The 71,816-nt window shown below is 40.3% G+C and overlaps 2 protein-coding genes, 2 long non-coding RNA genes, 2 other non-coding genes and 1 pseudogene across 12 annotated transcripts in view; 6 read left to right on the top strand and 1 right to left on the bottom strand.

Annotated features, from left to right (window-relative positions):
- The window catches only part of LOC124201199, a 16,409-nt gene extending 5,547 nt beyond the window's left edge, over positions 1-10,862 (bottom strand). Inside the window, exons 1-8 of the long non-coding RNA XR_006877553.1 lie at positions 10,775-10,862; positions 10,495-10,579; positions 9,973-10,236; positions 5,380-5,819; positions 3,017-5,015; positions 2,831-2,949; positions 2,209-2,760; positions 1-195 (exon numbers count right to left, since the gene is read on the bottom strand). The exon at positions 1-195 is cut by the window's left edge and continues 402 nt beyond it. This is a non-coding gene — a long non-coding RNA (uncharacterized LOC124201199). The remainder of the gene's footprint in view (positions 196-2,208; positions 2,761-2,830; positions 2,950-3,016; positions 5,016-5,379; positions 5,820-9,972; positions 10,237-10,494; positions 10,580-10,774) is intronic.
- LOC124201198 (DNA mismatch repair protein Msh2-like) lies at positions 1,247-4,172 on the top strand. Of its 6 annotated transcripts, XR_006877552.1 has the most exons (11): positions 1,371-1,502; positions 1,556-1,611; positions 1,679-1,934; positions 2,002-2,145; positions 2,215-2,467; positions 2,528-2,772; positions 2,840-3,001; positions 3,071-3,271; positions 3,347-3,653; positions 3,734-3,955; positions 4,033-4,172. XR_006877552.1 is itself a non-coding variant. In XM_046597696.1 (4 exons), exons 1-4 carry the CDS (start codon positions 1,491-1,493, stop codon positions 2,050-2,052), a joined length of 363 nt encoding a protein of 120 aa, XP_046453652.1. In that variant the 5' UTR covers positions 1,247-1,490; the 3' UTR covers positions 2,053-2,295. The 6 variants fall into 6 exon arrangements, 2 of the variants coding, with proteins under 2 accessions (XP_046453652.1, XP_046453651.1); XR_006877550.1 differs by lacking the exons at positions 2,528-2,772; positions 2,840-3,001; positions 3,071-3,271; ... (1 more) ...; positions 3,734-3,955; positions 4,033-4,172 and having other exon boundaries at positions 1,247-1,502; positions 2,014-2,145; positions 2,215-2,295; XR_006877551.1 differs by lacking the exons at positions 2,528-2,772; positions 2,840-3,001; positions 3,071-3,271; ... (1 more) ...; positions 3,734-3,955; positions 4,033-4,172 and having other exon boundaries at positions 1,247-1,502; positions 2,215-2,295.
- LOC124201197 lies at positions 4,987-8,768 on the top strand. Its single transcript, XM_046597693.1, has 4 exons — positions 4,987-5,795; positions 5,915-6,298; positions 6,863-7,076; positions 7,178-8,768. The coding sequence occupies exons 1-4, from the start codon at positions 5,289-5,291 to the stop codon at positions 7,870-7,872; spliced, it is 1,800 nt and encodes a 599-aa protein (XP_046453649.1). The 5' UTR covers positions 4,987-5,288; the 3' UTR covers positions 7,873-8,768.
- Positions 10,863-35,008: 24,146 nt separating the features above from the next.
- On the top strand, positions 35,009-35,130 carry LOC124201259 (annotated as a pseudogene).
- Positions 35,131-39,336: 4,206 nt separating this feature from the next.
- Positions 39,337-39,522, top strand: LOC124201253. Its single transcript, XR_006877576.1, has one exon. It is a non-coding gene; the product is annotated as a U2 spliceosomal RNA (small nuclear RNA).
- A 507-nt stretch (positions 39,523-40,029) lies between these two features.
- On the top strand, positions 40,030-40,191 carry LOC124201250. Its single transcript, XR_006877573.1, has one exon. It is a non-coding gene; the product is annotated as a U1 spliceosomal RNA (small nuclear RNA).
- A 21,489-nt stretch (positions 40,192-61,680) lies between these two features.
- LOC124201200 lies at positions 61,681-64,140 on the top strand. Of its 2 annotated transcripts, none has more exons than XR_006877555.1 (4): positions 61,681-62,092; positions 62,189-62,309; positions 62,367-62,524; positions 63,879-64,140. It is a non-coding gene; the product is annotated as an uncharacterized LOC124201200 (long non-coding RNA). The 2 variants fall into 2 exon arrangements; XR_006877554.1 differs by having other exon boundaries at positions 61,682-62,092; positions 62,189-62,305.
- Positions 64,141-71,816: the final 7,676 nt, after the last annotated feature.

The following is a 71,816-nucleotide window of genomic DNA, read 5'->3' as shown; positions in this document are numbered from 1 at the left end:
CGCATGCAAAACTGGAATTTCGAATTCTCCCGCCAGTTTCTTGTTTGCATCAATTCGATATCATGAGGGATTCCATTAGGTCGTTTTTGACGTTCGACTTTTGGCCAGCACAGGGATTCCCCATCATCATCACACACTCACAGACACATTAAAATTTACACTAATCACTAGATTTTCACTCGGAGGTTTTTGGAGCTAATAGGAATAATCGAGAAGAAACAAAGCAACAAAGCCCATTTTTACATTTAAGGGATTAAATTTACGATTTGAACAGAAACGGGCTCTTTTAAAGGACATTTCCCTCATTTACGGGATAGCAATTCGTGAAATACTTTAAAAAAGGGGGAGATCAAGAATTCGAAAAGAAGTAGAAAGTCAATGGATGGACACCAATTTCGAAAATATTGAGAATTGCAAGCAGATTTTAATATATACGTGTGCATGGAATCAGAAATTTTTCAGATCAGATGGTTCATGCAGATTAAAATTTTTTATAGATGATTGAATGATTGCGATTTTTTGCTCGATAATAATCGAACATGATTTTGATTGGTAATGACGTAATAATGCCCAACAATGCGAATTGCGATTCAGGCAATAGGCGATAATTTTCCGCTTGTTTAAGCGAAAATTTTCCGACTATTACTCCGATTTCATTCAACTTGATGAATCAGGAATATAGTCGAAAAGTTCTCAGTTTCCATAGTCGGATTGAATTGTGTGTATCTACTATCTAGTGAGGAATAACAATTTAATCAGCTTTCATGCAAATTTGATGTTTGATTAAACTAGGTCATGCATGCATATATTTTTTGCTGAAATTTCAACATGCGCATTGTTTGACAGTGACACGCAAATTAAAAGGAGAAAAGGTAGAAGCTGTTGGTTCCATAATTACTTACCTGTTTAACCATCCCAACAAAAAATAAAGCATTTGAAAATTGTTGGTGTAACAATTTTTCATGAAATAAAATACATGCCTTGTGTTATTGTACATGCTGAAGAAAATTACTCTGCAATTAGCTTCAATTAGCATTTTCTAAAATATGATCAGAATCGAACAAATGAAATTTCAATTTTGCCAAAAGCAGTAAAAAGTCGCAAATAGCGAAAAAAATAGATATGTAGTGGAGGAGCTAATAACATAAAAAATAAGACACATAATAAGATACACGTAATAAAATATTTGTAAGATAGCAAAAAATCCACAATGAACTTCTGTCCTAAGGAAAAGCCGGACTGGGAAAACAGTGATAACGGATTAATCTTGTTCACTTTTGGAACATACTCCGCTATTAGTCTAATCTGAGTTGATCCCATTTAAAATAAAGAAAAAAGAGAAAAGAAAAGTCAAGAAAAAAAAAGTCCGATTTACAAATCTAATTTGGCAACACGGTTTTCTTGACAAGAATTTTTACAACGCGCGACAAAACAAGAAAAACACAGAGAAGCAAAATACTGAAAATAAGTAACGTCATGGGACTCATGGCATGTATTACCAGGTAATTATTATAATCCTTCGACAAGCTTGTTTATTATCTAAATTCACACTTAGTGTTTAGAAATCCCCCATGAACAAGGTTTATCAGTTTCTATGGAAATCTTCCAGAGGTGAGCAAGAGTGAAATGAAACAGCTGATTCAAATAAAATTTACTTTCCTATGGCTTTTTGTTTCAGAAACATGCCCTACCCTGCGATTTTTTGGTCGAGGGGACTTTTTCTACCACACAAGGGCAAGATGCCCTTTTGCTTCAAGAGATTACTTCAAAACATCAGCAGTGTCGTCAAGATGTTGGGGTATGGAGCTAAGAAGTTGGAATCGGTGGTCTTTAACAAAAGTCACTTTGAGAACTTTGCATGTGATGTAGTCAGCAAGCAATACTACATTGAAATCTACAATGGATCCAAAAGTGACTGGTCTCTCCAATATCAAGTAAGTCCTGGAAACCTCACTCAAGTCGAAGATTTGATTTTGGGATTGACTGACATAACCTCTCAAGTTGGCATTCTAGCTCAAAATTGGCTCAGAAAATCAAATAGGATGCAGCTAATGTAGATACTTATGCAAGAAAGATTCTTTTGACACAGTTTTCAGAAAACATGCCAATGATGCCTTCTCAAATTTAGAATCTCTCATCGTCCAAGTTAGTCCAAAGGCATGCTTATTTAATCAATTTATTAAAGGTGAAATATAATTTAACACTTACCCGCAGGAGGTTTTGATTCCACATGGACGCCTACGTTGCGCCGAAAACAATTCTGAACCGGCATGGACTGCTAATAGTAAATGAAAACAAGTCAGCTGAGTTTTCATCCACAGCTGAATCAGTTCGATTACTTAATCGAACTTAATCGATCTCTCTATTGCGCTTCAAAAAAGGACAACAAGAAAACGCAGCTGCGCTTCCTGAAGTCAGTTTAGATCATTCCATGGCAGTTCTGGCCGCCTTAGTCAAACATCTAGACGTAACTTATCTTCACATATTCTAAACTATTTACAATTTACTACTGAAATATTTTCTATAGCCAATGACCGACGAAACAAACTTTGGAAAGTACAGTCTACATAAGTTTGATTTTACTCAATACTACATGAGACTTGATTCGGCAGCATCCGCCGCCTTGCATCTGACTTCGTACGGAGCTGAAGTCTCCACGATGGTGACGTCCAAAGCTGGAGCTCCTCGTACAATCGCTGCCCAGCTGCTTCTCAAACTTCGGGTGGGCAGCAACTGTTGGCTCAGTGGATCAAACATCCTCTACAGATAAAAGTAAGTGTTGGAATAAAGTTTAAAAGCAACACGTCGTATTTTTAAATGAAAATCTTACCTATAATAGACAGGATTAATAGGCTACGTCTAGATGTCGTAGAAACATTCGTCAACGATGTCCAGCTAAGACAAACGATAACAGAGGATCACCTCCGACGGATGCCGGATTACCAATGACTATAGCCAAGAAGTTACAAAAGTCTAAAGCAAATTTACAAGATCTCTACAAGTATAAAATTCAAACCTGTTGATTAGCTGATGACTTTGAGCTCCTCCTTGACGATTTTTTCTGCTGCAGGTTGTACTTGGGCTTGAGTCGCTTGTCGGTACTGGTCGACTGCTTACTGGAGAACCAGGGGGATCATGCCGCTGTTGTTATAGGCGTGCTCATCCAGCCATTACGAAATGCGAACGAAAAGCTTGTCAAATTAAGGTAGAGACAACTATAGACCTCAATCAAGCAAATCAAGGCGAGTTTATCGTCATGACCAACTAGGAGGTATACACACATTTGCATGCGCGTTATTTGCCAGGGGAATCATGAAGTTAATGACTTAATTCGGCCCGCTATTAGAGCTCAAAAATGAACTAGATGATTGCGGCTCGAGAGCTGAAAAGGTCCTCTCCTGAGCGGCATCCGATCTCAAGCTGGGGACTTCCAAGAGCGTCAAATTGGAGAGCAACGCACAGATCGGATATTATTTCCGAGTCACCCTGAAGGATGAAAAGAATCTTCGCAACATCCGCAATTATACCATACAATTGATACTAATAAAAATGGCGTACGATTCCGGAACTCTGCCTTGGAAGAAGTCGACGAAACTTACTTGAAAGTACGCCGTGATTATGAGCAACAACAAAGTTTCAGTTGTCAGTCGCTGGTACGTATAGTTATTACAATTTATATCCCTCGTAGACGTATATGTCGGGAAATGCCTAATTTCTTATTGTTTACACGCAGTTGGATACGTTGAACCTCTGCAGTCGTTGAACGATGCCTTGTCAAAGCTGGATGTACTGACAAGTTTCGCCGTATGTTCAATTAGCGCTCCAATTCGGTACGTCAGACCGTAAATCTTGGAGAAAGGATCGGGGAGCACTGAACTAATTCAAGTCAGACATCCGTGCATAGAACCCCAAGACGGAGTTAATTTCATTACCAACGACAACATCTTTCACAAAGGTAATCAAATGATTAAATGCTGTGCACAAACAAGCTTGTTAGGTCTTTATTTATGCGACTTTTGTATATAAATCTAGATGGGCATCGTTTCTACATTATTATCGGGCCCAATATGGGTTGATGCCATTTTAACTGGAGTCGGAGCTGGTGATTGCCATCTCAAAGGCAAATCAATTTTCATGGCTGAAATTATTGAGACTGCCAACATCACCCGAGTAATTCACGTACATCACATACAATAACGACAAGTTAAATCATTTTCATCCACAAAATTACAAAAAAAAATGTCTAATTCAAAATAAAAAATCACAGAGAAATTTAAAACTATTTTTAATTCTGCTACTATGTCAGGTCTGTAAAAATGAGGGTTCGTAACGTCAACTACTAAACTCAAATTCAATTTAAAATTTTGTGTGGCGGAAAGATCAACCGCAAGCAGTGGCTATGGTCAGCGCATGGTATACTTGTACGGTCGTATATATTAGGATCCGCTAATAAAATTGTTAAAGATTAACGCCGAGGTTGCGAGTTGGAGCCTCGCTTTGTGAAACAACAATTTTTGGCTATTTGCTTAATCTTAGTTTGATTGATTTCCTTCCAGCGAGTTATAATTTTAGGTCGGCAGTGAAATCGATTTGTGCAAGAAAAGACATTTAACTCTTATACAATACGCTCAGTTATAGCAAAATATAGGCTTGGCAGTTATGCTTTTACTTGGCTCTTAATATAAACACAACTTTAACTGGCAACGCCTATATAGACCTACTCTAGACAAGGAAGGGTTTATAATCAATCGTAAATTCAAAAGTAAGTGTAGGCTACAACCGTTTAAATGCATACGAAGTCTAAAAGGAATCATAGGGTTATTTATAGTGTCCTGTTTTAGGCTGAGTTGTAAACCTTGGCAATTCTGGCTGGACTGGGAAGCCGGAAGCTACAGCCAATATTCTATAAATGTTTCCAAAGTTGTTTTCGCTGAACACTACGCAGTGGTTAAATTCCCAGACAGCAGTCTAGGTTAAGGGCAGTCAAGTGGGGGGTCGCGGCTGCTGCGTTCCGGCTGTGTAGCACAGTCAGACAGTGATCGAGTTCGAAACGATACAGACGTTTATTATTATTATAGACTGTACTGAGCTTTGTCGAAAAAGAGTTGTATTACTTGACTCATTTACTGGTTCAAATTTTCAATTCTACAGTGCTCGTTTGTAATATTGTGATTGGAATAATTGAATTATTATTGCAATTGGTGTGAAATCAGTCAAATAAAAGAGAATTTAGAAGCCAATTGATCTTCTATCACTTTCTTATTGAGGTTAAGTTAGCATATAGAGAAATGGCAAGCCAAACAACAAGACTTGCCGTTTCCATAGCAAACGAGTGCACTGAAATCACATATGAGAACCAGATGAAAATGTGCAAATTACCTTTAGAAAATAACTTTGACTTTTCGGAGGCGTCCGCCAACACTGTCAGGCGATATTCTTATGGCCCATCTAACCCACCGGGGAGTGACAGGAGCAAAACGGTTTTACTGATGGGAGGAACCGGATCGGGAAAGACGACGTGGATCAACGCCATGATCAACTATGAGCTGGGAGTCGAATGGGCCGATCCTTTCCGCTTTAGACTCGTCGACGAGGTTCTCCAAGGAGGGTCACAAGCTCACAGTCAAACCCAAGATGTTACTGTCTACCACCTTCACTACCGAGATGGATTTCAAATTCCCTTTTCGCTGACTATCGTAGACACGCCGGGATTCGGAGACACTGAAGGAATTGAGCGAGACCACAAAATCACAGAGGCCGTTGCGAAACTCTTCAGAGATGAAAATGGCATCCAGGTAAGCAGTTCGTTAACGACGTAACTTCAGTGAGAAAAAAAACAAAACAAACAAACATTTCATTTAAGCATTTGAATTAAATACGATTAAATATAATGTATAAATATTGATGTATCAAGGAATTGGATGCAGTGGGCTTCGTCGTCAAATCGTCTGATGCCCGTCTAACTCCTTCACAAAGTCACATTTTCGAATCGGTCATAGGTATTTTCGGCCGTGACGTTAAAGAAAACGTCCGTTTCCTAGCCACTTTCGCCGACGGAAAGCGACCGCCGCTTGTCTTAGGAGCGATCAAAGAGGCCAAACTTGCCTGTCAGACGGATTCCAGCGGATTGCCGTGCTATCAAAAGTTCAACAACGGCGCCATTTACGTCAGCAATCAAGATGAAGAGGACGAGTATTCACCCATCGATTGGAGAAACGGAATGAAGAATTTCAAGGAGTTTTTCGACGAGTTATCAAACATGCCAACCAAATCGCTGCATTTGACCAGAGAACTCTGGGTATTTACCTATTATGATATTATTTTTTTAGAAGACTATAAGTGGAAGTATAGGAAACACCATTGTGTCATCAAGACTGGCCTGTCGTTGTCTGCTGTGCTGCAAAGAATCGGCCATTAGGGTTTTATAAATAGAATTGCAGCGCGGAAGGAAAAGCGGATCAGTGCTGCTATTTCGATTTTGTTTACTTTGGCACACAACGGCTCTGCATTTCTTTCTTTGTTTTGATCGACTTTGTCGTGTCAATTATTAGACGTACTTGACTTGCATCAATCGTCACTTTATGACAACTGCGCCACAGGTTCTTATAATAGCTGACGTTGCGGAAATCGATTTAAACGTTTCTGTAGGTTACGTCAGTTACAGTACAAGAATAAGAAATGGAATTCATAAGTTCCATGTGATGCCATTCCGTTTTCACGCGGCCATTACGAGAAAAAGCAGCACACGAAAGACAAATTGCAAACTAAGATGAAGGCAAATGACATAATCAACGTTTGTCAGATTTCGATCGGGCGGGAAAAGACGTACCATTTTTGACATTTACTTAATTTTTATTTTTAGGAAACGGCCAACAACAGTGCACGTATGATTTACCAAGGTGCCACGGCATCTGCCAGTGCCATAAGTCACATGAGAGCTACACTGGGAATAATCGACAAGATTTGTCGAAATCTACTAGAACTGAAAGGAGACGTCAAGGAATTTCAAATGAAATGCAATTTCGCCAAAACAGTGGGAACAACGTCCAATGTAGCCGGTGCCGCATTGGGTGTAGGTAAATTGAAAAGCCCCTGCGTATACTAATCAAAGTATAGCTAATTTCTACTTCCGCTGACAAATTAATTGTCATCCCAATTTTTCTCAATAATCAATAAGGTGGAGTTGTTATGGCTCCCTTCACTGGTGGAGCTTCTTTAGTGTTGACTGTTTCTTCGCTGAGTGCCACTGTGGCCGGAGTGGGCATCAATTTGACCACGGATTCCATAAACCGAAAAAAGACCGAAAAATATCTCGAGACCATCAACGATCTTCTTTCCGATTTAAATCAGCGCTGCGAGGAACTAGACGCTATTCTGGACAATTATAGGACAGCCGTCAGTGGGTTGGAGCAGAGCCATGGATTGAATGAAGGCATGTCGGCTTACATCATCAAAAAATTTGCCCTAGACTACAAGCGAATTTTGAGTGTCACTGGAAGTGTGGCCGCCTTCAAAGCAGCGATCGACCTGAGCCGAACAATCGAAATCGCCACTTCCATCGGCACGTTAACTACAACAGCCACAGGAGGCGTGTCATATGTCATCACGCGTTCGATGGGCGAGCTCACCGCAGTCGAACTAGCAGCCATCAACAATTTGGGAAAGGTCGTCTTGGGTAGGACGACCGCCATCTTCAGAGTTTTTACGAATACTATGATTGTAGTTAACATTGGTGTCGTCGTGTTTGATATCTATTCACTGGTAAAGGACTGGAAGCGCCATCATCCGGCAGTCGAGGCCATCGACGACGCCATTGAAAAATTAAACACAGCCAAAACTGAGATCGAAAATAACCTGTCTATCATGGAATGATTACACTTGTCAATCTCTCGAATTTTCCTCTATGATAAATCACAATTTAAAAAAACGTATTTCAATTCTGCAAGATGCTGATAAGTGAAAAAATACTCACCATAAAAAACTACTCCCCACTTCATTAACTCGCATTAACTCTATTTAGGCATTTCAACGCTAAACATTGATTCGTTTTTCGGACATTACGATTCGTTTTAGTGATTCAGAACCCACATGTCCTGTTGCGCCCACAAACCAAGAGTAGACGAAATTCGAAAGAAAACCGCAAATCATTCTGAAACAGCAAACTAAGACCATCAAGGAATTGCTCCCCCACTGCCTGGATCAACAAACTGAAAGAGTCCTTTTGAGGTTGCAAAGGAAATGCGGAAAATTCTAAGTGCTCGCTGTGCAGGACCTAGAGATGGGCAACGCTCTCCAACGGGCAAACTCTGGCCGAAAAAACGAATATAGCAAATAAAAGCAAAAAACTATAGTCTGTAAGAATCGTAAGAATAATAATAAAAAAAACTTTCGTTAAAGTCCCGCTTCGACGCACCTTTCAATATTTTCAAATCTTCTTTTCAACTTCATAAATTGCCACCCTTGTTTGTTTTGTTGCAGTAGCGTGTTAGATATAATAAATTGCAATAATTCAGAATTTCAAATTTTTTGTTATGATGACAAGTCACATTGATACGTAAAAACAAATCTGACAAGATTCAAATTTATTTCCAAGTCTAATATAACCATAGTAGGAAATGAACAAAATTTAGACTTTTTCCCCTCTTCCGTAACGTCCGTAACCAGATATTCTTAATGTAATAAAAACCCCTTTGCCTAAGGTTGGGAACAACTGCTGGTAAAAAGATGAATGCTTGCTCTAAATTTGGAATACACACTACGTCATATTCTTAAGATAACTTTTATTTTTTAGTTCAAACCCAAAATGAGGGACATGTGAACGAGATGGGCGTCCTGTATAAAAATTGCCGAGTTGTCCACGATAACGATCCCACTTTGAAATCGGGAATGAATCGGGTCTATCAAGTTTGAAAATAATCCGAGTCTAGGACTACAGTAAATTAGCGGACGAGACACAATTTACAGTGGGAAAGAGGGATTTTTCTAATTTTATTAACAAGCTGATAAACGATGAACCCAAACTTGCCACCAAGCAAACGACCCTTTGCTAATATAACGAGAGAAAAAAAAAAAAAAATTGTTCTAGATGGATCGAGTGCTAGAAAGAGCTGGTGGACGCAAAGTGCAAAGAAATCCACGCAGCCCATCTGGAACGCGTATCAAATGGCTCTAACTCGTGCTGCTCGCTGGAGACAAACAGTTTCGCAAATTTAAAAGAACCAATGAAGTACGTCAGATTAATGAACAGAGTGATTTAGAAGAATCGAAAATGCCTTATTCAGTTGTCCAGCACAAAATTACAGAGGCAAATGGAGTAAAACAAAACCACAATTTCCCATCATAGAGAAGAATCTAACGTCAGAAAAAATCGATTTTAAACTTTGCTGTGACGTGGCCAAAAATTTTCGATCGATTTGTTCCGGTTGATAAAAAAAACGAGAACGTTAACTCGCAAGACAAACACGGGGAAGGAGAACAGCTCATCAATTTACTTTGGTGGGCAAGTCTGTTGATGCACTGCTCGCCGCAGCTCACTGCCGATTCATGATAAATTGATTGGTGATCATCGGCAATTAATAATAATAATTTTTTTTTCATAACAAAACGATCCTGATTTCAAATGAAGCCAAAACTTTGTCTCTCACATTTCACACCCACAAATTATTTAACTGACAAAAATCCAAACAATTTTGTAACTAAATCTTGGCTTATTTACATAGTTGGCTAGAATCGATAAAAGACATTGTCTCCTCTACATACAGGTCTAATTATGACAATTTTAATTACCAAAGTAACTGGAAAGAAGGCGACGGTCAACGACACCCAGTAATTCAACTAAATTCAAAACAAAATGGCTCGAGACGGCCGTAGGTAGCCTACACGTACACGTCTACACGAAAATGGGTTTAACTATATGAAAGATGAACTGGACCCAAGTTAAGACATAAACAATGAACGTAGTGAACAACTAACCTGTGATTGTGGGCAGTTTAACTCGGAGTGAATCACTCGAAATCGATTCTCTGGATGAATTCTTCCATCTCACGACCGATAGATGTTTGCTTGCCCTATTTTGCTGTCCAGCAGGGAGTCCGTTTATGGAATTCACCAGTTGAAAGGGATGTTCGGAATAGGTTCTAACTATATAAGCCGGAAAATGTTGGTTGCCAGTTTCGAGGCGGAAGGCGATCCAGATTGAAGCTCCGCGCGGCGTCAGTTTAGAGGTAACGGGCTGTTCTGTGAACAGAGTAAAAGAAAAAACAAATTTTTGGAACTGAAAAAAAGTTTAAATCAAGATGGTGGATGCCCATTAACAGACTATCTGACTGCAAACCCTGTGAAAGTAGGATGGAACCACACAAAACTGTAGAAGTATTAATTTTTGGTAGGCTAATCTTACAGACTAACGTCTAAAGCATGTAGTAAAGCTAATATGCAAGTCCTGCTGTCATAAAAAGGCACAACAGATCAAGCAAGTAGTGATAGCCTACACACCCATTAATATTGATGAATTTGAGGTCTGCTGCCGTGTGATGCCAGAAAAAGCAAAACTTGTGTTTAATAGTGGTGTTGATAAAATCTGCACAAAGGATTAAAAAAATATTTTAATTACATTGCAAACAAAGTAAAGAGAAGTAAACAGAAAATGCAAAAATGCACAGACGAGATGTGTTTGACTGTTTGTCAATTGCCATGCACAACATTTTCACAGGTTACTCTTATCTAAAGCCCATATAATCATACTATATTCATTCTTATTATTTAAGTTATTTACCTTCAAAACAGCGTCAAGTGTATTACATTAAACAAATTCCACTATATGAAGGGACACGAAAAACAAAACACGACGAATCACATTTTCGTCGTACTCGTACAGTTTCAATTTCTGTGCAGCCATTAACACCGTTGCCAAATACACTTTTGTTCCCACTCAGCTGATCCCGCCAAAATTTAAACTGAAATATAATTTGGCATCCCGCATCCGTGAAAATGTGAACATGTCATTAGCCCGTTGCAGTTTTCACTCTTCAAGGATGAATTCGTTGTAATAGCTGTTAAGAGACTAGTGAGACATCCATTCTGACTTTTAAGCACCAAATAACTTTAACAGACAACCGAACTGACATTTTTTTTTCCATTTTGGCCGCATTTTGGTCCCGGTGGTCTTGCATTCTCCACATCCCAAATCTAAAGGATATATGAATATCCCTTTTCACGTTACATAATAACACGGTTTGTCTTTTGTACAACGTTAGCTGTGAATCAACGACAGCTGACAGGATGGACCACCGGGAAAAAACCAGGATAAGGAGTGCGGCTCAGTGGAGTCGGGAAACCATTGGATTTCCTATATGGTCGTGAATATCACTACACTATATACAGTCAATAGAACGCGCTACCCTAGTAATGAATTTGATAAATCCAGCTACAAAAATCAAAAAGTTGATTAGCTGAAAATTATCTTCAGATGTTCTGAGGTGTTGTCACTTTGAGGGCTCAGCTCACGATTACCGCCTTATTTTTGTCATCATCAATCTCATGCAGTTTTTTTGTGATATTGATTACTGCTAACAGCTGATGTCTGTGGTGAATGACGTCGACGTCACGCCTGGACAAGCGGGGATTTAAAAAAAAAATGTTTTCCCAGTTGGTTAACTTTTTTCGCGACCGAATCCACAGAGAATTGGCCCGAGGGAAGAAAGGGGAGAAGAGGAAAGTATGGGTCCCCCTTTTTTTCATGGTTTACTTTTCTCCCTTTTAAAAAATTAAAAAAAAAAAATGCGAAGTTTGATGCGAATTTTTTTTTTGTGGATAATGGCAATTTGGTTTCACATATAGCGATTTGGGAAATTAAATAGCAATTGATGATTAGAACATACGCGATGATACATAGAAAAAACGCAGGCCTATATTCATCAAGGATGTATAACTGAGAAGGAGATTAAAAAACAGCACGCCACGTGATGAACAATAAAGGAAAAAAAAACGACTAAAAACTTATTTTCCACATAATATCCTTGAAGATATATGACAATGCATTTTCTTCCTGTCTTTCAAGCACACTCATTTCATTGAGGGCTACTTATCTGGTAGCAATCCGTTAAGTAGCACTAAGTAGCATTTCTTCGCAACCTAAAGAGTAGCGTCCTCTACGTAGGCCTATTCGGTAGAGGATCTACTTTAAAGTAAAGTACACTGCTAGTCTGCTACTATTGAACTACTTTCTGCTGAAAGTAGCATTTGATACCAACCATAATAGTAAAATGCTACCACACACTAAGTTTTCAGAGGATATTCTAACTCTACGACGGATATTCCATCTTCGTATACCCTTGCTGCTTAGAACAGGTCTAGAATAGGTTCAACCCTATTCGGAAGCATCGAATACCCATAGAAGAACCCTATATGCGAATTCAATTACCCTTCGAAATTCAAATCACCCAGTATTCGAAGACTCGAATACCTTGCCCCGTATTCGAATAGAATACTAGGACGAATGTTTCATTTGCAAACCGACGTCGGTGTATCAAGTTGCCGCCCACACTCTCAGTGTTGTTTTTGGGTACTCGAAGACCATCAGTTAAACTTACTTGAAGTTGAGGGCGAAAAATTTCATTGGTTGTAAGAGAAAACTTTCAATCTCGAAAAATTTCCAAGGCCCAACTGCAAAAGTCTGATAACCAAACCATAGAAAAATTTTCAGATTGAAAATTTTTCCATTTCCCAAATCCAAAAGTATCAAAACATATAATTAATTTTATCAGTAATATAGTAATATTACAGCAAATAGAATACACACTCATTTCATTGGGTGCTACTTACAGTACCTACCGAAAGTCTTTGGAAGCCCGAGAGGACCTTATGCAAAAACACTGTTTTTGCAGTCCTCTAAGTACTACAGTTTTTAACCCAATGCTTTCAAATTTATTATGTACATAGCAATAGGTAGTAAGAACACATCTGATTTTTTTCTGATTTTTGTTTTCATTTCCTGAAGTACTTTTGGCCGGTTGTAAAAGTCTTTGGAAAGCCGAGAGGACCTTATGCAAATTAGGCCACTTTGGCCTTTTTTTGCAGTCGAACGACTAGGGCTAGGGAAACGCGACTTTTTTCAAAAAATCAGCCTGCGTTAGCTTTATTTCAGGTCTGATTTTCAATTTTTTCATTGATATTATCTCAGTTTCATTTGAAGTTAAAAAACGAAAAAGTAAAATTCCCCTTTTTTCCGCTCCCATCCCTTAGTTTTCTCTCGCGCCAACGAAAAAACAAAGCGCTTTACCCGGGCCTTAAATCCACAACAAACTTTCGCGCTATTGGCCCGCTTCATTCTGACTTTCACACCAACAAAAGAATTTCTCATGGTCTGGGCCAGCTCGACCAGAAACGTCCCTATTACTTGAAAAACAGGGATTGAGACAAAGTAGTACGCCTATGTCAATTTCTGCCCTTGCGGGGGGGGGGGGGGGTGAGGAAACATTTGCCTTTTTCTCAATCCTCCTCCCGAAGTCCCCAAAACCTGGGGTACGGAGAAATTCTTTCGTGATTACGTACATATTGGACAGCCCACTCTAGATCATCATAAGCAATGTTGAAATCTCATTCATTTTCGAGACGTTACACCCCTCAACTCGTCCATAACCTTGAGCCAATCCCCCTTTTCCACCAAGGTGTACACCCATTTTTCTTCAAATACCCCATGGTCACTGTCATAGCCCGGAAAATAAGATGTAGCCTCTTTACTGGCTACGCCACGATGTGTTTACATGGACTGGCAGTATCGAGCGTGCTAGAACAGTGGGTCCAGTCATCGAATTCAACTCTCTTCCCCGTGCCCAGCAGATTGAGAGTCATAGGCACAATAAAGGCCACTTCGCTGGACTCTTCCCACCAGAACCAACCGGTTCTGATGTACCCGGCCACCCTTGAGAAACAAATCTTTCTGCCATCCATATGGGGGAAAAATGTCTAAAAAGTAAAAGCTCGTATTTCACCTCATTGTCTTCCATGACTAGTTATTGCGTTTGAATTAAACAATTGAAATAAACTTGGAACACTTGAAATTTTTTCTTTAAAAAATATCTACAGGAGCAGTTTTTGAAAGAAGACTCTTTCTACTGATGGGTTTGTGCTTATTCCAATGCTTTCGTCAGGTTGTGTGGAGGCCTCGGTTCAGGACATGGAGCATTGAGAGTTTGATTTGCATTTTTTGGTAGATGTCCCTTGCACCGATTAGGGGAGAGTGGGGTTATTTGAACCGGTTTTGGTTTTTCTCGTGTAGGGCCAAAGTGGCGTGGACAAATTCGGGTTTTATATAGGACAGGGCGAAACACTCTAAATTTAGCACTAAAATATTGTTAAAAATTATTTAAAAAATATCATACGATTATATTTGCCACCTAGTATTTGAGTTTCACTATGTTTTTAGGTTTTTTGTATGTTTAAAAATTATTGGTTTAAAATTTTTAATTTTTTCAGCGTTGCCACTGAGCTAAGCTCCGCCCATTACAGATTCCCTTTTAGTCCCAACTCACCCCACATTGTCGTCCCTAATATCCCCCAAAAAACGTTTTTGGGAAAACTTGAATTATAAAACACATTTTTGAAGTAAGAAATTTTATTTTTGGGGGGATTAAAGATGAAAGGTACACCTACGCTTTTGCTATCTCACTTTTCTTTTAAAATTTAGAAATTTAGAAATTTAGAGTAAATTCCAAAAAATCCTTTGTTTTTTTTTAGAATTTTAGTGGGCTTTTTTTATTTATTAAAAACTAAAAAACTTAATGTACAAAAGTAATGATTTTGTAGGGAATAAAATAGATACCTATGAACAACATAATGTATTAATTTTAGAATTTTCTAACTTGATAAAATATTTTTTAACTTGCTGTTTCACATAGTACAACGGACTATATAACCCCCCCCTCTCTCCCATATCTCTCTGCGCCAAGAACATGTGGCTCAAGAAACCTCAACAGCATTAGCTATCGGTATATGAATTCTGATATTTTCCTAAATAGAACGAAAGCATAGAGAATTGAAACTTCGCATTTATTCGATATGTGATTGCAGTGAAAACCATTTTTCAATATAATATATATCACTAGTTAATTAGCAAATTACTGTCATAATATAGGAGTACATCCCTTCGGGTTATCGTGATATGAACTAAACAATTCCTCGCTTATAACGAAGTTTTAACAATTTTTCATCATGTAGTTCATAATAGATAATTAATTTGAACTCCAGCCAGTACGTAGTTTTTGCATAGGCCTATGACGCGTTGTAAACATTTCTTGTTGTGTTACCAAGTAAAGTCACGTTTCGAAGATTCTTTAAGATGTTTTCTTATTTTCTTTTAATGATCTTCTAAGTGTGACTGTATATGTAGTTGCATAGATTTATCTAGTGAACCTTTTTACGCAAGTTACTGCGAAGTCACATACATTCTTCGAGTTATTGTTTAGTCACATCCATTAACCTTTAGCGCAATATACATCCTTTCGCCTGGCGCCGCTTTGTTACAATATTTTATACGTCTTTTTTTTATACCTCCCACACTGTTGGTGTTTATAATACATGATACCAAAATTAATTTGGGAACATTTCAATATATTTCTCATCTATTCTTTAATAAGACGCAAATTATTTTCAAAATAGTTTGAAAATAGTTTGTTGAAAATGGTTGTAAAAAAGTAAAATTTTTTGAAATAGTTTTTTTGAGATTTGGTTCATTCAAAGCATGGTGTAAAAGTATGGTGGGGGAACTTATGGTTGGAAAATAAGGCTATCTCGACTGAAGCCAGATTCCGGACAAGAGGGGGAGCTTAGTGCCAAAGGCAAGCCAATTGCAGGGCTGGCCACGTATTCTTGGTTCAATTCTTTGGCATGTCATTGGTTCAATTCTTCAAGTTGTCCGCCAGGCAGCACTGATCATAGGGGACCACTGGCTTCAGTCGAGATAGCCTTTTCCAACCATAACTTCCCCCATCATACTTTTACACCATGCTCAAAGAGTTGAAACTGGAAAATAATAAGGTAATAATTTTTTTATTTTTGGCAACGCTGAAACAATTGTGCGCGCAGAAATGAAAAGGTTTCAATTCATGCGGATTTACGCTTTTATCATTATCCATTTTAGTGGGGTCAAGACTCAAGATGTACAAAAAAGTGGGGTTACCGGGAACAAACTGCATCACGAGACTTTTTCATGAACTTTTTCCTTCGTATTAACGTTTAAGTGTCGTAAAAAACCACCGAAATTTATTAATATTTACTGTAAAGAATTGCTATAGAAAATGTAAAACATGAATAAATTAGTATAATGTAATAAATTTACGTAAATAAAATTATTTTGAAAGCAAAAAAATGTTTATTATCTTAGCCGGAATAATTATAATATCCGGATAAGATCATTAGGATAATTAGGATATTAATATAGGATAAGAACTTATTCTTTTGTTAATCAAATTGCCAAGTTAAAGTGTTATTGCATGAACCATGTTCTTGCAATAAAAATAGTTGTGATCGAGAAAGACTAAGCTGAAATTTTCGTGAAGTCACGGAAAGCTGTTTACAAGGGACTTTATGGTCAGTCCCTCCGTAAATTCATTGTTCCTACTAGGAACTAACAGTACCTACACAAAGTTTGGAAACACGGCGAGTGTTGTCGTCTACCGTTGGTGCAAGTTTCAAGTCATAATTGATTCATTTCAATTTTTTATGATTTTTTAACTAGCATACAACTTGGAAACATATGGCGAGCGCGCCGATGTTTCCAAACTTTATATCTAGTCTTTTGGGGATAAACTTCAATTCACTAAAATCTCCAAAAATTCATGGTGAAAGCAAATTCTTTCCTCACCAAGAAAATTTTTTAAAATTTGTTTTGCGATAACTCAAACGTGAGTTATCGCGTAAAAAAGGGAGACACTTTGGCCGTAAGCCGCCGTGTTAGAAGCGCGGAAACACTCGCCGTGTTTCCAAACTTTGTGTAGGTACTGTATTTGTCCTAAATTTGTTCTATTTTTCTATAAAAATATTTAAGATAGCAGTTTCAGACTGTAAAATACGTTTGCCATTACAGTATGTATTATCGTTATTAAGTTATTCAGCTTTAACAAGCCGTCTACGACTCAAAGAAACCGTTTTGGGGGTTTTCGATTTTGTGGAAATCATCGCTGGAGATCCTAAAGATAAAAAACTTAGGAGTTGTTTGTGAAATTTTTCGCTTAGTCGATTGGTGAAAATCGCAATCGCCTAGCTTTTTTAGTTTAGTTTGAAAAAAAATGAGAGGGGATAGCCGAAATTTTGACTTTTTTTATGTTTTTGTGCAGCAGTTTTCTCGTCAACTGCTGCACCTAAAAATATTATAATTTTTTCAAAATGATGGAAAAGACCACCTCTTTCATTTTTTTTTTATACTCGGCTCAGGAGCCGAGATATTAACGATTGAAATTTTGGAAAAAATTCGTAAAAATTTCTTTGTTTTTCGGCCATGCTGGGCTTCCTCCCATAAGCCACCTAGTGCTCGCGCAAACAACATTTCCCCCTTTTTTGCCTTTAGGGTTTGTTGTGTTGTCCACCCCCTCATCTCGATAGGTGTAGGCTGACGTTATGAGGGAGATAGAGTAAGAACAAAGGAGTAAGCGCGTACTAAACAAAGAAGTAGAGAGAGCTTTCTCCTTTGTTCTTACTCCATGATCTTTGAAAATACAATACCCACAACTGCTTCTCCACGCTGCGTTGCCAGATAAAACGCCTACATAAATCATACCCCAAAGAGCCCTATAGTGGAATCCGCTTCTGTCAGCCTAGTCTTATGTAATTAAAGTTATGTGATGTAGTATAGTGCCAATAGTGCAATAATGTCGAATATATATTCATTTCTCTTAATTCTTTCAAAACTTATGAGGCAATGTTGCACCACCTTATTTTTTAGCTGCTTTCTCTCACCCCCTCCCCTCCCCCCCCCATTTCAACACCCCTCTTCCTTTGTTCTAGAAACGAGAGAACACGTCCCGCTCTCCCATCGAAAGGTCGCTGTCTCTCGCTCTCTCTTGTCTTACCGAAATGAGATTTTGAGGAAAGAGATTCCGCGGTGACATTCCACGACGAAATTTTTTAAGAACGCATAAGAATAGGATCTGCAACGGGATTGATGATTGCCCCATTGATATTACGATGTTTATCCTTGAAGTGGCGATTCAAACTTCTGGGGTTTTTATACGATAAATAACATTCTTATTATGGTTCATCAAAATTGAAAAAATGTATCTCCTTGTTGCGTAATACCCTTACTTGTGTTTCCAATTGATGACATTTCCCCTATACGCAACAAAAAATACTTAGAGAGGAATAATAATCGTTTTTGACATAGATATCTTACTAATAATAGACGGACACCTTATTCGTCTTTTCCGCGCTCTCTCTCTTCCAACTCGGCCACTCTTCCATCTTACTCCTCCACTTTCCTTTTGAGCGCTCCCACCTCCTCATTCAGCTCGTCGTTTTCTCTTTGCAGGACCTCCTCGCTTTTCCTTGTCTCTTTGTTGCTCATCTTTCGCGTAATTCAACTCCTCCACCTTAATTAACAAATCAATATTTTGATCTTTCGGGGTTTAACTACCCATACTCTCCCCCTTTCGTTTTTTACGGCTGCCTTTTCTTCATTAATTGGGATAAGGGCAACACGCAATACCTTATGCTTGTCCAAAGCGTACTCTATACCCGACTCGCCACTTTTCTGTCGCCTATCTTCCACTAGATGTAGCCATTCACTCACGTTCAATCGAGGTGAGAAATTCGCCGTAAATGCCAACGACCAATCATTCCAAGTTGCGTGGGCGTGGCCTATGTGGATGTGCCAATCTAACGCTGTTTTGAGCAGACGTCTTGCTGCTACTTGAATGCGCTGCGCATCTGTCCAGCCCTCAGCCACGGCTACTCTATCAACGAAATCAATAAAATCTTGTGGAAAATCCATCAGCTTACCTTTAAAGCATGGAATGGAGTCGACAACTGCAGCTGTTACACGGGCTACTGCTGCTGGGGCAGCCGCGACGTTGTTCGCGAGCTGTTTCACCAAATTCTGTGATTGTAGACGCTGCATGTTTAACGCGTTCAAAAGAGCTGTCGACTGAGTTTGGGCAGCTATTCGATCTTGGCCCATTGCCGTCGCGAGATTTGTCAGAGCATCAATGAGATCCTGTGGTAGCTGTTGCCACACCACGCCGGTTTTCGGGACGGAAAGACACGAACAAAAACGTCAAATAACTAAGCCAATGTTTTCTGCAACGAGTCTATTGGTTGCCCGCCAATAGACATGAATGACACGGGCACAGTTAGAAAAAGACACGTCTGAAACACAAATCAAGGTGGCGATCCAGAAAGAGATAACGTCGTGGCTCTCACGATTCGAGATGCACACACACACACACACAAATTGCAGACACACAATTAAACAAATCAAGTACAAACGTGAAGGACGCCACGCTACTTGACGATATAGAAAGAGATAAACTGCACGCGCTGTTGAAGCAGATAAAAAAACGGAAAAAAACGGAGCAGAGATGTGAGTCGCGCGACGAATGGATTCCAAGTGATCGCGTGGTGATAAGCTCCGCCCTTCGTCTCCGATTCCCTTACCCCTCGCGCGGCGTTGCTAGGTCCAAATTGAAACGCACGCTCTTGGCGGGCTCAGGAACGCCAACAGTAGCGCCATTTTCGGTACCCTTGAAGCTGCAGTTGCTGATACTGGTAAATTGTACGTGAGCCTACTCGCACGACCACACAGGGACGGTGACGATACTTGGGTAGTCGGCACTACAACTCGTGCAGGTGTCAACGGCGTGGCTACCGTCCTAGTGCTTGAACGCGTTGCTATTTGAAATGGCACTGAAGAATCTGTACGCTTAGGCGGCATATAATTACACAAAACGTTTCGATAGGACTCTACACAATACCAAATGTTGATTAAATAAACGACAAAAAAAAATAAATGAATGAACAAAATACGGATACAGGTGTTAATCGTGGTTACGACACGCGACAACTGGGCGTAATCGACACAAAAAAAAAATATTTGTTATACTTGACAAAAAAAAATTAAAGAAACGATAATAATTCTGCTCGATATCAGAGCATAAAAAAATGGAATATTAATGCTGCTGCATACCAGAGCAAAATGAAACCAAATAATACCAACTCTGCTCAATACTGGATCAAAAGCGTATTAACGCGAAAAAAAAGAAATCGCGGCTATCACGAAGATTCCCAAAGCCACACACACACACACACAAAAAAAGAAACGAATTATTACAACGCCTCGACGGGCAACGTGGTTTTACGCGCGAAGAGTTGGGGGGGGAGTGGGGGTTGTTTTCCATACGAGAAAAAAGAATGTGAAAAAAAATTGGAGAGGGGGGGCTGGTGACGTGACACAAAAAAAAATTATTACGGCTGCCAATCGTAAATTCCCGATGAAAATGGCAGACAAAACCAAGAAAGAAACAATGAAATAATTAACTAAGCTTATCAATGAAAAGAACTTTTGGGCTTTAAAAAAAAAGAAAAGGAAAAAACTACGTGAATATCGCACGGGCAGTTCTCACAAAAAAAACAACAAAATTGTACAAAAAAAAAATGAGAACTATTCGATGGCCCGTGCCCGACTTCTGACACCAAATGTTACAATGTGTTCAACCGGCGAGCGGATTCGGCTGAACACTTGAACTTAACAAATAAATAATTAAACAAAAATAACTCATAGGGGTTTACTCACATATATTAACACTACGCGGAAGTGGCCAGGCAAACGCCGCAACCCTTCCTTAGACGACTCAAACGAACGTGAGAGTCTTACAGTGTGTTACACACACAAATACGTACGTCTCACACAGTAGACAAGACAAGACACGACAAGAAGACAACCGTGAGACAACTGACACACCTGTTCGTTTGCTGGCCGGCTTACGGTCGTCACGCCTTCACTCGGCAACAACTACACAGCCCCAGATGGGGTGAGGAGACGGACCGTCTGCAACAATGCACACACATGCAATGACACACACACAAAATTCTTTTTTGAATCGAACAACTTGTTTTATGAATAAAAACACGAGGTGACACAGGTGACACACACTGGCACTTAAACTGTTGTACGCAACTGTCGGCAACACACTAAAATCGACAAGGCCCTTTGAAATGGTGGAAGAAACCCAAAAAATTGGAAGAAAAAAAAATGGGTTAGATGTAGTTGTTGTTTTTAATTAGGCTGTTAAAAAACAAAACAGCAAGCGGAGGAAAGATTACAAAATCGGGACTTACCTTTGGTCTAAAGTTCTTGGGCACACACACACACTGAAACTGACACACACAATTATGAACTTAAAAAACTGGAATCACTGTCAATCACCCAACTGAACAAACTGAATGAAATGGCGGCCGTAAGTACAGCGGTGTGCAGTGGTGTAGAGGTTACGAAGGACACGTGGGTTTCTAGACCTCGTTTTTCCATAAGGAAAGAAGTATACCTTTTCATGCTTAAAAACTTTGCGTTTTGGTGGGATATTATGCATGTCGTTAATACTATAATCCCTACATTCAAACGAACAGGACAGACATGCACATACCACTTCAATAATGCAGCTGTAGAAAACATGTACATGAATTAGTATAAAGTAGACATAGCATTTTACTAGACGAAGACGAAGGTTGGAAGACGAAGACTAGAACTTAGTGTTGCCAACCTTTTTTTGGTCGTCCCCCGGTATAGTCTTTAAAAATTCCCGTAACGATCCCGGTTTCAGATTTTTCTCAAAAATCCCGGAAATCATCACCAGGATCGGTGATGGTTGGAAATGACAGAACGAAGTTGAAAGAACAGAATTTCACTATAGTTACAATTCCAAATCTAGGGGCAATGATATGTGAGCCTTCTTATTCTTTTTATTCTTTTTCTTTTTCTTCTTAATTATTGGACCTGGTTAATCTTTGATTACGTGTCCCGGTTTCTTGCAATTGATGCATCTCACTTGTTTTTAATTTTTTTCTTCGCCTACAGAATCATATAGACCGTAAGATGGACTTACCAAAGGACCATCAAGAAACTGCTGACGTTTGATTTGCTCTTCTTCACTGAAATCAGCTGATCCAGATTCAGAAATTTTGAAGGATGGTGCAGGTCACGACTGCTGACATGGAGAATACCCATCGACTTCAAATTTAGCACCTTCATTGCTGTCATCAGAAAAGTGGAGATGGAGAGAGAATGCTGGACAACAATGCTGAATTTGAAACAATGGATCATCAGCGTGTACAGTTGCAGTATCTTCACCGGAATCTACTGGCTCCCTGTAGTTCTAGATTCCAGATTCAGCTCCGTGTAGATGGAGAAAGGGATTTGGTGGAGACTGCTGGTCATCAGATTAAGAAGAGTGACGATGTAGAGATGAAGCCTCCTCTATTTCAGTTGCAGTGGCTTCATTAGAAACTTCAGGCTGCTCGATGGGATTTGGTGGAGACTGCTGGTCATCAAATTCAGAAGAGTGACGATGTTAAGATGAAACTGGAGAACAATGCTGAATTTGAAACGGAGGAGCCTCCACTACTTCAGTTGCGGTATCTTCATTGGAAACTTCAGGCTCCTCGGGAAATGGATGTGTTACCATCAACTCAACTGGTTCACGGTTGGATTTTGGAAGCTGTAACATATAACAAGGTAACATAATAGCTGTTGTTAAAATAAAAAAAAAACTTACTAAAAAACTTAAAAAACTTCCATGAAGTTTCTCATTAGGTCACAAAATCCTTCACCCAAATTTCTGTAAAATGTTCAAGTTGCTTCTTCGTACCCAAGCCACTTGAGAAGGTACCACGTTTTGCCCTTTGGATATATTCTACAATAGTTAAACATAATGAAACTTAAATGGTATCCTAATTTATGAATCTTAAAAAAAACTTACCCAATATCAAGAATTGACTGAACGTCATAATCCTCATTTTTGTCCATGGTTTGTTTAATACATGTGCAAATTTGAATGGTAAAAAAATGTTGAGTCTGAACTAAATTTTAAAAAAATTAAATATTTTTCACGTTAGATGCATTAAAATCCTGTTTTTTTTTCAGTCGACGGCGAGTACTAAAACCAAAATTTTCAAAGATGTTTCAGGTATTATTTTTTATTGGTAAAATTATTTAGGTCTAGAATAAAATAAACACTTGAAATTTTATCGATTAACAGCTCCAACATTGAGAACAATTCAGGAAAACTATAGTTCAGAGGACAAAAGCAAATGCGAATTTGAATATGACGAGTCAAGGTTCTGCTCAGTGTAAGTTTACCAATTACAATTTTTCTTTATTGTTTGTTACACATTTGAAATTTACAATAGGGGTGACATGCCATCATTGATGAAACTTCACACTGCCATCATAAGTCTGAAACATCCCACCAACATGGGTGACACTTGCCAAGATTTCCAGCTCTTAAACAGGCTCGTTTACGGTAAAAAGGGTAGTAATGCAACATCCGTCTAAATTGGTACACGTCAAATCAATCTAAATTGGTACACTGATGGCATCTAACAAGTAAAAACAAATACATCAGTATATGCCTAAATTTAACGTTAAAGGACGTTTATTTTTTATGTGAGGATTCCCATTCTTGTTTTTTTAGTAGAGTGTGACAGGTCCACAATAAAGGGGACTCAGAAGCTACACCCATCCCGAGTAGCATTTCTATCTCTCCCCAATTTTGTGCCAATGTCGTTTAGCCACTATGCGATATTGGATTGCCAGTTCCAGTCCGATATTGTATCGATGTTGATTGCGCGTGCGGACCACGTCCTAGCCAACCTGGAAAGTGAGATGAGGTACGTCGTTGGAAATATTGTATTGGAACAATATTGGAATGACAGGTCGTGTCCCAATGTTGGATCCGCACGCGGGCCGCGTTCCAGCCAACTTGGAAAAAGGGATTAGGGAATTGTTTGGAAATATTGTATTGGATAATATTGGAATAAAAGGTAGCACAACGATATTGTTACAAATTTGTTCCGATATTGGGAATCCGCTATTTGGCAATTTGTCGCCGGGCTCGGGTCAAAAATAGGCTTTCTTCCCATGTACGGAAACCGGTATCATTCCCAAAAAGGCTTTCCGATCGCAGCCCAGGCTAATTTTTTTAGACTCACTCCAACATTGTTATACAGAGCTTACCCCATATGCATTTGTAACTTGGGCCCATCAACAGAAAACGATATTGTCCCAAAATAGTTTTGTGATCGTGGCCCAGGCTTATATTTTATTATCACACCGATATTGTTAATCCCATATTTCCCCAATATCTTATTGCCCAAACCGAGGCTAAAACGGGCGAGCCAATGTAGCATTTACGTTACATTGTGTACACTACTAGATATGGTCCCAACATTTATTGAAATTTTTCATGAAGCATTACAAAATTGAAAATGAATATTCAAGCATTTGCAGCATTGTCATCAGAAGAATTAGAAACGTAGGAAGAAGAGCTGTCATCTTGAGATTTCTTTTTTTTCCCCCGACTTCAAATGCAATTTTTTTTAAAGCCGCGTCCTCTCGGCGCCTTTAACGACCACTGTTTTCATCTGCCGTACGAGTGAACAAATTTCCAACTTCCTTTAGAATTTCTGACGTTGAATTATTTCGAAACGGGGCCTCTGCCAGGCAGCGTCTGACAATAAAGTTAAACGTTAATAGAAAACAAAAGACTGACGTCTCATTATTATAACTCACCTTGGACGACTTTGAAGAGATTCGTGGATTTGAACACCATTTTCCCCTCTTTGGGGATTTGCGTAGTAAATTGAAGGCGCAGTTCTCTCTACATAGAATTCCTCAACATCAGCGCAATAGTGTCTTACAGCTTGGTACCTCCCATGAGCGACCTAGACAAAACCTGTACATATATTGATGATAGTTAATTAAAAATCAAATGAACTTAAGAAAATTTTTCGTTACTAATTGCTTTCTTGCAACGGCATCGTTTGAAACGATGCTACTAAGAAAAGATTATCCCTGAGGGTAGTACTTGTACTACCAGAAGGCATTAAAGTAAGTGCGGGTGTGTGTGTAGGAGTGGGGGGGGGGTGTGTGTGGGGGAGTGTACGGTGTTCTGAGCCAGGCTTCCAGAACCTTTATTCAGAATCAGTATAAATTTATAGAAAACTAAACTACTGCATCGATTTTCTTCAAAATTTTTGTGTAAACTTACAGTAATTTATCTCAGCGTTTAGGTAAGTTTCGATTCATTTGGTAATACTAAATTTTATTAATTTTTATGTGGATTTAGTCATTAGCTTTTTGTGACTTAGGAAAACCACAAAATCCATTAGGTTGTCTGCTGACAGTCTGTTGATGTCTTGTGATTTCATGACCGATAATACCCGAGAGCGAACCTGGTAGGGTCTTGTTTTCTTAGTTGCTCTCCTCTTTCTTTAAAGTCTTCGACAGTTTGGAAAGGAAGACGTATTGATGCTCCACCTTCTGGGGCAAGCGCATTATTTCTCTCACCTTCAAGGGCACTTAATCTCGTATGAAAATTGTATTGATTCCTCAATATTGTTTTTACGTCCTGGCCCGCAGTCATAAGATTTTGTAATATTTCAAAAGTTAGAAAATTTCCATCATTTTCCAATGAAAAACGAAAAGAAATAATCATTAAATAAAAGGGGAAATAACGGTATAATAACAAGTAGAATTTGCTCACCTACCGCAACGATGTCATCAATATAGTTAGGTGGAGTTTGTGGCATTTACCGTTCCGTTGGCATTTGGTGCATTTAGTCCTACGGAAACGAAGAAATCATATCGAGATGTAAAGGAAGCAATTGACTAGTTCTGACGTGATGATTTTTGTATGTTTTGTTTCGGAAAGAGTTGTTGGTACGGAGAGCAAAATCGTGGAGATTATAAAAAACCATACACTTATGTGCTTTAATGTGCGTGCCCTCTTGAGTACAAATTTCACAACCGCCATATCCTTTATTGCCTTTGATGGCCTTAACAAACTGCCTGGCGGGGGCATCGCAAATAATAGCTCCAGTCTTGATGGTGTACCGTTCTACGTCAAGCTCTAGACCTTCTTTTTTGAGCTGTATAATCTCTTCCAAAAACGGACCCAAAAATTCTTCAAGACTTTTCAGTTTTCCCTTGCCATCGGAAATGCTGCCAAAAAATGGCTCGCTGTCGATAGCACTAACCACACGACACAAGATTGGCCACATCTCGACTGTTTTCGTCTTGATAACGGGAATACCTTCAATATTGAAATGAATAACAATGGCTATGTTTCCTGGGTTCTTTCATTCCCGTTTTCAGTTTTCTTAATATTCCAGCAGACAGAGAAAAATGGCGACTTGTCACCGACTTTTACCTTTGTAAATTTCTGAATTGTTCTTGGATCGGTTGGAATGTCGTGGACCAAATGTTAAACGAGTTTTGCAACGCCACCAAGAGCACTGAGCGACAACCCCTTCTGTGAATATAGCAGAGCCAGTCGTTGTAATATTCCCTCTTTAGTAAGTGCTGGGACATGACTGTTATCATTTACGATTTCACCAGTTTCAAGAACTAGGTATTCTTGATCTTCAAATCTCTCCTACTCTCATTTACGGCATCTGTCGTTACATCGTTAAATTCGTCGTTATTAGCTACGTGTACCTCAGTGGACTGGACTGTGAGACCGGTGGACGATACATCTTTGAAACGTAGTTGGTTCTGGTATTTGGAGTTCTTCAGTTTTTCAGTCGGCTCGACAGCAGAATTCTCTTCTACGGGTCTTAAGTAGTAGTGGACCGAACATATCGTAATGAAATTAAAATTCCTATCGTTTTGTATGAAAAAGATAGTTGTCAAATATCTAGTATTCGAAGCGCCAATATTTCGACAAACTGACAATTGTCTTGCTGCATTGACCATGACGTTTTTCACGGCTCTATTAACTGCATGTCTTTTTGCTGATCTGGACGGTTTGAACATTTTAAACAAGACTAAACAATCCAAAAGATGAAAGACTTCAATGGTGCACATGTCAGAAATAAACAACCAATACACTAGGCTTATAGGCTGCTAAACTATATTTTGATGGAACAGCAATATTGGGGCATGATACAGCACAGCCTGGTTTCCAAGATAGAGATATTCATAAAATAAAATAAAACCGAGTTGAAACCAACATTGGGACATGATACAGCTGAGCACGGTTTCAAAGATAGAAATTGTCATTAACATATAAGAAAACCGGGTTGAAACCAATATTGGGACGTCATCAGGCTGAGCACGGTTCCCAAGTTTGAAATTTTCATAAAAATATAAGAAAACCTGTTTGAAACCAATATTGGAACTAGATACAGCTCAGCACGGTTTCCACGTTCAATATTTTATGGGATACCGGGCTGAATCCAATGTCGGGACAAGTTTCTTTGAACACAAGGACTCCGATTTTTTAAAAGCGCGGAAAAACGGATTCATCCCAATATTTCACCGACTACGTTTTAACCCCAAAATTCCATTGTTGCTAAGAGGATGTCAGAGCAATCACATACCAATATCTTTTAATCAAGACTCGAACCCCCGTGACCAAACCAAGTTTGGCCCAATGACCTCTGAGATTGCATGCTATCCGGGCATCATATTTGAGTACTCAATAGCCTGTTTCTTTAATGCGGCTGCAAACTCGCTTACTCGACTTAAAATTTGATTCGTTAGAGGTTCAAACAAATCGATGGTAGTTTTTTCAAGGTGTAGTAAGTAGTAACATATTTGGATCCACCTCATATTTACTCGTTGATGAATTTTCGAATACAAATAACCAAACTGCATACCTTTAGAGGCGAAAGAATGGGCGTCCTCAGTAGTTGGCCTTAGTTGCTCAAGAATGGAAATGGTCCTTGATGGACGACATGGTAAGAGGCATTGGTTACTGGGCATCCATTACTCGTAAGGCTGCTGGGATTGGACGATAAAGGAGGCTGTTCCATTTTCAGACGAATTTCTTCCGCCAACGCGATGACGACTTCATGCACTTTCTTGTGAACTGAGGTGAAACCAGTTAAAACGGTAATGGGCGACCAAAATTCGAAGTAAGTGCATCTGTGCAAAATACAACAGATAGCTCGCAGTATAAGGCAAGCATGCCATTGACAACGTTTTTGAAAGCTCCATGAAAAAACTAGAAGAGTCCAATTCGATGTCCTTAAACAGTAAATAATTAAAAAAGTATGTTAGAACCATCAAGAATTATTACAAATATTTTTGAAAATTACCTGCATAACAAAATCTAACGCATTTTTCAGTCTCTTACTGGATTCAGTTGCATTCTTTGACCAATGGTTTCGAAAACTCAATAACTTCTCTCTAAGAAAACATATAGAATCCACTAATACATTAAACATTGATTGGAGAGAATTGGAGTTGGCAACGAGTCCAATGGCAAAAATTGCAATGCGATGAGGGTTATCCCACAATAACTGAAGGGAAGAGGCCATGCCACCAAAGGTCGAAATCAAGCAATTGGAAACGGGAAGACTCAAATTCCGACAAGTGACCCCCACCTCTGCGTTGAAGTTAAATGGCGATGGGAGAAGCAAAGGTGAGCGCAATGGAGAGTCGGAGGCTTATTGTCAACGGCCAATGGATTTAATCCTAGTCTTTCAGTCTAAAATAAGTCAATAAAGGGGAAAGCAATAAGTTGGAAACGGAAGAGTAGAAGAGGCTGCCTAGAAAAAACACCTTATCGTTTATCGTGTACCTAAAATAGACTATAATCAATATACACTAAGATTAAAATGGGACTCAGACATTTTTGTATTTCAACCGTTTAAGCTTCTTCTAGCTTAACAAAAAAATCAAGAGGGTAAAAGTCAAACAAACCTGTCTGATTATTTTCAAGTGTTATTCAGTGATTAAAGACATAGGGGATGTGAAGCCAAAGTTGCTCCCTTCCGAAAAATTAGGGGGTTGAAAGGGGCTCACTAGGAATACGCATACTTGAAAAAAAAAAAGGTATGTGGTTTGTATCAATAGTTAGTTTTGTACTAGCAAGAGAATTCATACTCCTTAAACTTCCTTTCCTTCCTGCAAACTGAAAAGCGCAATACTTAATTAAATATAAATAAGTGGTTTTATGCCAACACGAACTAGCTTATTACTAGTTTATTCGGTATACGTAAAATACGAACGTACAGACTGTTGTTGTTTACAAACTTTTTACGCATTATCATACAAACTGATCAAATAAGTTAATACATATTCCTGACTTGTATTTAAAAGTTTATTGCAGACTTTTTTATGACAGCGTTATTACCAGCAATACTTTTCCAATCTTAAAGCCCCATAATGACGACTCTACATCCTAAAAAAACTCATATTGTAAGTTCAAAAAATATATTTGGCTATTAATCAGTTTCAAGGTATTTGTTAGGACCGTAACAATAAAGGAAGAAAGCAAAGAATATGCTACACATTTTCTTACTATTTCATATAGCAGTATTGCTTCTTTGTCCATTATAAGGAAATAGAATAACGTAAATCAGTCTTATAGATCATTTATATTTACTACCCACATATATTGGAGCAACTTCCAAATCAACCGGACTTATACTGCAACAAATATTTCCGCTTGATTGATCTTGTAACATAACCATATTCTGATATCTAAATAGACAGGAAGTTCAGCTATCTGTCGTGAAATCGCATTCATTGTCCTTTTAAAGCTCCCAATCAGACACTTTCGCACAAGGAATTGTTATCATCGTCACTCCGCTGACGAGCCATATTTTTACACTAAATCCACTGTCGATGCCAAAAACCTTACAATCTAGTACTAGTGCAAAGTCACTCAACTAGCATAGATAATGAAAATAAAAATTTTTTTATTGCGCACAGGCAGCAGAAAATTCCAATTTCTATGTTAAGGGATGCTTTTGGAATACAGATCATAGTTGTCGCACTTGTTGCGGGAAGTGAATCAGCTGATTTTATGCCACCATACCTTTAGTTGAATGTTTGCAAGGTCTTTTTAACACGTTTTATTTTCCTGTAGGTAGCAATTCTATAGACTTCTATTGTTATATAAAAGTGCATTTTCTCTTTAAATTGTGGTTTGTCCTGATCAAAATAATCCGTTGACCTACGTAAACATGTGTTATGGTTTACAAAAATGTACTTACTTTTTTATCGATAAGTATAGATGAGAAGCTATATCTGAAAACCAAATTTTAACAATCCTGTTGGTTTCATTTAAATGTTATCGGTCACTAAAAATGTCTCTTAAGAAGATTTCTTACATGGATAGCATCCACATTTTGTTCAATAAAGTTAAGTCCACCTGGGGACTACAATGTTGGAATTGCTGGAATGATATCGTTGCCTAAATTACCATTAGAAAATTTAGTTCTCTTTGAAAAAATACAGTCTAATGGATTAAACGACTAAGATTAAAATAAGGTATTAATTTCTTTATTTCAATAAAGGCAAATAATTTTAGAAATAAACATGCTGTTTTTATTTCTTCAGGATAGAGAACTTAAACGGCAGAAGACGTCGAAGTCGTAGAAGACGAATGGAATAAAGGATTGTTTATTCACGTTCACACATGTTTCTTTAGTCTAGACAGAATGGTCACAAAAATTTGCGTAGTGCGAGGGTGTGAGAATACTTCAAGTAAAAAAAAAGTGTTTCTTTTCACGAGTTCCTTTCGGATAACATTTTACGCGATAGATGGATAAGTGAAATTAAGAAGAACGAAGGATTTAAACATGAGTTTTCAGATGGGGACGAACTATTACAAAAAAATTGTATTTGTAGTGAACACTTTACTGTTGCAAACTATCGGACGCCTGGAAGTGCCTCGTTGCGCCTCATACGGAATGCGGTACTTGATAATTGGAAGAACTGCCCGTGTAATTATCTTGTCTAATTCAGTAATTCCTTTACTTTGGACTCGAGCTATATTTTTCCGAACTTTCTTGTCTTATAAAAATATTAAACAATAACAAATTGAATGTTTGAAATGAAAACACGTTATAAAGAGTGGGGTCTTCTTTGGTTTTTTGGATTTTTGTGCTTTTTCGAAGTCAGTATTGGGGAACGAAACTTAAGCCAAGTAAGAGCCCGGCCCAGTCTGAGTGTAAGGTATCGCTATTCCTCTGGGTACATCACTCGAAACTAATAGCAAAGCGCTGACATGTTGACAGATATCAGCCGATGTGTTACTCATCAAGTTTTCCTCCTTTTTTTCTTCCACGAGACAACGCGTAGCCAGAGCGATGGTTTCCTGCACCTATAAGTCCCAAATGGATGCGAAAATTTCTTCAGTCAATTCACCTTTGACTTGCGCTGGGCTTCCGATTGACGCTGTCAGGACCGGTATAGGCGACTCTCCGACATCGCTGACGTAAGACGCTCCATCCTAAATATGAAAATCATGTTTATATCCAATGAAGAATTTTTGATAAAACGTTGTACCCACCATTATGCGGTTTGTTCTCATTATGCGACAGGTTGAGTTTTATTATTCCGAGCCGCTAAAGTTTCGACGGTGGAATTTCACCTGAAATCGTAAGCTATTCGCGGGAGATAGAGGTACACGCAACAGAATAATGGGGGATGCCTAACGGGAGTTGTTGCCTTCATCTTCACTTCCAGTGGAGCTGCTCAGTTGCTGGCGCACCTCGGTGTCATCGTCGACCGCTTTCACCTTTGTTGGAATGTGGCTGTGGTTGGAAAGTAGCTACCAATCAAATGGGAAAAAGGCGATCACAAAATAAGATTAACCGACCTGAAAGTCAGAAGTTCGCCAACTACTTGATGGAGAGTTGATGACGAATGGATGGTCGATGTTGGAAGCTTCACACAGACGATGGTGTCCGACCTATCACTCGCTTCGACGGTCGAGTCGAAGACACAGATCACTTCCGTTTCCCAGGAACTGCTACCATAAATCCATAATGCTGATATTCCGAATATCATTTGCTCCGGTACTCTTATTTTTTGTGCTTGCGTCGTAGGGCTTACGATGCACGGCCATTCAACCTGCAGATCCAGCACAACATTCCGTGTTATTCCTTTTTTAAGCAAACGGCTTTGTTACGTTCGGCCTGGGGCAACAGAAAAACGGAATTCGAATCATTGCATTTCACACACAACGTAACAACGTTTTGACTTTAATACCTGACGAATTACGACTTGCTCAGGTATTTTCTTGACACCAACGTCGGGAATGTGTATTCACAAGACCAAAAAACTTCTCTTCCCGTTCCTTGTCCTCCTCTCTTGCGTTTTCCTGTTCTGTATGAACTTCCACATTCCTTAAATTTTTTTTTTAATTAATTAAAGTACTAACTATGAATAATAGTGTATGTAACACATTCATTGCCACGTCCTCTCTTCTGTCTTTGCAGTGGAAAATCCTGAGTTGATAAACTCATCCAAACGCCGGCTACTTCCAAATATTCAGCATACTGCAACATCCACCCCACATTTGAATTCAGCCAACAATAGAGTTATTCTTTCCCCAAAAAACCGGCCTCTTCCCTCGCCGACGCACGGAGCAGCAGTTCCGCAAAGAGCAAGTCCAGCACTGTGCCGAAGAATAAACTTTTCCGCAGACGAATTAGCGGATGGCGGCTGGTTAGATGACTCAGGCATTGACAATCATGATCACTCGATGGACGTTTCGTTGACGGTTGTTGCTCCAGCCCCCGCTCCGGAGATTGCGGCGAATGCCCCGACCATAGCAGCGGATTCCTTGACCATTGCGGCGGATGCCTCGAACATTGCGGCGGAAGCCTCGACCATTGCGGCGGATGCCGCGAACATTACGGCGGATGCCCCAAACATTGCGACAACGGGTACGCAGACCGTTCCGGAGATAGCAACGCGTGGACGTCAAAGTGCGAGGCTAGTTCGTCCCCGAATAACACGACGGCTTAACTCCCGTGATGACTGGGTGGATGTCTCCAGTTGGCAAGTGAACGAGGCAGCTGGCCGTGCGGTTGAAAAAACTCTGTCCTACATGCATTCAGATAAACAAAAAAAAATTAAGACATGCAAATTTACTGCAATTGCTAAGAAGAGAGAAGAAAAAATCCATGAAACTAAAACAGAAAATTACTGAACTTGAAAACGAGAGGGATTGCGTTCACCTCAAAATAAGGAAACAGTTATCGCGAATGGTTGTAAGCGCGTACAACGATGGGAAAGCTGAGATTTTCCTACTGGATCGAATTCAAAATTACGGAAAATTGCAAGGGGCACGCTGGACCAAAATAACTATTGCACATTGCATTATTTTTAATGCTCGTTCTCCCGGGGCTTACGAATTTCTGCGCAAGTTGGGAATCTTGCACCTACCATGCCGACAGACTCTTCAAGCCTACACTGGAAGATCTACTTTGGAAACCGGTGTGGGATCGCTAGTGAAAAAACGTTTGAAGTCTGAGGGTGAAAAGCTATCCGACATAGAAAAAAATTGTTCCCTTGTTCTGGATGAAATGACGATTGGACCAGGTGAAGAGTATATCCCACAGTTGGAAAAATTTGTCGGGAAAGTCGACATGGGGGGTATAATACATCCTAAAGATCAATATCAGCTAGCAAACAAGATGCTAGGGTATATTGTGTTGGGACTCAACACGTACTTTAAAATACCGGTGGCCTATTTCCTCGTGAGTCATCTTATCGTCAAAATCAAATAAAAAAAATCGTCTCTCTCCCTCCATCCCTCCCCTCTTTTTTTTTCTCTATTTCTTTATTTTCCCTCGGATAGAGTTTATTTTGATATATTTTTTTCGTATTGAAGTCGGCAAGAAACCGCTTCCTGCGGCGGCTGTGGTGGCGTTCTCGACTGTATCGATCGTCCATTGCACTCGCTCAGCATTTCTCTAGAACCTTTTTCCTCTTTTTATTTTATTTGTTTATTATTTCTTTGACCGAAAAATTGTCGGCTATGTAAATAAGTCGAGTTCACTCACGACGACTCACATTGGCCGAGAATCCACCGCCGTTGAAGCCGCCGACGGAGTTGCGGCGAGGAAGGGCGGGAAGGTGTGAACTGGCGATAGAAAACTTGGCGCTCCGTTGAAATTGATGATGCGGTCGTAGTCTACCAGTCCGGCCAGCGTCGGCGGCGGCCGTCTCTGCTGCGGCTGCAAGTGGTGGCCGCGGTGGCCGAAGGAGCCCGGCCCGTTGCCACCGTAGTGGCCAGCCGAATCGGGCGAGTGCCCGGAACGGCCGCTCCGGCAGTCGCGTCCGAAGCAACAGGACAGAACGGCGCAGGCAGCTTCTCTGAGACCAGAATGTAGGAGTAGGAAGACTGTGGGATTGATGAAAGCGTGAGCGAAACAGATGTAGAGCGTGACCTGGTGGGAGGCAGGGTCTTTGGGCGGTCCGACGGAAGCCAGGCCGCGTCCCTCCTCGCTCGCTCGACTTCCAAAGGCCACCACCAAAAAGAGCGGGCCCCAAAAGAGAGCGTAAACAATGCAGATGGTTGTGAAAGAAAAGAGATAAATCTTAATAATAATTCCAGGTATTCGTGTCCTTAAATCATCTGCTTGTATGGCAAAATAAATTGTGAAAGTGAGGTTGGTCAATTTGAGGATGTGTCATGACTTTATGATCGTATTGCATTCTTTTAGTTATTGTTATTTAATCATGATTAATTATCGTTCAGAGCTTTCGTCGTTAGGTGGCGTGGCAAAGCCATATTCTGAAAAAAGGACCTAGTGTGATAACGAGAGTAAAATTTGCAACGCCTTCAGCGTAAATTGTATCTCTCTTAATACAGTATGAGCATAATAAAACAAATGAAAATGAACTTTATAAGCATTAAGTGGTCGCGTCTGGAAAAATGAACAACTCAATATTTTATAGCATTTCTTGAATGTTTTGAGTGATATGAGTATTCTTCGTACACCACCGGAAATGTGTTGAACCTCAGTGGTTATTTTGGGCAGTAATCCTTGTAACATTATCGCTTCTCGGCCTTTTGGCTAAGATCAAAGTGTAGTATCTTATCTTATCAGCTTAATATCTGATACGGGCTTTCCTTTGGCCTCCAACTTCTTCTAACATTTCCTCTGCTCTCAATTCTTGACAGTTGGATAATCGCTTAGCCCGGCAACTGGCGAGAGGGTGTTTTTGCTGTAAACTACGCGGCGTTTCTACTGACGTCGGACTTCCGGTATCCAATCCGGCCAGCAATTCCCTTCTCGTGTTTCATATTCCCACACACGCGCGTCCCGGTTAGGCCCACACATTAACCATAGCTCCTCGTTGGCTAGGAGTAAAATCCCCTGGAGATTCCTCTGATCCCAAATTCGTACTTTTTAAAAGCAAATGCGGGGGTTGACTCTCACCCTCATCCCAACCTTGAGCCGATCCAGACGTCTGACTGTCTGGATTTGTTCTCCCTTTCTGCAATGGCAGGGGCAGTTGTGGACTTCTTCGAGTTCAAAGCTTGTGATGGAACTATTTACTTACCTTGGCCTGTGCCCGATACGATTAAGTGCTCTCTCTGCAAAATCGGAAAATACTCATCAAGATCACGAGTCCAAGATTCGGTCAGGCACATGTTCGCTAAACATGACGCGAGAGTTGCTCCCATGTACACATGCAACTCGTGCGATCACGAGACCAGCGATGTTGTCATTGCTAGAAGGCATGAGAAAGGTTGTGGTGCACTTGATGAGAGCATCACTGTGGAAGGAACCACAATTATGGGTAATGAAGTCACGCTCATGTATCCAGGTGGCCCATGCCAATGCCCCTTATGCAAGTGGCGCACAACGGGCGAGGGAACAGTCGCTTTCCAGTCCATTGAACATCATCTGTTTAGAGTACATGGTCTCACTACAGTCCGCAGAAGGCAATGTAGGAAATGCGAGGCAAATGGAGATGGATACTTCATTAAAACGCATTACAAAACACATCTAACAGAGACGCCAAAACCGTATTCTCCAACTGTTCCCCTCCTCCCCCTCCCTCCTAACATTTCTAATAGAGAGTTTTTCAGAATTATCAATCTTGAACTGTCAACCACCTCTTGTCACACCCCAACTGTTGCTTCGAGACGCAATACTCCGAACAACACAGAAGGAGAGGGGACCTCACCCGTCCCCTCCTCTTCCTCTCCAGCTTCTCCAGTTTCATCTTCTTCTTCTTCTTCTGCATCAAACACCTCCAAAGACTTGTCCACTCAACGCTCGAGTCATTCTACTCCAAACATAATCTCAGAAAACAGTGAATCCCTTGACTCATCAATTTCCTCTTTCAATTCTCCGTCTTCATCAAAATCTTCCAACAACAATGATTCCTCTTACGAATCTCCAGCCTCATCTCCCAGCCAGCTTGGTAGATTGGTAGCTCCCGGAGACGCGGTGTGTCCACTAGAGGCGTTTAGGAGTGTTTGGGGCGTTAGGATAGAGGCTTGCAACACGGTACAGTGCCTCGACTCCACCCTCACTAAGTGCAGTGCCGAGTGGCTAAAACTTTCTGCCACACCGGAAGACTCGACCTCTTCTCAGAAACGACCGCCCCCTCCAAAGAAGCCACCAGACGCCCACCGAAAGCGAAGCCAAAACCGCCAGCAACAAAGAATCAGAAGATCCAAACAAACCCAAAACGACCAAAAGAGCAAAATTCAACGTCTATTTTCTTTGTATCCCCGCAGGGCTGTCAGGAAAATTCTCGAAGAAGAATCAACCGGATATTCTGGAACAAAAGAAACAGCGACTGCATTTTTGAAAAAAACCTACTGTCAGCCAGCTCCTTCTCAGGAGCAAGTGGAGTCAGTCCGTGCTCAATTCGACCACTGCGATTGGAAACAGACGACCGATGACGACATCAGGCTACTCTCAGCTCCCCCCAGTCTTAGCGAAATCAAGCTTAAACTCGGTAAAGCTGCTAACACTGCTCCAGGAAGGGATGGCCTTGAATATCGCCACCTCCGGTCTCTTGACGGTAATGGCGAGCTCCTAGCAACCATTTACCAGGCGGTGTGGTCTCTGGGTATCCCAGCCTGCTGGAAAACATCTCGAACCGTCCCTATCTTCAAGAAAGGAGATCCCTCTGATTATGGGAACTTCCGGCCAATATCCTTACTACCAACCATGTACAAGATATTTTCGGGTATAATATCGTCCAGGATAATGGCCACCGCCACGAGACTAGGATGGATTTCTCCAGAACAAAAGGGATTCCTTCCAGGAGTTAGGGGTATCCAAGAGCACACCCACATACTCCACACTGTGATTGAGCAGGCGAAACAGTCAAAAAGGAAGCTGGTGATTGCTTGGCTCGATCTCACCAACGCATTCGGATCAATACCTCATCCGATACTGAACAGCCTGTTCGAAAGCCTTCCGATACCAGACGAACTTCGCCGCATTCTGACCGATATCTACTCAAACAACATCATGGACTTTGCCGTCGGACAAGACTCAGTTCAAATCCATCCAACAGCCGGAGTGCGACAAGGAGATCCATTAAGCAGCGTCGTCTTCAATCTGGCGGCAGAACCGATCATCAGGACAGTAAAATCAAACAACAACGGGTTCGCAGTCTACCAGTCAAGAGTGTCCACTTCGTCCTACGCAGACGACATTGCCATCGCAGGATCTTCAGTCAGCGAAATCCAGGGAACTCTCAATGCCACCGAGAACACGGCAACCTCACTCGGCTTGAGATTTAATCCTAAAAAATGCACGTCACTCACACTCATTAACGGCAAATCTTCTGTAGATAACCCACTGAAACTTGGAGACTCCCAAATAAGGGCCCTAGCCGAGGACGAACAGGAAAACTATCTAGGGACTCCACTAGGCTCACGACTAACCTTCCGACCCACCACGTCACTTCTCGGAAATTTGATAAAGATTGGCGACTCCGGTTTGGCTCCCTGGCAAAAGCTGGAAGTGTACAGAAGTGTACTACTCCCATCACTTTCCCACCACCTCGCATCGGGAAGAGTCGAGAAAAGATCCCTCTACGACCTGGACGTCGCCTGCAGAGATTTTCTTCGCAAGGTAGCCTGTGTCCCTATGTCCGCTAACACTGCTTTTTCTACTCAGATCGCCGCGTGGGAGGACTTGGAGTTCTCCCCCTCACAGACGAGGCTGACATTTGGACCCTGGCAAGAGCACTGCAACTCCTAGATAGCAAAGACAAGAACGTCAGTGAAGTGGCAATGGCACAACTAGAAGAAACCATCAAATTGGGATACGGCAGGAACGAGGTCCCTTTTCCACTTCCTATCAACGAGTACTTGGCAGGTTCCATGGAAAAGGGACTTGGAGCAATCCGACATGGAGGAGCATCGATGAACCTTTGGACCCGCGCAAGGAAGGCCTCGGGCTGTTTGAAGAGGATAAGGATTGATGTATCCGGCGAAGAGTACAGCAAAGTTATCGCCAATGACATCTCCACAATCTCCATCAAGGCAGTCAGAGGACTCCGAACCGCGATGAGGCAAAGCTGGACCAGTAGACTCCTGTCAGCTCAACAAGGAAAGACGGCAACCGGATTAGCTCTTGACATGGCCAAGGAGAACGCAGGTCTCTTATCATGCCGAACGCCACTGTCCTTCCAGGAATGGCACTTTCTCCACAAGGCTAGACTAGGGATACTGCCAGTCCGAGGTGGCCCAGGATCAAAGTCGACAGTCAAAACCTGTCGACTAGGTTGTACGAAGCTGGAAACCACAGACCATGTTGTTTGTGGGTGCCAGGTAAACTCCGCTCTTTCTATTAATCGTCATAATTCTATCTTAGGACTGATGGCGGAGGAAACGGAGAAACTTGGCCACACCGTCTCCGTCAACCTCGCCGTGGACAACTCCGGACTCAGACCAGACCTGGTGGTCACTTCCACCAACCCTCCCATCATCATCGACGTCACGGTTCCACTCAGCAGCGCGGATGGACTCGAGAAGGCACAGGCAAGGAAAATTGAAAAGTACAAACACCTTGGTGTGGTACTCCCTCTCGTGGTTGGTTCACTAGGGTCCTGGCTCCCAAGCAACGATGAGATATGTCTTGCCCTGGGATTCTCGGGTAGAAAATGGCAGAGCCTCAAGAAGAAGATGAAACTACTGGCCATCCAAGGAACAACCCAAATCATAGCCAAACACCTGGCATACCAGACCGAAGCAAGCGATCCCGAACCCGAAGAAGAAGAAGCAGAAGAGGGCGCAAGTCCTCCCTCTTCCTCAAACTAAGGGTTTTTTAACGTAGCGTTGACACGTCGTCTCGCGTACTTTTTCCCTTCAAACTCAATTAAAATAAATCATTGTATATATGTTTATTCCCAGTCCTTTGGAAAATACAATGCATAAAATCTGTTCTTATCAGCTTAATATCTGATACGGGTTCAAATGGACCCCAGAATATTAAACTGATTTTTGGCATACGGTGGGAATACAGTGCTTGCACTGCTCCCGCCACGGGTTGACCCGGTATTGCAGTACCTCCGGGATCGGCTCACCCTCTATGAGGGAGAACATATTGAATAAAACAGAAATTGTCTTAGCACCGTATAATAAAAGACCATGTATAATTGCAAAAATGTCATGTAGACATGTTTGTAATTTTTTCTAATTGTATTTTTTCGTAATATCAAGAAAAGCATAAAAAATTACGTACTTGATTGTGTTAACTAATTAGTGCTGTTCATCTTTCGATGTGATGTTTTTTTTTTAAATATGAAGATGCGTGTATTTTCATATGAAAAGTTGATTTTCTTATTTTCTTATTTGCTAATTGGACGACCAAATGAAAAAAACAAGCAATTTGTTTCTTGAAAAGTATTTGCAAAGATCAAGACCATGAAATAAATACTGAGCTTTATTTACTATATTTTGCTCGAGTTCGTAATTCAAGTCGATGAAAGAAAGTGGGTGGTATTCTCTAAACGTCAGTCAAATACTTGAACACTCTTTGTCAATATTGTTCTGCTGTATACAAAGTATTAAACAAAGTGAAAAAGCATCCACAATCATACTTACCTGGCTCAGAGGCAACCATGATCACTAAGGTGGTTCCTCCAGGGCGTGGCCTTTCCATTGCACTAAGGATGGGCTGACCCCTTTAGAAGTGATATTCTCACGACCGGCTTTATCTAAATTTTTTAAATTTTTTAAAATTATCAATATTGAAAACATTAATTTTAAATTTATAACTAACCGTCAAGCATGCCTGTGAGAAATCCGTGAATGTAATTTATTTCGGTAACACTTTCGTTATCGTAACGCGGTAATACTTTCCCCCAATTTTGCGAAATATATTCTTCAAATTGTGTAGCAGTGAACATTGCGAAATCGTCGAGGCTACCCCAGCCATATTCACCGCTGCCGATCTCAGTCCCGTAAAGTATGTACACCACTTTGTCCAATGGGATCCCGTTTGCAACAAGTTCTTTGTGTGCTTCCATCTAAAAAAGGATAAATTAAAAAAAAAATTGATTGCAATAAAAAAATTAGGAAATTGTAAAGTTTTTCATACAATATTCTGTACTTTGGCGGTGTAATCGCCAGGACAGCACATGACGTAGCCAATCCAATCTTCTTTGCGATAAAGTGTTGCAAAGATATCCAAAAGATGAGCTAGTGGCGTGTACTTTTTGGTATCATTTTCGAGGGTAAAGCAAGCTGTGGTCATGGTCCATGGCTCTGCTAGAGCGTTACCATTTCCGGCCACCTCTGCGACGATTATCAAAGGTAATTTGCTTCCAACAAATTGTTGTATTTCCCTATAAATTTAAAATACAAAAATTTCATAATCAAAAAATAATTTAAGCATGAAAAAGTTAAAAAAAAATTACCTTGTTCTATCGATGATCATATTTGTCAGGCGAACGAATATGTCCTTGGAAAGTTTATCTCCTCTTGAATGTCTTGTTATCAGACCAAGTAGCATCACTGGATTCAATGTGATGCTACGGATTGGACAATACACAGCAAAATTTCCACTTTTCGAATTTTGGGGGTAGCCCGTTCTGTCGCATTTTTTGCAAATTTTTTGTGATCCAACCAGAGTAAAACATCCTAACCCACATGCCTTGTTCTGGCAGTTTAAGCCTTTTGGCGCGGAAAAAAAATCCTTTCGGATTAATCCGTCGTTGAATTGAGCAATATGATACCCAGATGGTTTGTCGACTATGACGTGGTCGATTTTCCCCTTAAAACAATGACTTTTTCTCATAATTTTGGAAAAAGTAGTTTGATTTTGACGACGCAACATATCTCCCAGTTTTTTTTGGAATTTGGATACATCTACAAGAAAAAAAAAAGGAAAAAAATTGCAGCGTGAAATAATACCCAGTCCTGTCCGCTTTGATATCAAAACTTTGTCGTCTTTCTGAAAAGTCTATAATTATGTCGTCTTGGGATGGAGAGAGAAGAAAGAGGTGTGCGCGAAGGAATATAAATGCCAAAAGTTGCCAAAAATAATCGGATCCAATCAAAGAAACAAGACAATCCCCCTATCAAACCAAAAGTGAAAGATGGTGGTTCGTTTGGGTACGTACCGTTGCCGGAGATGGGCAGAGTGCTCTGGTGAGTCAACGCCTGTTCGGATTCAGTGAAGGTAATTTCCGAGGCGTGTTCGCAGCTGTTGTTGGACGTGGGCGTCGATCCTCCCAGCGAGTTGTTACCCGGCACGCAGAAGAGTTGCTGAGACTGCAGTAGCGGAGGATTGAACGCATTGGCATGGGCCGGCGGGTAAGCGTTCGGCTGCTGGTACTCGGGCTCCTGCTGCTGCTGCTGCTGGTGGAGCTGGCCGAGATGATGATGATGTTGTTGTTGAAAGTTGTTGTTGTTGTTACTGCTGCGCTGCGGCGGTTGTTGCGACCTCCTGCCACGCTGTTGTTGTTGCTGTTGCTGCTGCTGGATGGGATGACTGGTCGATGCTTGATGATTGCCCGGACCCGATGAAGCAAATTCGTTTGCGTCCTCGCCCTCCTCCAACCCACTCAGATCATCGGTCCAGCGATCAAGGGTCCGGTCCAGCTTGTCGACGGCCAGGCGCCTCGAAAACATTTCAAGACCTGATGGGGGGGAAACAAAAACAAGAAAAGAAAATGAAATCAAAGAAAATTGAGCCAAATCGAAATAATCCGCCTCTCTCGCTTTTTCGTAACACAAAAAAGGTGCAACAGACTGGAAATTTTCTGAACGGACAAAAAAATACAATGGAAAATTAGATAAAAGTGGTTGTTAATCTTGTATGTGTCGTCCCTGGCATTTGGCGAAATCACCTCGAGTTGAAAAAAAAAATAAACTATCCAAATGGCCGAGATTTTTATTCGTGGCATTTGAGCCGAAAGGAAAAGAAAAAAACCGAGAAATAAATGTAAATAAAATACGTGGTGGTACGGTATTTCGTCTGATTCAAGAGGGGCGTTGAAAGGTAAAAGAGTCGACGGGTCTCGGTCGTTTTGTTTCGTTATTTTTCAAATAGGAGAACGACAGTGTAAGCCTTAAAGGAAAGAAGAAAAAAGAAATGAAAACGAGGGGGGAAACAAAAAAATCAAATAGGAATATGCAATGCTCTCCAGCTGAGAATCAGAGATTATTTATATCCTTTTCCTTCTTTAAAATATATCAAAATATGTACCGGGTGTGAGGAGAGCTGCTGCCGTGGCTCAGGTATACAATAACTTCATCGTCAGCGCACGCAAGCAACACTCCACTAATGGCTTCCATCACACCTTTTATATTCTTTTTTATTCTTCTGCTTTCTATTCGATAGGTTTCCCTTTAGATTTTTTTTTTCTTCTCGAGTGTTTCGTTCATCAATGCGCATATCCCCCACTCAGAAGAATATTTTGTTCCCAAACTCTTTTGTCCGCGCCAAAAGAGGAAAAAATCATTCCAACTGGAATAGAAAAAAGTAATGGGAGTGTACCCATCTTGTCTAATGAAGTCAAATCTGTCTCGGAATGTACTGTACCTACCGCAAATAAAAGTTACAGGAGTGTTGCTCTTGAACTTAGTAAGGTCCCATCTCTTAAAAATTCCCTCCTACCTAGCGAATCCTAACATTTTCTCGCAAACTACGCATTTCCTCGGGCATATATGAACCATAAATAATAGCATCTAAAGAGTTTAAAAAATAATTTTGCTTTTACCTAATCGATGGTCTTCACGCAACATGTGGTGTTGGTCCGAAGAAGCAAAAGACGCAGCCGCTGAAGACATAGGTCCACCCATTGAACGAGGTCCCGTTCCCTCCCTTTGCGGGATAGTATAAGGACTTGGACGCGAGTGATGTCTGAAATTATATGAAAACAATTGAAAAGTGAATACAACTTCACAATGGTAAAAAGTAACAGGCAAAATAACTTACCCCAGCATACGATGACCAGCAGTATGAAGCTGTCCTCTTTGCTTTAAACGTGACATTCCAATCTGTGGTCTCCAAGGTTCGTTACTACTTTCTTCAAAATCTTGTGTCTTTAATTCCGATCTTCGGGCTCTATAATTGGGAAAGAAGGATATTTTAGTAGATATTTCCCAAAAAAATTTTCATGATTTTGATTTTACTCAAACAAGATAAAACTTACATGGCTCCTTCTAATCGGCAACCTGGATATTTGAAATTTATGTCGTCCGGCATTGGATCTCGATAATTTAAGCTATAAAAATTAAAAAAAAGAATATTATGAATGAGGAGACAACCCCATACTATAATTGTGTGATATTTTACATACCAAACGAAGTGGCAGTCATAAATTTGCTCCAGCCCTTGAACGGGAGATTCAAGCGATCTGTAAAAATTAAAAGGGTGATTAGATACAAAATAATGTAGGAAATTAATGAAAGAAAAACTTACTCTCCAGCCACAACGCACTTCTCGGAGGCAAACACCAATCCCGAAATGCCGCTAAAGTAGGAGGGTTCTATCTTGAAAGCTACAAATTCTTCGTCGGCACTGTTCGCAACTTCCCCTGCTAAACCTCGCATATAGTTGTAGCCTTTGTGGTGTTTGCTCATGAAAATCTGATTTTCACCAAGAACATTTCTACGTTCTGTTAGTTAAAAAAAAACATGATTAAGTTCCAAAATGAGAGAGAAAAAAATTTCGTGAAAATGATTTACTTTCATCTTCCGTTAGTTCATCAAAAAGTGATTTGACAGCTTTCTTCAGACGACTTCCATCAACGAAAGGCAAAATAGCAACGCCTTGACAGGCAAATTTCTTGCCGTTCAAATCTTTTCTGAAGTCTTCCGGGTAAAAGTCAATAATTGGAGAATCCTGTGAATATAAACGAAAACCACTATGATATAAGCTACATGCTTAAACATTCAATAAAGTACTGACCGGATCAACCATCAGTTCACCCAAAGGCTGAGGAACGTGAGACCGACTAGCCGCAGGAAAGACGCCCATAAGTTGTTCCAGAGGACTGAACTATAATAATTTTCAAATATTAAAAAAGTAGTAAATAAATAAGGAAATTTGACCTATAGAACTTACTGGCTTGGTCCCTTTTTTAAAATCAGTTATTACAGAAGAAATATCCAAAAAGTCGGAAACGAAAGGAGCATAGTGGTAATTGAAATACCACATCCACGATGGAATACCCTAGAAATCAAGAAATTCCAAGTTTTAGTGTTGTTTCAAAACTGCTATACTAACCAAAATTTGATGATCTGATAAAAATATTGTAGAATCCAGCATAATCCCCTTACATATTCGTGGGTGACTTTGGACCGAAATTCTTCATCAGTGGGCGGAACAGCGAATTTACTTTCGTAATATCTTTCCTTGAATCCAACTTCCCACAACCGCACTTCGTCGTGTCTAAAATCATCTTTGTCGTCGTCATCTAGTTTGCGCTGAACTCCCTGAAAACTGTTTGTCTGTAAAATGGAAATAAAAATTAGTGATATTTACGAAATGTAACGGATTGTTGGGTATTATACTAACCACTGACTGCGACTTTGTCTTTAATTTTAACTTGCTAAATCCTCTGTTGTTAGCACGAGATGATAATTGACCTTGAGATAGGTGTGCGGGTTGGCTAGCTTCATCCCCTCAACAGGAGGCTCTTACGCTTCAAGTTATCGAAGATTTTGAAGACTGTGGGTTCAAAATCAATCGGTTTGTCACCGAAAATTTAGCCGTCAATACCAACATGTTCAAGAGGATGAATGGAGGTGTTCTGCACCCAGTTATCCGCCACCCAATTCAAGAGTACAGTGCGGCATATCTACTACTAAAACCCTGGGTCTATTAACCTCTTTTCTGTAGCTTTGATTATTGCCACGTTACAAAAAACGTACGCAACCAGCTTCTCGAGCGGAATTTACATATACAGGGGTAGCGTGTGACGGGCGATTTTGCAGTAAGATTATTCGAGGAACAAACGGGAGAACTACTAACTGCTGTAAGGAGCTGGACACCGAAACATGTAATGCCCAATAACATTTAAAAACAAAAAGTAAAACCAGCAATGGACATGTTTCGTCCTGAAGTGACAGAAGCCATCGAAATGCACGCCGCACTTAAAACAGAAGGATTCGTCGACGTGGAAAGGACGGTGAAATTTATGAAACGACAGCAGCGATGGATTAGCTTACATGACGCAAGCAGCTTAAAAGAGCATCAATGGTACCGATTACCTGACAAAATGCGCCGTACTACTATTCGATGGACGAGCGACTACATTTTTGGGAATTCGACTTCAATCCCCAGTTACACGCATGGCACGAAGAAATTCAAAATCTAATCAAAACAATGCCTAACAATAGCAAAGCGGACAAAGACGCTATAAAGAAAACGAAAACAAAGTTTCTAACGCAAGAAACATACGAGGCCCTAACTTATACAACTACGTCAACGGTAGCACGCATACGATATTTGCTTGAAGTATTAGGCTTCAAATTTGTATTTACAAGAAGATTCTCGAGTGACCCCATTGAACAGTTGTTTGGTGCTATTCGTCAGTTGATCGGCGGCAACTTTAAGGGCGACGTTACAGCTGTTTCAAAAACGTTAATGGTAAAATGACTCCGTTTGTTACCATCATCGAGTTTCCTGATACTTAATGACCTAACCAAACCTCCAGGTACAGTTTTCGAATGAGAATACGAGTATTACATATTGTAACTTACCACTTTTAAATTTTTCTTGAATTTTCAGTGACGCCAAAGCCAACATCACAAGCTTGCACTGTAGCACTACTTTCTGGATACTTAGTACGGGTCCTATTGGAGCAAGAGTTTTGTGGGGATTGTGTAGCCCGATTTCAGGGGATAAGAACCACAGACCCACTCATGCAGCTCATCTATCGACTAGGTTCTAACATTTTGAAATAATGAAAATTGTAATGTTATGAATAACAATGCTTAAATTTCTTTACAGACTGGGGAGCCCTTCTGTATCCCACAGACGAATTTGTGTCCAGGCTGTGGACGGTGTATGTTTTTGTGAAGGAAACCCTTCCGAAGATTTCCAGCTCGACATTCATGTTACAGGGCCTTGTAGAATTCCTGCTGCCCCATATGGAGAAATGCAACACATTTGTTTGTGAAGAAAAGAATTAATTGATGTCATTTTGAGGAAATTTCTAAAACCAATCTTATCGAACAAAAGCAAGTTACATTTATGTTTAAACACAAAGAGCAACAGTTTTGATCCAGCCAACAAAGAGCGCAGGGCCAGAACTTTGCGAAAATAAATTAAAACTAAACTGTGAACACTCAACGCCATTTTACTTCATAACTTTTAAGTGAAAAAATGCTTACCGTTATCTGTTGCAACCTTAGCAAGCTTGCATTAAGACTTGCCCAGACAACTGCTGGATCCAGAATTTTTTCAACATCTACAGGGAATTTCACAAAGGTTTTTACTAGTCCTAGACATTTAGAATTTTACTGGGTCTGACCTGTTGGTTTCGGCAATTGAAGACCATATAATTCGATTAGTTGATCAAATTCCATTGGGTAATCAAACTAGTGCGATCTCGCCATGATTAGGCCAACTTCGTTAACTTTTTCCACATCCGAGAAGAAGGCAAAGTTTTGGCGCATGCATGAAGCCAAATTTCAAAAAGACAGTTAAAACACGGTCACAAAGTTCATCCCTAATATCATCTACAGATAGAATTTGAATTAAAATATTATATTGTAAATTAGGAAGGAAAATAATGTTACCTAGCACAGTAGCAGACCTAGATATCATCGTTGCTGGTCTTGGGAAGCATCTTGACAATTTGTGAGTAAACAAACGAAGGGGAACAGCAGATTTGACTGAGGAAGCAATGCTGAGAGCCACTTACAATAACCATGAACACAATCTCGTATTGGGTCATGCTCTGTTGGCTTCACTGTAGATGGTAAACTTAATCCACAACCAATAACCTGTTAGCAGAAAGGAAAGAATGAAGAGCAAATATTAATTTCAAAAGTTACTTTAATTATATTTGAAAAAAAAATTAGTCAGAACGGCAGAACTACTTACTTCCATACACCAAAAAACATCTCTGTCAGTATTCAACTGTATCGAGAGAGGTGATGGATGAGTTATGCCTATGTTGGTTACAATTGGCTGTCCAACAAGGGTAAGAATTTGTTCGACTGAAATAAAATGAAACATTACATTACCATGATTGTAAAGAATATTTACATCTAACATTAACATTAAAACATACATGCTTTACGTGAGAGTGGTAATCAATGTAGATCTATTTTCTATGTTGCCTTCGTTAAAGAATGAGAGGGAGAACCACTCGATATACTGTACATCTGATCTTGTGACATCCATCTGTTACGGAAAGTTGGTTTGTAAGTAGAACAAAGAATAATTAGTTAATTGCACATACAAGGAAATTATTTTTAACAAACTTAAAAACTTTGAGCGCTAGTTAACTACACAATAGGTAGACAATATGGTTCCATACTAACTTTTTGATTAGAATTCTTGCGGTTTAGAACTCCAAGATTCATTTACAGACACAACTCTAACTTCCATTACACCAAAAATTATGGAGCAACTGCCCTGAAGTAGCATAAATTCACGAATTTCATTAATCCTCAAAATCACTGTCGGTTGACAGTTGTTGACGCAAAAATATGGCCAAACGTTTCACAACACTTCACTGCACCATGATCTTTCCCCCTTCCCATCTAAAGAGTTGTGAAAACCGAACGCCAGATGGCGAAGTTCAAGCCTCGATTTGTCTTCTCATTGGCTCTTGCCGTGGAAAGGTTAGGGAATTTGGCAGATCCTCTAGCCTTAATGGGGCAGGATTCAAGTTTACAGGCCTTAACCATAGAGTAGGCCATGGCAAGATAAGGGCGGATGGTTGGAATCATTTTGACGAAACCACTTCTGACCCGGCGGTGCAAATTGGGGTATTTGTTCACGTTTAAAAATTTAATCCGACTCATCGGAATCACCATCAGTATTTGTAAGCTCTCGTAGCTCAGCTCTAGAAAATCTTTTGGTAATTTTCCCAGCAGAACTGATGGCAATATTTTTGATGAAATATGATCCCGATTGAAAGCAGCCCAAAGCTCAGAAAGTCTATACTGTTTACATTCTGCATTCCGACTCGATTTCTTCAAAAACAGTTTTTGTGAAAGAAGCTTTTGCCGTCAACTCAATTTTTCAGCTTCCTTTCTCATTTTCAATAAAAATGTGACGAGGTTGGTGGATGAAGGTCCTACCACATGAATTCAAATATAAATTATTAGGTCGATAAGAAAGATGATTAAGCGTACAAGCAGCAGCTTTGAGGTGATTGTGTGTTCTCTCTACATTATTGTTGTTAGTGTGAACGAGGTGAATAAACATGACCCAATGGGAGGGGGGCCAAGCGGTGCTGTTGATGTAGTTGTTTTCTATGTATGCGCAGACACGGAGAAGTAGCCCAGTTGCATTGCTCTGGATTTTTTTCAAATCTCTTCTTGATTTTTTCAGCAGACAACAGGTACAGACTAAGAAGCTCCCTGCAGGCTTTGCGCGTCTGGCTGTTCCTTCTGTACGAAGGGCCCAGTCCTTTTGCCTAGATGTTTATGTAAGAGGACTGGGTCAGATGGAATGAACAGCCAACCAGCTTGACCGTCGGTAATACTTCTTTGCATGCCTAAAAAATAAAAGGAAGTTGGATATCTGTTAAATTATTGGTAACATAAACACAACATACCTGCCACATGGCCGCTTCATAATCCACCATAAATTTCTTTTCCTACGGACAATTTTGATTGCCATCCGGATTAAACAAATTTATATTTGATTGATTTATAGAAAATTTTGGTTGTTTCTTCCACTGGACCGCAAGCACAATATTCGCCTTAAACGGATGGTTGAGCTGCGGATCTTTTTTTAATCCTGCCACATAATAATTTTCAACAACTGCCCTTGGAGTAATAAGAGGATTTGCAACATCTTGCTCCATGGATTGATAATGATTTATGTGTCTCTCGAAACGTCCATGTTTTTCGCGCAGGTATGGGGAAATTTCACGGTAAAGACGTCAAACAATCCCCTTCCTCAACTTCTTTATCTCAGCTTATTAATAACGACACCTAGCGCTCACGAAAAGAACATTTTCCCCTCTTTGCCTTTAGGGTCTTTCATGTTGTCCAACCCCTCATCTCGATAGGTGTAGGCTGGCGTTATGAGGGAGATGGAGTAAGAACAAAGGAGTAATCGCACACTAAACAAAGGAGTAGAGCGAGCTTACTCCTTTGTTCTTACTCCATGATCTTTGAAAATGCATGCCCACAACTACTTCTCCACGCTGCGTTGCCGGATAAAACGCCTAAATAAATCAACCCCAAAGTTCCTTATAGTGAAATCGGCTTCTGTCAGCCTAGTATTATGCAATTTGAGTTATGTGATGTAGTATAGTGCCAATAGTGCAATCATGTCGAATATATATTCATTTCTCTTAATTCTTTCAAAATTTATGTGGAATGTTACACCCCCTCATTTCTTAGCTGCCTTCTCTCACCCCCTCCCATCCCCATTTCAACACCCCTCTTCCTTTGTTCTAGAAACGACAGAACATGTCTCGCTCTCTCATCGAAAGGGCGCTGTCTCTGGCTCTCTCTCGTCTTACCGAGAGGACATTTTGAGGAAAGAGATTCCGCGGTGATATTTCACGACAAAATTCTTTAAGAACGCATGAGAATAGTTTCTGCAACGGCAACGGCCGTTTTGATATTGCGATGTTTATCCTTGATGTGGCGATTCAAACTTCTGGGGTTTTTATACGATAAATAACATTCTTTTGATGGTTCATCACACTGGAAAAAATACATCTCCTTGTTGCGTAACACCCTTACTTCTGTTTCCAATTCATGATATTTCACCTAGATCAACAAAAAATACTTGGAGAGGAACAATAATCGTTTTTCACATAGATGTCTTACCAATAATAGACGGACACCTTCGTCTTTTCCACGCTCTCTCTCTTCCAATTCGGCCACTATCTAACTCCTCCACTTTCATTTTGAGCGCTCCTACCTCCTCATTCAGCTCGTTGTTTTCTCTTCACAAAAGCTCCTTTACTTTCCTTTTCTCTTTGCTGCTCATCATTCACGTTATTCAACTCCTCAACCTCAATTAACAGCTCAATATTTTGCTCGTTCGGGGTTTACCTACCCATTCTCTACCCCCTTCGTTTTTTACGGCCATCTTTTTTATACCCAAGTCACCAAGTGGATTCCTTTTTTCTTCTTCCACAGGTTACGTAAGTGACGTGGGCACACACACACAATAAAAAAAACACAGAGGTAAAAAAAAACACACACGGTGACACAACAAACAGAGGCACTTTCATCGCAATCACTCGCACACAACTGCAATGATAATACTGTGTGTTGTGTGTGTGGATGAGAGGGGGGGGGATTGGAACGTGTTACCGTCAAGCAACGATCAGTCTTACCTTTGGTGGTGGTGGAATCAAGGATGGCCTGGACTTTCTTTAGCGACGTCAGAAGAAGTAAGAAGAAGAAGAAAATGTAGAGGATTTTTTCTCTTCCAACAGAAAGTAAAAAAGAAAAAAGATAAAAAAAAGGAAACAAAGCAAAACAACAAACGCTTTTCGTCCATTCTGCTCAGACACGGGTTCCTGGAGCTGCGGCCGAGGTATTTTCCCGTTTTGTTTGTTTGGACGTCGTCGACGTTGTTGAACTACATCACAGGAGGGCGTGGAGCAAATCAACAAAGGAAATAGCCAACAACAACAACAACAATCAAAAAACACCTCGACACGTACAAAAGAATCAGAGGCTAAGGCCAAGGTGTGAACCATTTTTGAAAAATGAATTTCATATGAAAAAAAAAGATTCAAGGAGGGCGAACAAGAGAAATTCATCGACAACCATCTGACGTTCCCGCCATTAATTGGTCACAAATACAAAAACCAAGTGTTTTCACCGCAATCACTCGCACACAACTGCAATGATAATACTGTGTGTTGTGTGTGTGGATGAGAGGGGGGGGGGAGATTGGAACGTGTTACCGTCAAACAACGATCAGTCTTACCTTTGGTGGTGGTGGTGGAATCAAGGATGGTCTGGACTTTCTATAGCGACGTCGGAGCCGTCAACGACGGAGTTGGCCGTCTGAACTTCATCTTCGCAGTCCTTTGTAAAAAAATTGTAAGTAAGGACTGCGAAGATCCCGCCGTAGTACTTTGGAGTTATTGGGTTGGCAATGCGTGATACAAAAACTTGGAGCTGACGACGGATCTCAGAATTTGATGGAAACAAAAACGAAAACGTTACCAAATGAGGTTCGATGTGGAGATAAAGTCGGATACGGCACACGCTGATCAGCTTGACGGCGATAGGTTCATCTCGCATCGGTCGATGTACCAAATTTTTACGGGTGAATATACGGTTCGAGAAAACGACTGATCAGAGTGTGTGAGAAAACTAGCACTTTGTATTGACACTATGTTAAACAGAAAAAAGGAAGAGTCGGTACAGTTGATATTTAATTGCCTCATAAAGGCTTGGATCGAGACAAAGATATACTAGACGCCACTAGACAGTCGTCTGGATCGCTTCGTCTCGGGACTGAAAATTCGATGCCCTTAGGGCGTTAAGGTGTCATATTTTTTGTCCGTAACACCACTTTAAGCATCCCTAATTAAGGAACACAAGTAATGTAAGTATAACTTTGATAAAAACACAAAAAATAATTCTAGCATTACCAAATCACGATTTATCTTTATCCCAGTCTTTACTAAGACCAGCTCTTAACAAAATGTTTGCTGAGCTCTCAAAAAAGGCTTTTCCTAAAAGATAATAACACCAAATAGATAGTATTTATAAAGTAATTGGAATTCTACTGAGATAACTTACGAGTAAGACTTGAACTAAAAATTAGCATCTGCAAGTGGTCACGATGAGAATCAATCAAGTTAATGAGAATTGTATGTTCAAGGAAGTTATCATGAAGGTCAATTACTTGATCCTTCTTGTGTTCTTGATCAAAAACACTGCAAATCACCTGGATGAATAACGAACCTATGCCAAAAATAAAACAGAAACTGCAATAATTAACTTAAATAAAAGAAAGCGTTGTTTACTGTATTGATTATCTCTTACCGGTTTCCTCGTTCCTAATTGCAACAAAACCTGGGGGACACGCACATACCAGCAAAAAATCTGATGTGGCAAGAACGGCCCTTCGAAAAACCACGTCCGGATTCACCCTGCTACTGCAGCTAGTACTGCTACTCGATGCTTCGGAAGCGGGAAATGGGGAAATGTCTGGGCTCATAGTATTCATAACTGTTTAAGAGGTTAAACACAACGTTCAATAAAATTCTAAAATGTCTAATAAGTATTATAAATTACTCAAAAACAGAAATCTTCAATGTCTTTTTCGCGGCAATCAGCAGTTAAAAATTTCCGCAAGTGTCCATGTGACATTATACCAATGGAGAAGTAATCAAATAGATTCCAGTCAATGACCTGGAGACGGTTGATCTTTTTGGTTGCTTGGTCATAGGTGAGGTTCTTTTGTAATTCAACTGTGGCACCTAAAATTGTGAATGTGTACTCCAGTGATTTAACATCTTTCTCAGATCCTTTTCCAGTTTCTAACTAAAGTGTCCTGTAACTAGTTTTACATGTTACACAATGCAAAAAAACAATACCGTGTTGCTTGACTTTTCAATGGATTTGAAGTTGCTAAAGTTAATAAGAAGGCAACGTCGACGGCGCGATACTCGACCAGCAATACTTTTCCAATCTTAATGCCCCATAATGACGATACTAAACCCTAAAACAAACTCATGTTGTAAGTTCAAAAAATATATTTTGCCATCTTATTAATCAGTTTTCAAGGTATTTGTTAGGGCCGTAACAATAAAGAAAGAAAACAAAGAATAATATGCTGCTACTACACCTTTCTTACTATTTCATATGGCAGCATTTCTTCTTTGTCCATTATAAGGAAATAGAAAAACGTATATCAGTCTTATAGATAATTTATATTTACTACCCACATATATTAGAGAAACTTCCAAATCAACCGGATTTATACTGCCACAAATATTTCCGCTTGATTGATCTTGTAACATAACCATAATTTCGATATCTAAATAAACACGAAGTTCAGCTATCTGTCGTGAAATCGCATTCATTGTCCTTTTAAAGCTCCCGGTAAGACATTTTCACTTACAAAATTGTTATCATCGTCACTCCGCTGACGAGCCATATTTTTACACTAAATCCACTGTCGATGCAAAAAAACCTTACAATCTAGTACTAGTGCAAAGTCACTTAACTAGCATAGATAATAAAAATAATATATTTTTTATTGCACACAGGCAGCAGACGATTCCAATTTCTATGTTCATCAGGGATGCTTTTGGAATGCAGATCATAGTTGTCTCACTTGTGGCGGGAAGTGAATCAGCTGATTATATGCCACCATACATTGAGTTGAATGTGTGCAAGGTCTTTTTAACACGTTTTTTTTTATTTTCCTATAGATAGCAATTCTATAGACTTCGATTGTTAATGAAAAGTGCGGATACTACCGAATTTAAATTCCTTTTGGATTTGTTTTGAGGGATGGCCGAGCAAACTTTTCTAAGAATTAATTTTTTTTTAAATATTCCGCCGTCCTGATACCAAAGACCCCCCCCCCCCAAATTGTCCAAATTTGAAAAAAAAAAAAAAACAATATAAGATATCTGCTGAACGGCAGAGAATATTTGAATTCTGAAAACACAGGCGAATCCGGAGTAGAAAACTGTATAAGCCTTAATTTTTTCATATTTTTAGGTCTCATAGCGGAATAGGAAAAAAATGGGAGGGTCAATGAATTTGGTGCGCTTGAGTGGTGGATTGCTTGTTTGTATCGACATATTATACCGTCTGTCCACTATAAGCAGTTAGAACAAGGAACTTTTATTGTTTTTCTTCGGTTTTCTGCTGAGTCGCGCCCACTGAGGCAGCACCAAATTGAGATCCCGACAATTTCAATGATTCAAGTAGTGTTTTTGTTTTTGAATATGTTTTTTTGAAGTGTTAACTGTCATTATCGACTTCTTGTTTTGCTGAATACTTTGTCTTTGGCAGATCTTTGCTTGTGTCTCTCCTGTATCGTCAGTGTAATTGTGCAGAGCAATGTTTTGCCCAAGTCCTCTACGGCGGTATTCGAAGCAGACCTTATTTTCTCTTTGTCTTTCCTATCTGGGTCCGACACGATTTTCTAATAAATATCATTGATTATTGTCAGATCACTGGACATCCCGGCTGTATTTCCTTCTCGTCGTGGTCGTAGAGGAGGCAAATCGGTAAAGATTTATATAGCTGCTAAGAAATTCCTATATTGTGGCTTGGTCAATATCAGTTCTTTTGTCAGCAACAAGTATGTCATATCCCACCATCTAACTGTAACTGGTCTTGACGCCCTGGCTGTAACTGAAACCTGGCTAAATTAAGAAAACGGTGATACCATACTTCGAGAGGTATGTCCATCTGGCTACTCGGTTATTCACTGCCCGAGATCTCGTGGTCGTGGTGGTGGAGTGGCTTTGTTTTTTCGAGACTCTCTCCGTGTCGGTATTTTCTCAGTTGACTTCTGTCCAGATACTATTTATCGCCCTCCATCTCTCAGTCCAAACCAATTCCTGACTGACTTCCCTGACCTGCTTGAACTTCTCCTGCCTAATCCTTCAAAGTTACTGATTGTGGATGATTTTAATATCCATGTTGACTCTGAATCTAATACATTCCGTCAGAAGTTTCTTTCGCTCGTCGAATCGTGTGACTTATCTCAGCATGTCGGTGAATCTACTCATCACGGTGGCCACACTCTAGATCTAGTGTTGTCAAGGTCAGTCGATAATCTAGTCCTTGACTGTTATGTCTCTGATTTTCTCACTGACCACTCTGCCGTCCACTGGTTTGCTCGGGCTAGTCGCCCAGTCCGAAAAAAGCTGTCACATTCAGAGACCTTAAATCCTTGGATCTGGATCTATTCGTGACTGATCTGCTCAATCTCAAACTTTTCACTGCGGGGACTAACGACGTAACTACTCATCTAGAATGGTACAACGAAGGATTAGCCGTGGTTCTCAACACGCACGCCCCAATTCAGAAAAGGATATTCACCATCCGTCCGGACAACCCATGGAATAATGCTGACATCCATTCCATGCGGAAGCAAGTGAGGTGGTTAGAACGAAGATGGAAACTTTCCGGTTTGGCGATTGATAAGAAGATCTTACTTCAGGCTCTTCCTGACCTGCGGAGTCTCATCTCTACCGCAAAAGTGAATTTTCTCAACTCCAAGATCGTCGAGCAAACTGGGAAGAAGTCGTTATTTAAGATTGTCGATTCATTCCTCCTCAAGAAGCCATCTCTTCGACTTCCATCACATGATGACCTGCTTTCCCTTCTTGAGAACTTCGGCGACTTCTTTCTTACTAAAGTTTGTGATATCTGGTCTAGTTTCGTGTTATCTGGCTCGGACCTGGAACCTGAGCATTCTTTGCGTCTCGAACTTTCTCATCGTTCTCTCCAATAACTACTGCTGAGGTTACATCACTTTTTCTCCGCTGTTCTACGAACTCTAGTTTCCTGGATCCTATTCCCACTTATCTTTTAAGAACCTGGTCGACGTCCTTGTTGCCCCAATAACTAAGATTGTAAATCTTTCTCTGTCATCGGGTGTGTTTCCGGATACCATGGAATTAGCCCTGGTCACTCCACTGCTGAAGAAGCCAAACATCGACCCGGAAATCCTAAGCAACTATAGACCTGTTTCCAATCTTTCTTTTCTATCGAAGCTCATTGAGTGGGTGGTTGTTAAACAACTGTATGCACACTTATAATCTGACTCCGAGTCCCTCCTTGTCCCTTTCCAATCGGCCTACAGACCTTACCATTCCACTGAGACTGCGCTATTGAAAGTTTTAATGTTCTCCTTCTCTCTGTTGATAACAAAGATACTGGTGTTGTGATGGCATTTCTTTACCAAAGCCCGACCTTTGATATGGTTGATCACAATATTCTTATTGATCGCCTTGCTGTCCGTTTCGTTATTCATGGTCTCAGTCTTGCATGGTTTCAGTCCTACTTGTCTAGTCGCTGTCAATCAATTAGTGTGTCTGGTAATACGTCCTCTCCTGTTTATCTCCCCTCTGGTGTTCCCCAAGGCTCTGTTCTTGGACCTGTTCTCTACAATTTGTACACCAGTCCAATTCATGACATATCTACCGGGCACGGTATTGATGATCATCAGTATGCCGACGATGATCAGAAATATACTCAATTCCGGACAACACCTACTGGAGCTGAACAGCGCAATGCATTCTCTTCTCGGTCTGCCTGCATTGAAGAGACGAAAAGGTGGGTTCTCTTAATCGGATGAAATACAACGATATGAAGACGGAGGTTCTGTTTGTGTTTTTTAAATACGGCGGTGCAAAGCCAATTGATTTGTCCCTGGAGGTTGGCGATAAGAAAATCAATCCTGTGTCATCTGTCCGAAGTCTTGGGTTCACAATTGACTCCGATCTATCGAAGGATGACCAGATACGCTTGATCTGAAAGAATGCCTTCTTCCACCTAAGAAGAAGTTCCTCTCTAAAGCAGCCCTTGCTCAACTGATCCATGCTTTTGTCATCTCTAGGCTAGACTACTGCAATTCTCTTCTTGCTGGCCTAGCGAGGGTTTCATTGGATCGCCTTCAACGTGTCCACCGTTCGGGCATTTTTGATACGCCGGGCGCCGGGGAGTGGATCCTAACGAAAAAAAAAACATCTTCATGTAATTTTTGTATTAACTGTAAAAATTCTGATTGATTTATAGGTTCATTCAGAGAAAACTTTAAACTAATAGAATGTTAGATACTGCTCCAAAGGAATGAAGAACAGCCAGGGCAATCTATGAAAGAATTGTCATCTAATAGTTCATGCATTCCTAAAGAAAAATATCAAATCTTATCGTACTGAATCTATGATTTGATTGAACCGAAGCTGACAATGAAGAAGAGAAATTAAGATGTATATGAGGGTGAAGAAATGGATAATGAATTTGATGATATTCAATGTTAAATTGGTTTCAATACAATATTTTCCCCCTGAATAAAATTATTTGTCATTTATTTGTAGCTCATCATAAATTTTGGGTTCCCGTTATTATATTCACTTCAACTGGGAAAGTTTAAAAGAATGGCATGAGTAGTGTGTCCTGAGCGAAATGCATGTTTATCCTGTGAGACGCAGGATCGTTCATATAGTAAGACACAGGGCAGGGCCCGGTAGTCTAAAAAAACTACCGCTACCGCGGTAGCGGTAAATTAAAAAAAGAAAAATTTATCGCGGTACGGTACTACCGCGGTAGTTTAAGGGACTACCGCGGTAGCGGTAGTCGTACTGCGGTAGTATTTAATTCTTTTGCAAATGAAAATGTGGAAATGTTTCAAATCCATTTCAAGCGGAATATAGAAGAGTTGATATACTTTCATTAAAAATTTTCTTTTTAATTTGGATCTTAAAACCCATTCCTCAGTGGCAATCACGATTTATTTTGATTAATGAATCAAAATCAGAAATAATTTTTTTGAAGTATTGTATCAATCAAAAAATTCAATCAAATATGTTTTGATTTTGAAAATACATTTTTTTTTAAATTTATCTTGACAAAAAGATTCTCATTTGTATGATTTTCTCGTCTTGTTACAATTTTATTATTTATCCGTGATTCACTGTGTTTTAAACCGTTTAAATCACGAATTAAATTAAACATCCTTGCATGATTTAATTCTTGTAATTAGAGTTAATTTTTCATTTAATTTAACGAAACGGTTTAAAATAAAAAATCATTCAAGAAACTGCTCACTGGTACAATAGATCTTTCCAGCAAGGCAGAACAAACGTTCCAACCATGCGGAGTACGGAAGTGCGACGTTTTATTTCAGAAGCCGTGAACGCGTGCGCGTGCTTCTGGAAAACAAGCGTTCTTCTCACTCAAGGCGCTAGGCGCTTATACGCCGCTCATATTTAATTCAAGTTGACCTACCATGTCATGAAATTTCATTCGCAAATGTCAATTAGAAAGTTTAAGAATGGATAACTATGATTGTTTTTTAATTGTTTGGCCTAAAAACGTGAAAGATTGGTGATCCAGAACAGAGCCTGATGAATTGCTCCAGAAAAATTAGAGCGCCATCTATTGTTTTTCTATTGTGTTATACAAAATCAGCGCTAGATGGCGTGGAAAACTACCGCTACCGCACGGTAATTTGAAAACTAACGCGGTACTGCGGTAGAGTGAAGTCGTGCGGAACTACCGCGCGGTTCTACCGCTACCGCACGGTAGTACCGCGGTAGTAAGCTCACCGCGGTGATCCAGCCCTGGTAAGACATCATGTTAGTTTAGATTATTCAAAATGTATTTCAAAATATATCTCAAAATACAAATCACTGGTCGCCTATTAACTGTGTGTGCAAAATTTTGCCGGTTAAAATTGGAATAGGAATTCAGCTAAACAGCGAGTTTAATTACAATCAAATTCTTTTTACTTCTGCTCTGTCAGACTGTTTTTGTTTTTAGCTGAACTTGCAGATCGAGCGCTAGATGGCGAGGTGTCGCAAAACAGAAAAAGTGTGAAACGGATTGCCATACTAGAGTGTCGTAATTCGCGCAATAATTTTACACACTGTCAAGTGTCAATAGACCACAACCAATTGTTAGGATCTATTTGTCTTAGATTCTTCTCCCAAATCAAAAGAAAGTTCTTGCCCTTAACTATATTGAACAAAAAACAACACCACTAGTAAATTCAAAAAAATTGTAGTCGACTTTGTTAAGTTTGTCACTACAGATTTTTTCCGTTCCCGACTAGAGAGGGAATGCTACAACAGACTAACAACTTAATTTCCAAGTAAGTAGAAAGGTCTTCATTATTTATTAGTCTTTAAAGAACGTTTCAATGTTAAGAAAGTTGCCGAGTCATTTACAATGGAAAACCTTAATTATTTGGTGGCTCCTACAGTTTCTACATCTGAACTTTCAGCCGCCATCCATTTTTTCAATTCTTCAGCCTGCTTAGTTACTGTATTGATCTCCGATAAAGTATAAGTAAGTGAGAGGTGTTGTAATAAACAATTCTTTTACTTCTACAATTGTGTCGGAATATGTGACACAGGCTAGTTTTTCTCCCTTCCTAACCAGTCGCACTCCTTTGAGTCCTATAATGGTCTTCAACTCTTCTATTTTCATTTTTTGCAGGAACTGTTCAATTGTTGAGCAACCCACTTCCATCTGAAATTGAAGTAAAGGTATTATCAAGAATTTTAAAGTTGTCTTTCATACTTCTCACCTTCTTGCCTTTGTCGTCCAAAATTTTAATACTATGCTCTTCTTTTAAATAGGACTGCAGCGATATCACCTTCTTCTTTTTTTGTAGAAGATCCCTATCATATCTATACAAAACCATTTTCTTAATTGAAGTAAGTTTTTTTTTAAAGTTTCCCTACCAATTATTTCTCGATCAGGAATGTCCCCAATGCTGCTGACAGACATATACTTGTAAGTCAAGTCAGGAAACTCATCGTTGCCTTCACCATTCTCTATACTGACCTGCAGGTTGTGTATTATTGATGTATTTCACAAAGTGTTGGTTTAAAGAAACTTACTGTAGTTGACTGTTTTGAAACAAACGTCTTTCCGTTTAAGATCCTGGAGTATTTGTTAGTGCTAGTAACAACTGAAACTTTCCTTATTAGGTGAACTTTTTCTACCTAAACCCGAACATTTAATCACTTTATATTGTTATATATTTTATCAAACTTACTTCAAATTTATCCACATATTTTGCAGATTTCTCTGGGCCCCAGACGTTGAGACGGGTTTCGTCACCATTTCCGACAATCAAATTTATTATAAATCAAGTATTCGAATGCGTTAAGAAAGTAACTTTTTGAGTTACTCGACATTTAATAGGCCCTCTACAAAATTCTAATAGTTAATACATTTCATTTCATTTCATAATAAATGCGAATAAATGCTATTACCTACTCTAGAAAACCCAGAGAAATATCTGAAAAACCTTTTGTTATAGTAAGTTCTCCTGAACTGAAATGGGCACATTTTTCACCTTTGCTTTTTCCCTTTTCTCCCAACTTTCTTTTTAACGCCCTTTATGACATGATGTTAATTCGGCAAGTCCAAAAAATGCGTGTCCATACAACTAAGAGTAGGGGACAAGACGAGAAGCTAGCTCTCTGGGCAGTTTGGAGAGAGAAATCACCTCAATGTGGTCAAAGGTTTGCACTGCCGAATTTATCAAGCAACTCTTCAAGCAAATTTCCGTCAAACTTCAGCAAGTCGTCAACAATCATGGTTCACAATACGTCGATTAGTTTTTTTCATTTCTGTATTTCCACTTTCCATTGAGGCAAATGAAAACGCAGGCTACATTATGTATCGTGGTTATGGAACATGTCGACAAAGATTGGAATACAAAGATCTCATTTCGTCTTTGAAACAGAAAGATGATTAATTATTGAATGGCACTTACATTTACCTTTGACATTTTGTTTTTTTGACAAAGGGAATCGATAAAAATTTTGGACATTGCAAGTTATTTAAATGCACACAAGTATGGTAATCAATACTAGAAATCTGTGTTTTAAATTTAAATTGTGAAATGACTAAGACGGGCTTAACCCAAAAATAACACGCGTTTCACTTCACGAAGAATCCGGGTTCGTTGAATAGTAGCCTTTGATTTCTTTGATGTGGAGTAGTTCTTGTCAAGATCAACATTTTCGTTACTTCATTTTGATTTTCTTTTATTCTTCGTCGCCTTTGCCGTAGCTGAAATCAATAAAGACGACTTCCCTACAAGCTGTCTTCCTTCTAGGTTTCCGTTTATGGAATCGAACGGCCCAAAAACGTAATAAAAGTATCTTGTGACTGAAAATTTAAACGTCTAAAATACACATCAGTTGAGTTTCAGTTTTATCTTGGCAAACGCGATTAAAACTTCGTTTCACTAGAGAATGGAAAACGTTTTTTATTTCATGTTGCTCAAGCTGTTTTATAAACGCTTATCGTGCCGTTTATAAAACGAAATAAAAATTTATACACACATAGAAATCCTGTTTATGTGGCAACGTCTTTGAAGATGAGTTTAGTCTATACCAGCGCCACCACACCCACGCTGAGGGAGCTACGCTACCATTAGTCGCGTTTTGGTGAAGTTGCGAGAAGGAACTGCTGCCGGTCGTTTTTTTATTAGCTTTGGGTGACATTTTGTGTGAGTCGAAAAAGAAATTTGTGTGTGTGTGTGTGTGTGTGTGTTTATAGAAGGCGTTCCAGCTGAAATATTTTGGGAATTTTGGTGAATATTTTGCGTGTGTGTTGATGGAAAGCGATTCCGGCGGATTGGGTGGCGAAACTGTGTGTGTGTTTGTTTATGGAAAGGGAAAAATCTATTAGCCCCCGCTAGGGGGACTCTCTCTCGCGCCTACCAGCAGCCGCCAGCCGGCCATGTTGTTGACAAGTGATAGTTCGTCGTCATGTCTTTTCATTGGAATTTTCAATTTTCATGTCTTCTCAGCACACTTGTAAGTTCTGGCATGTTAAAATATTTTGTGTTATTGTTACATCATGATGAAAACCACTCAAACCTCACTGTTGGTTTTATGCCATCAACTCATCAGGTAGCTGCCTACATACATGAAGGTGTATCAAAGACAGAAGATCTTGGATCAGATGCTCAATCTTGCCACTACTCGTGTATCATCCAAGCTTTCATGTGTGTTGATGGAAAGCGATCTGTAGGTTATTGCAATAGTTATCATTATTCTTGGTTTATTTCTAATTTTGATTTTGCTTTAGATTTGCATTTAGACTGACTGAGAGCTATCAGTTTGTCCATTCGAGAAAAATAAAAGGCCAACACCATGGTTAAAAAAAGGGTTTTTGTTGACCATTCTCAAACTTGCCACTACTCGTGTATCATCCAAGCTTTCATGTGTGTTGATGGAAAGCGATCTGTAGGTTATTGCAATAGTTTTCATTATCCCGTACGCGACAGATAGCTTAAAAGTACTTTTTTATTTTTTTCCCCGTTTCCCAAGCTTAGGTTAGCTTACATTAGCTTATATTGTACATAGTAGCCCAAGAGTTAGGTTAGTTTTGCTTGACGTAGCTAGATTTATTTTATTCCGTCGATAATGTTTTATGCCAAGCTTTATTCAGCTGAAAATTACTTTTATTTTACCAGGCAGACTTAAACTCAGATCATACCTTTTGTTAGTAAGCTTGAACTTACTTTTACTTTTTCTTCCAGGTTTTGATTCACCTTAAAAATACTTGAAATCGCTTGAAATAATAATAGCAATGAAAATAAAAGCTTGGGCAAGCTTTCGTTTTATCATCTAAGGAAAAAATAAGCTGAAAACAGCTAACATTTTCTTTCTGATTTTATGCTATGTAATTCTTATGTTAATTTAAGCTTTATTCTATGCTATGATTAGAAAAGTAACGATTATATAAGCTGAAAACAGCCGAAAATAAAAATAGCTAACTTTTCTCTTTATTAATAATCAGGCAATCAGCATGCTGCAGTCAATATGTACATCATCTGCTCTCTTAATCTAGATTCTATAATGTTAAATTTATTTTTACCGATAAATTGACTATTTTATAGTCTAATTTCTTACGGATATACCCTGCGCTTTTTTTCTATGAATAAAAAACAAAATATGTATATAAATTGCAAGTATTTTTCATAAACACATGCAAGCCATATCAACTAATGGCTAAATATACATCGAGTAATATATTCAATAAAAACAATGTTAGCTAAAGGTAATTTTAATAAGTGATAACGATGCATTAAAAGGATTAAGGGAAACAGAAAAAGAAGAGAAGAGAAAAATATATTCGGTGTAATTTCGATAGTATTCATTATTGGAATTTAAATCGTATTAGATGATGACACAACAGGACCAACGGAGACCATCAACAAGTAATGCAGCAACCCCTCATCACATCAGCAATTGGATAGATGACCCAGAATTTACGAAAAAGCATAGAAATATAAAAGTAGCTAAGTTAAGCTTAGAGAAAGGTGCGCGCGCGCCATTTATTTATTTTCCCCTTTTTTTCTAGGATAGATGAGAGTAAGCTGAATCAAGCTTCAGAAAAAACAGCAATCCTTAGCTCACCACGGGAAAGCTATGTTTAGCTTATATTTTTCATGGTTCTGTGTGTTGCAAAGTTAAGCTTACTAAGTTTTTAGTAAACAAGGGATTTTTTCCATTTTTCTAAGCTGAAACAAGTACTTTTAAGCTATCTGTCGCGTACGGGATTCTTGGTTTATTTCTAATTTTGATTTTGCTTTAGATTTGCATTTAGACTGACTGAGAGCTATCAGTTTGTCCCTTCGAGAAAAATAAAAGGCCAACATCATGGTCAAAAAAGGGTTTTTGTTGACCATTCTCAAACTTGCCACTACTCGTGTATCATCCAAGCTATCATGTGTGTGGATGGAAAATGATCTGTAGGTTATTGCAATAGTTTTCATTATTCTTGGTTTATTTCTAATTTTGATTTTGCTTTAGATTTGCATTTAGACTGACTGAGAGCTATCTGTTTGTCCTTTCAAGAAAAAGAAAAGGCCAACACCACCAACCACCACCAACATGGTCAACAAAGTTCTTTGTTTGTTAACCCCTATGCTGCAACAGATTCAATCCTTATATCCTTGGAATAGGCCCACTCTTATTTAGAAATATGTCTTGCTGTCGTTACACTTACTTACATGCCTTAATTGCCATAAATTTCTATGTAATCGTTACCACCATTTTTATTTGCACGTTAATTGCTCCGTTTTGTTCGGTTTCGTTTCATTTCTTTCTTAGTTAATTGACAATAGGGCTCTTTAGGATCTATTTTATTTAGCCAAAAGAGCCCTATACTTCACTTGTTGTGTTCAAAGCTGTAACATTTTATTGAACTTGTCTTTTTCAACAATAAATACAATGGACCAATAAATTTCATGCTTTTTTTTATTGGTAAATTAGCGCGCGCTGGTAAATATTTGAATATTAGTTTATTGGCAGTTTGACATACGATAATATATCGTTGGAAATACTAACATTAAGCGCTAAAAAATTCCGTACACGTTTGCCGTTTTCAAACCTATTTCTACCCAGTTTTATTTAGGGGTTGATCCAACGCATTTGGATCCGTTTTAGAACTTCATTCAAGACAGTTTAATTGCGCTTTATAGGCGTATCTAAACGGGTTCGCAAAACCAGATACAAGACAACAAACGGGTTCTACAAACTGTATTGAAACAACTTTATTTACGGTAGACAACTTGCAGGGTTGGACGGTGGGTGCACTGATTCTGATTGGGTACATGTAGTCGTCGTTGCTGTAGTCTTTGTTGTACAAGCCTGATCACGACAATAACAAAAAATGGAAAGTTTTCACATAGATGAAAAAATTTAAACATTAATACAATAATGCATGCGGTAACTCAATATAAAATATTCAAGTAAATCTTACTTTGTTGTTATTTTCTTTTTGGACTTTGCTCAGTTTGTTTTTTCCCTTAAAACACGATTGTTTTCTTTCAACACTTTTGTGTTGTGTGCCTCTTTCAACTTAGCAATTTCTGGAGAATTCGTCAATACACGAGAAAAACCTCTGTTCTGGTTTTTCTTTGGTACTCTGGGTCCTTTTGGGCAATTCTCGGATGAGGTAACACTTCTTGTGGCGTAAACCTTTCACGAGGCAGCTCGTTTGAAGGCGTTGCAGTGAGTGTTGTTTGAAAAACTGCAGATCTAACCAGAGTAGACGATGTCGATATTGGAGCTAATTGCAACTTTCCACTATTTATTGTTAAAAGGTATTGTGACATTCCATCTTCTTGACTTGCTGAAGTCGACGGGAGAACATTATCAGATTGGACGTTAATACATATCCCATCTGCAATGTAATTGTATTTAAAGTGTTAATTAATGCAGTTTAACAATAAATTTTGTATAAAAATACCTTGCTGATTTAGATTAGGATTTAGTATATCACCTAAAACATCTTGTTGATAATCTGTTTCAGACACAAGAGCTGACAGTGAATTCCTTACTTCAGTTCCATTCTGTTGTAGTCTTGGTAGTCTGTGTGTGTCTGTGTATTCTCCAGTGCCGTCTGGGTGATCTCGACATAAGAGAGGAAGATGCGAGGCCACCTAGTGGTAGACTTTACAACATCTCCCCCCCCCCCTTAACCATATACGAAATGAATGCAATCAAAATGTAAGACGAGAATGTGAAAAATAAACCAACATGAATGAACAATGAGGATGTGAACGAAGATGAATGAACAATGAGTAGGTGAGATGAAAATAAACGCATGAACAATGAGTAGTGAAACGATGAATAATGAAACGACAATGAATTGAAATGACATGAAGATAAATCGGACGGGAGGATGGAATGTCGACTTGCGTCGTTTACTGAGAGGGTGGAGGAGGTTTGATGTAGCGTCGGCCCGAGCGGGTAACACCAAGGGCGGCCACAGGAGCATGTTGACCACTGCTGGCCGAAGGGGGCAACCAAACCACCCGGTCACGAACGGGAATACGGGAAACAAATAACCGAGCGGGTGAGGCCGGAATCTCTCGAACAGGGCGGCTGGGCGCTTAAACAGAATGGACCGGCGTAGACTCTTGTTGAACAGACGACTGGAACACGGAAGACTTTCCAGACGGAGTATTGACACCAGCGACTGGACGGGCCGTCCTTGCGACGGCTAGCTGGACAGCCACTGCTGAACTTCCACTCGGCTGAACCAAAGCCGGCGGTTGAGTGGGTGGAACGACAACCGGGCCACGTGAAAATTGCAGACGGGAAGGTTGCATGGTCCGCTGAACGGCTGTCGGTCTGGTCGCGTTATCGACGTTAATTGCCCAGCGTGTACGACGAAACATACGCCCATCAGTTAAGCGGACGATATAAAAATGTGGTTCTTGGCACACCACATTTACGACACCAAGTTGCCACTTCCCTTTGATCAAGGCACGAACACGTTGTCCTACAGTCAACGCAGACGACTGAACACTCACTGAGTGGGGTTGAACAAACGCCGCCGTTTGTTGTCGACGAGACAACTCTTGACGTACAAACGACGCCGGCACCAGCTTTGGAGATAAGGACGCGTCGAGAAAAGGCAGCACACCACGCAGATTACGTCCTTGAAGTAGCACGGACGGGGCCGGTAATGAGACACCGGGGTCGAACGGATGGCTGCCAGCGCCTCCCACAGGGAATTTCCTTCAGCAAACATCTTCAGCAAAGTGCGTTTTACCGTTTGGATGTGTCGCTCAACCAGTCCGTTGGATTGGGCGAACTCGGGACTCGACGTCACTTGCTTGATGTTCAACGACGCACAATATTCACGGAACTCCGCACTGGAAAATTGAGTTCCGTTGTCAGACTCCAATTCTTCTGGCCGGCCAAAGTCACACAAAAATCGTGGCATCTATTCAATGATTGCTGACGACGTTGTTTACTTTAGGGGAACGACACACGGCCATTTGCTGTATGAGTCCACCAGCAAAATATAGTTCACGCGCTCAAACTCGAACAAATCAGCAGACACCAGCTGAAAGGCGTAATCCGGAAGCCGGACGGGATGTAACGGCAGCTTAGGGTTTTGACCACGATTTTCTTGGCAAACCGAACAACTGGCCACCATGTTTTTCACTTGGTCCTTTCAACCGGGCCAGTACACTCGATTTCGCGCGTAAAACAGATTTCGTTTCACTGAAATGACCGTCGTGTATACCCTCCATGGTCTTGCGACGAAGGGACATTGGAACCACAAAACGACTGCCACACAATAAAATGCCTTCCACCATTGACAATTGGCTCCTCACCGACCAATACGGTTTGACTGCAGCCGGACACTGAGCATGCCTCTGAGGCCACCCTGTTTGAATCACCATTTTCAAAAGTTGCAGTGTTGGGTCCAAGGCGGTGGCTTCGGTATAACGCTTCCTGGTGGACACGGACGTGACGAGACTATGAAGCACATGATGCACTTGGTCTTCACTATCCTGGGTGATGTCATCCGTGAACAAACGCAGCGATGGTGCACGGCTCAAGGTGTCGGCGATGAAAAGTTCCTTGCCGGGCTTATACACAAGCTGAAAGTCGAATCTTTGCAGCTGAAGTCTCATTTGTTGGATCCTTGGGGAGCAAGTTGCTATCGGCTTTTCCAGCAGACCAACAAGCGGTTTTTGGTCCGATTCAACCGTCACTTTTTGTCCATAAACATATTGCCGGAATTTCAGCAAGCCAAACTGAACCGCCAACAGCTCCTTTTCTATTTGACAGTAACGTTTTTGAGTCTCAGTCAGCGATGTGGACGAAAAAGCCACCAGCTGGCCATCTAGCAATAACACTGCACCAATACCGATGGGTGAAGCATCCACGGAGACCACCAACGGTTTGGAAACATCGAACAAACGTAAAACTGGCAACGAGGAAATGGCGGACTTGAGGGCATTCAAGGCTTGTTCTTGTTGCGCGTCCCACACCCATGCCGCATCCTGCTTCAACATGTCACGAAGAGGTCGCGTTAGAACAGCCAAGTCTTTACAAAATTTGTCCAAGCACGTTACCATTCCAAGTAAGCGTATCAAGCCTTTCTTGTTCGTAGGAGCCGGCATCTTCACAATAGCTTCCACTTTTTCAGGATCCGGCTTCAAAGATCCATTTCCGATCACATGGCCCAACCAGGGAAGATTCTGAACAAAGAATTGGCATAATTTTAACTGCGACTTTAAATTCTTTTCTCGGCAACGTACCAGCACTCGGCGCAGATTTCACTCCAGTTCCTCCATTGTTTCTCCAATCACCAAAAAATCCTCGAAGTAAATCAGCACTCCGAGCAAATCGCCGAACAGCTCCGACATGGCCTGAAGGTAAACTTCGGGAGCCGAGACGAGGCCAAACGGGAGCCGCAGGAAACGATATCTTCCTTTGGGTGTTGCCACGGTGCACAAATATGAAGAGCGGTATTTGGTAAAAACCGGATGCAGCGTCGAGGCTACAAAAATACTTTGCCTTACCAATCTTTCCAAACAGCTGTTCCACCGTTGGCACCATGAAGTGTTGCCGCTGTATGGCCTTGTTTAAGTCAGATGGATCAAGACAGATACGGACGTCTCCATCAGGTTTTCCAACCACCAGCATCCTGCTCACCCACTCAGTCGGTTCGACTACTGGAGCAATGATGTTGTCAGCAACCATCTGATCCAGTTTGTCGAACACCTTTTTCTCCAAACTAAACGGAATACGACCCGCCGCCGACACCACAGGATCCACATGATTAGGGCCAGTTGCCAGGCGTATTTTATGTTCAATTGGAAGCTTTCCATTCCGTTGAACACGTCTGCAAATTCTTTCACGATTGGCGGCTGTAGTTGTGGTGGCGACACGGTGATGGAATGAACGCGCTTGATGAGCATCATTAACTTGCACGCCGGAAGTCCCAAGATGGCTGGTTGACCAGGTTCATTAACCACCACAAATTGAAGCACATAGGCTATTCCACGACGAACCACTTGTCCCTTGTACACGCCCAGAACATTCAGATAACCACCGTTTGCGCTGTAGTTTCTTACTCGAGGACCAGGTTCCAAAGGAGCACCATTCGGGCACACACTCACATACAACTCATACGGCAACATATTACACGTAGCGCCCGAGTCAAGTTTAAAACGAATAGTTGCTTTTCCATCGACCGCCATATCTTCATACCACTCGTCTACTTTTTCTTCTGTGCAGGTAATTTGATGAGTGACGTAATCTTTTCCCCAGAATCTGTTAGCTCCTGTCAACTGGCCATCAAAACCTTCCTCTTCCACGGCGTGCAACTGTTGTTGCATAAAAGTTCCACGTTGTGCAGGCCGCATCGTCGGTTGTCGGGTGCTGTCTGAGGTGCAGGTGGTGGCGCCATCTTACGAGGGTGTGACGTACCTTGCTGAGATCTCCCATTCGGACACCTATTTGCAAAATGGCCGACTTGCTGACACGAGAAGCACACCACTCTTGCTGCAGAACATCGATCTTTTCTATGACGTCTGCCACAATCCTGACAATTAACATACTGCAACATGTTCCCGCCAGGTTGACGCGGCTTTTTGTAAGAGCTCATGCCCTGCTTTCCTTTTGGCTGGTTGTCATGTAGACGATAAACAGTACTTTTTCGTGGCGCCATCTGGTTCAGTTTTGATGAAGCTGATTCACACGCGCGAACAATGTTGCAGGCTTCGGGTAACTTTAAGTCAGTTTAAAATAAAAGTTTTTCGCGCACATGTTCACTGGTCACGCCGAAAACAATCTGGTCTCGTATTACAGATTCAATAACCGCGGCCGTACCATACTGCGTAACTCCACCAGCCACGTGTCGAAAGATTCACCCGGTTGCTGGATACGACGATTAAAAAGAAAGCGATCGAACACCTCGCTTTTAAGGGGCTCAAAATACGTGGTAAATTCATTCAACACCGGAGCAATCTCGTTTGCATTTGCCGCAATCAATGGTAACGTCTCATAAATCTTGACTCCCTCTCTTCCAAGCAGGGACAACAGCACTCCAACTAAAACTTCTTCATCCGTCTCGTCCTTACGCGTGGCTTTAATATACCACTCGATCTGACGACGCCATTGCGCCCACTCCAAGGCCAAATTAGGCTTCGTGAACGCAAACGGATCAGGGAACTTCAAGCCTTGGGCCATGGCTGCACAATTTCAAACGTCGGAAACACAAATAAACGATAACCAGGATACAAACGCAACAGAAAATGTTGAAATCAACCACGAGAGAGGACGGATGCTCTCGATTGGCCTGGATACAGTTTAGTTGAACCACGTGCGAAAACGGATGCTTGAGATACAAACGGATAGCGTTGACACTACAGAGACGTAATTACCACGTAATTACTACGAATCACCCCACAATCAGGGCTAGGGAACGACAATTACCAGTTCCAACTCAGTGTGAAACATCAAGAAACACACCACACGCGAGAAATTGAAAAATTACTCGAGCACTTCTGACACCATGTTGTAGTCTTGGTAGTCTGTGTGTGTGAAAGAGGAAAGGTCTCTGGATGATTTCGCATCCAATGACGGTGTTCTTGCGACACGTCCGATTTCATTGGACCGAATAAACACTTGTCAAGGGGCTGAGTCACATGAGATGTGTGAGGTGGCAACGTGAACAGAACTATGCCACTTTTGTTGCAAAACTCAACTATGGGATAGCTAATGTGGCTAGTGTGATTGTCAAGAATAAGAAGGATTGGCTTCTCAGGAGAACACTTAACATTTTTCAATAGATGCTGCAACGAAAACAAGAAGAGCTCAGACGTCATCCAACTAAAAGGACATACTAAAGGGAGGAAACCATCAGGCAAATTTATCATTTTGGTGAGGTTCACCTTAACTCTTGGGAAAATGAAGGTGCCTGAAAAGGCTTAACCAGCAGCTTTTACAAATGCTAACATGGTAACATTAATCCCTTGTTCCCCACCAACAGCGCTACTCACCTAACAAATAGATACAAATTTAATTTCAGTTCAACAATTACATTACCAGAAAATTAAAACTTTAACTCCTTTCTCGGCAACAATATTTTGAGGGTCCACCACTGTTGGGTTATTTGTTTCGTCAGTGTTAAAGATTTCTTCATCTGTGAACTGGTGCTTTTCTTACAAGCCATCCAAGTCATCAAAATATTTCTCTATGAGGACGTGATTGACGGCTGCAGCTCGAGCTTGGCTCGTCCTTTCATGTTTTCTAATGGACAGCCTTGAATTTCGTCTTAGGAATGAGGAAAACCAATCTTTTACAGCTTCTTTATTCACTTCCCAAGGAGATGGCATTTTAATGTTGTTTGACTTTGCAAAGGAAAAAGCTAGTTTTCTGGTATCACTTGGTGTCAGTCCGTAGTTCAATTTTTGTGCCACAATCAGGTAGTTGGTAAGTTCACATTCTTCTTGTTTATTAAAAACTTTACGGTTGTGACCTGTTTTCTTGAAAGAGTTGCTTTCAAGATTTCAGTTGCCGATGAATATTGGACTTGGATAGTCCTTGTACTGCTAACTTCCTTAGACTTAACCCACTTGTCTGTTTTTTAAGCAAAAAAATTTTTTTTTCACGATCACTTAGCGGAACGAACAAGGTTTTTCTTTTAAAAGTACGTGGCATTTCACTATAAATAAAAAATATAGGAATAATATTGATTAACATTTTTACTAGAAAC

The sequence above is a fragment of the Daphnia pulex genome, chromosome 8 (genome assembly GCF_021134715.1).
Source record: "Daphnia pulex isolate KAP4 chromosome 8, ASM2113471v1".
In the NCBI taxonomy this organism is placed as follows: Eukaryota; Metazoa; Arthropoda; class Branchiopoda; order Diplostraca; family Daphniidae; genus Daphnia; species Daphnia pulex.
Note: the sequence above shows the minus strand (reverse complement) of the source record. Positions and strands in the feature narration are given on the sequence as shown.

What these genes read in the sequence shown, in the direction of transcription:
- LOC124201198 (XM_046597695.1), top strand. An exon ending in TCTATGGAAATCTTCCAGAG is followed by an intron (nt 1,612 to 1,678) that starts GTGAGCAAGAGT and finishes TTTTTGTTTCAG; the next exon opens with AAACATGCCCTACCCTGCGA.
- LOC124201197 (XM_046597693.1), top strand. Translation starts at nt 5,289, where the DNA reads ATGGCAAGCCAAACAACAAGACTTGCCGTTTCCATAGCAAACGAGTGC. An exon ending in GAGATGAAAATGGCATCCAG is followed by an intron (nt 5,796 to 5,914) that starts GTAAGCAGTTCG and finishes TGATGTATCAAG; the next exon opens with GAATTGGATGCAGTGGGCTT. An exon ending in CGGTGCCGCATTGGGTGTAG is followed by an intron (nt 7,077 to 7,177) that starts GTAAATTGAAAA and finishes ATAATCAATAAG; the next exon opens with GTGGAGTTGTTATGGCTCCC.